Below are 60601 nucleotides of genomic sequence, written 5' to 3'. Positions count from 1 at the left end.
TCCAAAAATGAATTTTCAGACATGTCCAGCTCTTGTTCTCATGCTAGAGTTATTTCTTGGATTGTATTTTCCATCATTTCTCAAATATATTTGGTACCAAGGATTGAACCCAGGAGTGCTTAAGCCCTGAGTCACATCCCCAGTCCTTTTTATTTTTTATTTTGAGACAGGGTCTCCCTAAGTTGCTTAGGGCCTTGCTAAATTGCTGAAGCTGATCTCAAATTTATAATCCTCCTGCTTCAACCTCCCAAGTGGCTGGGATTATAGACATGCACCATCAAGCTCAGCTTCCCTGATATTTGTAAAGGAACCAGATTTGGAGAATAGCAGAGAAGAAGGACCCACGATTTCCAATATTAGATAAATTCCTGTTATAGGTTTTTGTCTCCTCTGCTCACCTATGTCCTGTCTCTGCCCTTAGCTCTATGAATCCTGGCTCAGATTCTTACTCCTGGATTCACACCATAGAGTCTAGTATAGATTTTTATTTGCCTGACAAATAGGAACCATAAGTCAAGGATTATCTTTCTTGAAGAAAATAATGTACTCATGTGCTGTGAAATACAGGAGGGCTTTTATTAGGGACAGGATGGGAGAGGGCAGAATTTGTGAGAAAAACCCAGGTGACCCTGACCTCAGTGTGAAAGTACTATGTATAGGATATGCAATTTTTGCATCTAGGGTACATCAGAGAACTATAAAAGGTCAAAATTGCCAGCTATGTAGGGCAAGTGTTCTGGGGGAAAGAGATAGGAGACACACTCTAAACAGAAAAAAAAAAATCGTTCATGTTAGGAGGTGGCAAGTGTTATGAGGAAGGTGATCCAAAGTGTAAGTGTAGGGGGCAGGCAAGATGGCTGTTTTTCTAGGGTGATCAGCATGTGCCTCCTTAGGAAGATGACCTTTGAGGAAAGATTTGAAGGACATGAAAGAATTTGTCATGAGGATGTTTGGAAGAAGTTTATTCTAGTTAGAAGAAAGCTTCATTGCAAATGCACAAGGATGGGATCCTGTCTGTGTGCTCTGGGAAGCAAGGATTCTGGGATCTCCTGAGCAGAGACATTAAGAGCTCAGAGCTCCAGCCAGTTCCAGTAGGACTGGAGGTTGTTGGAAAGTTCTTACTTTGAGTGGGGCAATTTTGAGCAAAAAGAGAAACAGTACAACTTTTGTTTGCAAAGAACCACTCTGGCTGCTATGCTGAGAACAGAATTAAAATGGGATAGCAAGACAGCAGGGTAAAGTGTAGGGAACTCCTGTAGTCCTCCAAGATGGACATGTCAGTTACATCACCTGGGGAGTGAGCAGAGGAAACAGTAGTGATTGGATTCTACAAACATTTTTTTTTTTTTTGTAATTATAGATGGACAACATGCCTTTATTTATTTATTTATTTTAATGTGATGCTAAGGATCAAACCCAGTGCTTCACACATGCTGGGCAAGTGCTCTGCCACTGAGCTATATAGCCCCAGCCTCTGGATTCTACACACATTTCTGAAGATGGGCTTCACCTATTTCCTAATGTATTAAATCTTGGGTATGAGAAAGAGAAGTAAAGAAGGACATCAAAAAAATTTATGAGAGTGTAAATAGGACAGTGTAGTTGCCATCAGTGGAAAAGGGGTAGATGCTTACAAAGGCATACCTGAGGAGGGGACTTGGAAGGCACTCAGGAGATGTTGAGCTGGGATGTCCACTAAAAATGCAGGTAAGGTGACCAGGCTGACAATGGGACAGACAAGACTGGAGACATTGAGGAGAAATTTGGGGGCTGGAGAAATAAATTTGAGAAATCACATCTTATAATATTTAAAACCTTGAGAACTAATGAGGGCACCCAGGAAGCAATGGCTAAAGAAGAGAAAGGGAGCCCTGGAGCCCCCGTGTGAGTGACACAATCAGACCACACACCCAGCACATTGCATGGTTATGGCACTGTGCCTAGAAACATGCAGACTGGGGACTCCCAGACTTTCCTATGCACAAAGACAGGAGGATCTCAGTTTCCAGGCCACCCTGGGCAATTTAGCAAGATCCCGTCTCAAAATAAAAAGGGGCTGGGAATGTAACTCAGGGGTAGAGTGCTCCAGTACTCAATCCCCAGTTTAAAAAAAAAAAAGGAGGAGGAGGAGGAAGTAGAAGGGGAGGGAGGGAAGAGGAGACTGAGGAGAAGAGTATTTAGTTCTTTGACAAGACAAGCAACACTTTACTTCATGGGCAAAAGATGTAAAGAACAGTTCACAGAAGAAGCTATAGAAGTCACTAATAAGTACTTGAGAAGATGATCATCATCATTAGTCATCAAAGAAATGCAAATTAAAACTACAATGAGATACCACCTTACATCAACTAGAATGAATAACATTAAAAACACTTGAGAAAATACCACATATTAAGAGGATGTGCAGCAGTTGGAAATCTCATGCATTAGTGCAAGAAATGAAAAAAAACATTATTCCCATTTATAAAACAGTATCATAATTACTGATATAATTAAATATCAGTAATTGATATTTAAGTATATTAAATATACACTTGCCTTATGACCCAACAATCCCATTCTTAGGTGTTTATCCAAAAGAAAAGAAAACATGTCTACACAGACTTGTACTCAAATATTCATGGTGGCTTACTAACCCCCTCAACCCCTGCCAATTCTCAAAACAGTAGTATCTGGAAAGGGTAAGTACAAGAACAATGTAAAATATTTCCTCAATAACTAAATATGTAGTATTCATGTTGCTATTCCTTTCCGTTTGAGTGAATTACCATCTAGCATCACTTCCTTTCAGGCCAAAGGACTTCATTTCAAATTACTCATGGTGAAGGACGGCTAACAAGGGGTTCTGTCAGCTTCATTTATCTGAAAGTGAGTATATTTTGCCTTCTTTTCCCCTTTTTGTTTATTAAGATATTTTTGTGAAATACAGTGTGCTAATTTGGATATAAAATTACATGAATATTGGTAATTGTTAAGAATCATGTGACTGTCACCACAACCAAGATGTGCTCTCATCTACCCTTACCCTAGAAAGCTTCCTCATGTCCCTTTGTGTTTGATCCTTCCCTTTACTCTAGTCCTGTGTGACCACTGACCTCCTTTTGGACTGTAATTTTGATTATTTTAGAATTTCACATACATGCAATCATATGCTATGCAGTCTTTTTTATAACATAATTATTTTTAAGCTTCGTCCATGTGTGTATTAATATTTCACTCTTGTTACTAAGTATTACTGAAATCCTAGTTTATAAACTGGTATATCTACTGAAAAGTTGATAAATGTTATTATGAGTTTGGGTCTATTATAAATTAGAAAGTCCTTAATTTTAGCTAGGTGTCTACTCTCCTCTAAGGCCACAGACTCTGGATATGCTGAATAACTCACACTCACATCTCAAACTCTGGACATGAGAAAATAAGCACAGATATAGAGTTAAGGGTGGGACCCCACTTCAGCTTGCTTTCTCCTCTCCCCGTGTTCCTCCTCATACCAGAGATTTCAGTCTCCCCCAAACGCCAGGACTTCAGGAAGTCTTCATGAGGCACCAAAGAGAAGTCATGAGATCTACAAACTTTGTGTCCATAATCACCAACAGGAAAGCTTTCCTGAAGTCTGCCCACCTCTATTCCTGTTGCAGCCTGAGTATATTCCTCCAGTAGAGCTCAGGATATACAGATCATGATTTTAGAACACTCTACTTCCCCAAATCCATAGCTTCCTATCCCTCCTCTTTCAGGGCTAAGCTCAAATGTCATGGCTCAGTAGTAATTGTGAACAGTTACAATCATCTCCTTCATCTTCCCTACCTTGTTCCTATTTTGTGACCCTCCTTTTACTTTAGTTATTTTGCTATTTATGTTTTGTGTCTTCCATTTAATGGTAAACTCCTCAAAGATAGCAATTTTTGCTGGAGTTTGGTTTGATATATCCCAGGGGCCTGGAATACTGCCAGGCACATAATAGATACGCAAACATTTGTTACGGATGAATAAATCAAAGGACCAGACCTCCTCAAACCCTGTCTGGGAGAAGAAAGGTAAGAGTTTCCTGGATGTTTGGGGCTCCTCTTTGTGCACATTTGCATGGAGTGGGGCTACTTACTACCTTATCCCAGTGTTCTATAATTATCATTGTATAGGTTTTTCACCTCATTGGTTAGATTTATTCCCAGTTTTTTGTTTGTTTGATGTTATTGTGAACAAAATTGTTTTCTTTATTTCTTTCTCAGCAGATTCATTATTGGAGTATAGGAAAGCTATTAATTTTTGCATGTTGATCTTGTATCCTGCTACTTTGATGAATGTGTTTATCAACTCTACATTTGTTTATCAGCTCTGGAAGTCTTTTGATGAAGATTTATGTCTTCAGCAAACAGAAACATTGCAACTGCTAGAAGAAAAGGTAGGGTCAATGCTCCAATATATTGGCACAGGCCTTAATATAAGGCCTTAATAAGACTCCTAAAACTCAAGAAATAAAACCAAGAATCAGTAAGTGTAATGGCTTCAAATTTAAAAAGCTTCTGCACAGCAAAGGAAAAACTAAGAGCATGAACAGAGAGCCTATAGAATGGGAGAAAACCTTTGCCAGCTACTCTTAATAGCCAGAATATACACAACTCAAAAAACTTAACACCAAAACATCCAAATAACCCAATCAAAAAATGGGCAAATTAGCTAAAGAGACATTTTTCAAAAGAAGAAATGCAAATGATCAACAAATATATGAAAAAATATTCAACTTTCTTAGCTGTCAGGGAAATACAAATCAAAACTACACTGAGATTTCATCTCACTCCAATTAGGCAATCATCAAAAATACAAATAATAAATGCTGTCAGGGATGTAGCAGGAATTGTACACTTATATATGTTATTGATGGGACTGCAAATTAGTACAACTGCTTTGGAAAGCAGTAGGGAAATTCCTCAAAAGACTAGGAATGGACCCACCATAGAACCCAGCTATCCCACCCCTTGGTAGTAATCCAAAAGAACTCAAAATCAGCATACTATCATGATATATGCATACTAATGTTAATAGTAGCACTATTTACAACAGCCTTATGGAACTGGCTTAGGCGTCCCTCAATAGGCAACCAGATAAAGAAAATGTGTTTTATACACACAACAGAGTTTTACTCAGTTATAAAGAAGAATTAAATTATGTCATTGGTGGTAAATGTACGGAACTGGAGAATATCATGCTGAGTAAAACAAGCCAGACTCTGAAAGTCAAGGGTTGGATGTTTTCTCTTATTTACAGGAGCTAGAGGGAATAAGAAATTAAAAGAGGGGATTTCATGAAAATAGAAGGGAAAACAATGCAATAAAGGAAGGGGAATGAGGGGGAGGGAGGAGGGAGGAGGGATAGAAAAGGAGAGAAACAGCAGAATGAAATTAACTATGCCTATATGTATATATGAACATATCACAATGAATTCCACCTTTATGTATAACAACAATTCACAATTTTTAAATAAATCAATAAAAAAGTTAAGTCAAATAAATCTAAATGTAAAAAACAACTTCTAAAACTCCAAAACAGAAGTTTTGAAATTGGATTAGCAAAAAATTTTAGCAACATGAAAAATAAAGTAAAAAACATAAAATACAAAACAAATACATTATGAAGTGGATTTAATCAAAATTAAAACATACCTAAAAACATAAACCACAGACAGGGAGAAAATCTTTGCAAGACCTAAAAGTAACTTAGGACCAATAAAAAAGAATATATAAAGAATATTTGTAACTCAATGAAACAAACAACCCTTTCCACAAGAAAACAGAGGAAGCTTAAAAAATGCTGTTGTATACTATAGTCACATAGCCACCTCAAGGTTTATAGCAGCTCAATTTACAATAGCTAAACTGTGAAACCAACCTAGGTGCCCTTCAACAGATGAATAGATAAAGAAAATGTTGTACATATACACAATGGAATACTACTCAGCATTTGCAGGTAAATGGATGGAACTAGAGACTATCATGCTAAGTGAAATCAGCAAATCCCAAAAAACCAAAAGCCAAATGTTTTCTCTGATAAGCAGATGTTGATTCATAGTGCAGAGTGGGTGGGGAAAAATGAAGGAACTTTGGATTATACAGAGGGGAGTGAGAGATTGGGGGTGGGGAAGGAAAGGATGCCTTATATACATGTATGAAAAAAATAAATTTTTAAAAAGAAAGTGCTATTTAACTTGCTTTTCTTAAGTAAAAGAGACATTTTTCACTAAAATAATGGTATTATACAAAAGATTACACACCATATGACTGCATGTATATTAAATTCTAGAATATTCAAAGTTACAGTCCAAAAGGAGATCAGTGGTCATACAGGACTGGGGGAAGATGGGAAGATCAAACACAAAGGGGCATGAGAACTTTCTCGGGCAAGGGTGGATGAGAGCACATCTTGGTCATGGTGGCAGTGACATGATTCTAAGCAATTACCATGTTCATGTAGTTTTACATCCCAAACTAGTGACTTTTATTTCACATAAATATCTTCATTTAAAAAAGGCAAAAAGAAGACAAAATAAATTCATTTTCAGATAAATAAAATTGACAGTTTTGAAGGAAATGATGGTAGATAACTCATTTATATAGAAAGGAATAACTAACAACAGAAATATTACATAATTGATTAATATGAAATATTTTACATTATTTATCTTCCTGGACATTATCATCTTGAGTACCTAGGGGTTAGAAAGTCCTTAATTTTAGACCCTGCCAGGTGGTGACTATCTTCTAGATCCAGGGACTCTACAATTTGCTGAACACGTCAGGCTCACACCTCAAATTCTGGATTCAAGAGAAGAGCACAGAGATATAGTTGGGAGTAGGGTCCTGCCTCAGCTTGCTCTCTCCTCTCTCAACCTTCCACACACACCAGGTACTTGACCCTCTCCAAATTCCAGAACTTTAGAAAGCCTTCATGGTATGAAATTCATCTGGAAGAATAAGAAACCCAGAATAGCTAAAGCAATCCTTAGCAGGAAGAGTGAAGCAGGAGGTATTGCAATACCAGATCTTCAACTATACTACAAAGCAATAGTAACAAAAACGGCATGGTATTGGTACCAAAATAGACAGGTAGATCAATGGTACAAAATAGAGCACATGGACACAAACCCAAATAAATACAATTTTCTCATGCTAGACAAAGGTGCCAAAAATATGCAGTGGAGAAAAGATAGCCTCTTCAACAAATGGTGCTGGGAAAACTGGAAATCCATATGCAGCAGAATGAAAATAAACCCCTATCTCTCACCCTGCACAAAAATCAACTCACAATGGATCAAGGACCTCGGAATCAGACCAGAGACCCTGCATCTTATAGAAGAAAAAGTAGGTCCAAATCTTCAACATGTCGGCCCAGGATCAGACTTCCTTAACAGGACTCCCATAGCACAAGAAATAAAAGCAAGAATCAATAACTGGGATAGATTCAAACTAAAAAGCTTTCTCTCAGCAAAGGAAACTATCAGCAATGTGAAGAGAGAGCCTACAGAGTGGTAGAAAATCTTTGCCACTCATACTTCAGATAGAGCACTAATCTCCAGAATCTATAAAGAACTCAAAAAACTCTACACCAAGAATACAAATAATCCAATCAACAAATGGGCTAAGGAAATGAACAGACACTTCACAAAAGATCTACAAGCAATCAACAGACATATGAAAAAATGTTCAACTTCTCTAGTAATAAGAGAAATGCAAATCAAAACTACACTAAGATTCCATCTCACCCCAATTAAAATGGCAATTATCAAGAATACAAGCAACAATAGGTGTTGGAGAGGATGTGGGGGGAAAGGTACACTCATACATTGCTGGTGGGGTTGCAAATTAGTGCAGCCAATCTGGAAAGCAGTGTGGAGATTCCTCAGAAAGCTTGGAATGGACCCACCATTTGACCCAGCTATCCCACTCCTTGGCCTATACCCAAAGGACTTAAAAGCAGAATACTACAAAGATGCAGCCACATCAATGTTCATAGCTGCTCAATTCACAATAGCCAGATTGTGGAACCAACCTAGATGTCCTTCAATTGATGAATGGATAAAGAAACTGTGGTATATTTATACAATGGAATATTACTCAGCCATAAAGAATAATAAAATTATGGCATTTGCAGGCAAATGGATGAAACTGGAGAATATCATGCTAAGTGAGATAAGCCAATCTCAAAAAACTAAAGGAAGAATGATCTCGCTGATAAATGGATGATGACACATAATGGTGGGGGAGGGGGCAAGAATGGAGGAAAGAGGGACTGTATAGAGGGAAAAGAGTGGTGAAAGGGGTGGAAGGGGTGGGAGGGTAGGAAAAAAATAACAAAATGAATCAAACAACATTACCCTATGTAAATGTATGATTACACAAATGGTATGCCTTTACTCCATGTACAGAGAATCAACATGTATCCCAAGTGTTTACAATAAAAATAAATTTAAAAAAAAAGAAAGCCTTCATGGTATACAAATAGGAAATAGTTTTGAGATCCACAAACTCTGTGCCCAGAATCAACAACTGAAAGTCCTTCCCTAAGTCTATCCACCTCCATTCCTGCTTCAAGTTCAGTGCATTCCCAAGTAGAGGCCAGGATGTGCAGATAGTGATCCTAGAACATTCTTCCTCCACAAAATCATAGACTCTCTGACCCTGCCACTTCAGGACTGAGCTCAAAATGTCTCCTCTCAGTAAAGCCTACAATGAGAATAAGCAATAAAAGCTACAACCATCTCTTTCATCTTCCCTACCTTGTTCCTTTTCTCTAGACCATTCTATTTTCAGACACTCCTATCTTTCACTTCAGTTATTTATGGTTTGTGTCCTCCATCAGAATGTAAGCCCCATGAGGGCAGTGATTTTTGCTGGAGTTTGGTTTGATGTAGCCCAAGGGACTGGAATAGTGCCAGGCACATAATAGATACTCAAACACTTAATATGGATGAATAAATCCAAGGACCAAAACTCCTTATATCCTAGGAAAGAAAAGGTAGGGAAATTCCTGGATGTGGTTGGGGGTCTTCTTGTGTATATGTGTGTGAGGGTTACATACTTACTTAACCCAGGCTCAGAGCCCCTCAGCAAACCCTGCACACACTGGACATGGCACTAAGCCCATGACCAAGACAGGAAACTGACCACCAGTGGGGACCACAGACATTTGGAGTTGGTGGGGTGGGGTGCTGGTCAGGTCATGGGATGCTGACACATTGGAATCCTCCTCACCCCAGCTGCAACTCATGGATTCACTGCTACTTACCATCTCCCAGCCCCATCCCAGCTGCAGCCTGGGGAGCCCTTGGGAGCCTCCCCAGGCCACAACCCCCACACTCTGAAGTCACATGACAGGAACCAAAATAAAATCAGAACCACAGAATCATTCATTTAGAAAAATGGAGGTGGCAAGGTGTGAGGCCCAAGGAATGTAACAACGCACCCTTTTCTGCTTAGGTCCTAAAAGGGAAAAGAACAGGACTCCTGCGTCCTGGACTCTCAGGGCTATAGAGGGGTGGCCCTCCAGGCTTCAAGAGAGTGGATCTAAGGCCTTGAAGAAGGGCCCACCATTGATGTCCAGAGGGCCAGTGGAACTGGACATCTCGGGAGGTAGAGAAAGAACCCTCAGGTTCCAGAGGAGACGCTGGGCAGATGCCAGAGCTCCTACACATCACAGATCTGGTTTTATCTCAATTTCTTCTTTAGCTTCTACCACATCTACTCTGGTCCCTCTGGGACACCATTTCTGTGGCTACGCTTTTAAAGTGTAGTCAACTCAGCCCACAGTCCCAGGTTCCTGCAGCAGCTCCCACTGACTGAGGATACCCAAGTAACGAAGGCTTGTTCAGGTCGCCTGGGGCTGGACTTGGAAAGCCCATAACACTGTAGCACAATGAGTGGGACCCTGGGAACCCCAGAATCAGAGATCAGGGCTGGACCCTTCACCATGGGGCACCAACCTGGCTCTCCTCTCTCCTCCTCGACTCTGCCTGCCACCACCCTATGGTGAGGGGGTTGGGGTGGATGCTGGTTATAGAAGAGGGGGAATTCCCTTAGTCACTTTCCCTCCCTCAACTTTTCCCATTTCTTCCATGTGTTTGAATTATACTATACCTATAAGTACAGAAATCTGATTGACAGAATTAACATTTGTATCATTACCAACCTGGTTAAAAAAACAAGACTGCCCTCCAGCACCCCAGCCAGAAGCCCCTGAGCCTCATACCAAAGGAATCTCTCCCTCCCTCACAGTTGTTCACTAGGATGACCCCTCCCAAGTCCCTTTCCAGTGGAAAGGGATTCCTCTCCCTCCCCGTTGGCCTCCATTTCTTTAATGTATGGATTTCTTCTGTTTTCACTTCCCCAGGAGGCCTCCTCCTTTTTTTTATGGCAAAACTCCAGGGTCCTTCCTGACTCCTATCCCACCCTAGGGTTAGAAAATCTGGGGTTGATTCCTTGAATGGGACCCCTTCATCCTGGAAGTAGCAAGAGAACAAGTATCAAGGACTCAGTAGTCCAAGTTCCATACAGGAGACTGAGGGCACCCAGTACATTCGTGGGATCCACTCCAGTGCTGGGAAACTGGCCTTTATGGTCTTGAAGGCGTAGATGTGCCCTGAGGCAAAGGTCATTTCATGGGGAGGAAACATACTTTACCGTGTGTTTTGGGTAGCAGTTCAGACTCCAGAACAAGTGGCAGAGCGCCCTGCTATGAAGAGCCCTGTATAGCTGCTGGAAGCCCAAGGAGACAAGGGACTTAAGCAGTCCCAGGTGAGAATGGGAAACAGCAGCAGTCTTCTGAGCTCAGCCCTGTGGCTACACCTGCGAGCTGCTGTTCTGCCCTCAGATTCTTCTTGAACAACTCTGAGGAGAATGAGGCTATGAAATGAGTGGGGCAGAGAGGGCCATTCCAGAAACTATGCATCAAAGGGGAGATGAAGATACTTCTGGAGCAGCCCTGAACTGCACAGGAGTTAGAGGGTTATTTTGACTCACAGTTCTGGAGGTGCAATACCATGGGGCACATCTAGAAATTTCTTTCCTGTTAACAGAATGCCAAGGTGAACACAGCTTGAGAGACAGGAAACACATGTGTATGTGTAGCCTTCCTACCTACCCCCCCCTCTCTCTTCTCTCTCTTCTCTCTCTCCCCCTCCCTCATCCTTGCCCTCTCCCTCTCTCCCCTCCCTCCCTCCCTCTGGAGCCACCTGTACTTAATCATGGAAGCTCCATACTGACAAGCTTATCTAATTCTAAACATCTTCCAAAGCTCTCACCTTCTCAAGACCTCTCAATGGGGATTGAATTTCAACACATGAACTCCTGGGGGACACACTCAAATCATATCTAAACCACAGCAAATTCTAAAGTGCCATTTCAGGTTCTAAATCTTCTGCTAATTTTTTATAAAAATGTGTCTATATGAACTCCAGGATATTTTATATATGTTGTCTTCAATACATATTTTCTTCTAGCTAAGAATAGACTTCTGTGCCTCCTTATGTTCATTAAAAATAACAATGATGCCAACAGTCCCAATGAAATACAGACAAGGATTAAGTTCTAGTGATGGACATGTTTGAAAATGTATGACTGTGAGGTAATAATTTATGTTATAGATAGTATGTACTTTTTAATTATTAAAATACCCATTCAATGTTCTAAGGCATGGTATACTTTAGAGATATCTCATAGTCAAACAGAAAAATCCATGGTCTCCATACTTCATTATATGCATCATAATATATTTTATTCTGGGGAGAAAACTGAAAACTAATAACACTGTAGACATTGAATTCAATATGGTAACTACTAGCTACACATGGTTATTTATTTAGAAAATTGATGGCATAAAATTAAAAATTCAATTGTTTGGGGCAGTAGCCACATTCCAAGTATTCAATAGCCACATGTAACTAGTGACTACTATGCTGAATGCAGATATAGAATAATTTTGTCATCACTGTTATGGTTTGGATATGAGGTGTCCCCCAAAAGTTTGTGGTAATGCAGGAATATTCAAAGGTAAAATTATTATGACAGCAGTAACCTAATGTGTTGATCCGAGTTTAAAGGGCTGGGCAGTAACTGTAGACAGGTGGGGCATGGCTGGAGGAGGTTGGTCACTGGGGGTGTGCCCTGGAAGGGTGCATCTTCCCTATGGTCCCTTCCTCCATCACTCTTTCTGCTTCCTGACCCCCACCATGCGCTGAGCAGTTTTCCTCCACTGGGCCCTTCTATCATGATATGCTGCCTCAACTTGGGCCCAGAGCAATGCAATTGGCTATTTACAGTCTGAGATATCTGAAACCATAAAACCCAAACACATTTTTCTCTTCTAAGTTGTTCTTGCTGGGTATCTTGGTCATAGCAATGCAAAAACTAAGAAAAAAAATCACAAATGTTCCACTGAAAGTATCAGCACTACAGACCCCATATTTATATAACTCCAGTTTCATATGTTGAAATCTAATACCAAATGAGATAGTATTCAGAAACTGGGCATTTTGGAAGTGATTAAGTCACAAAGGCAGAGAGATTTGGACTTTCATTAAGCAGACCCCAGAAAGCTGTTGCACCCCTTTTGCCATCTGAAGACACAGTGAGAAGATGGTTTTCTGTGAGGAAGTTGCCCTCACTAAACATGGAGTTAACCACCAACTTAAGCTGTAATCCAGCCTCCAGAACAATAAGAAATTTCTGTTGTTTATTAGCCACCCTGTCCATAACATTTTTTATTATAACAGCCAGATGGAGGAATGACACTATTCTAAAGTCAAGCATATTAGGCCCACTTAAAATGAAAAAGAAAAGAACTGGGGATGGAGCACAATGGTAGATTACTTGCCTAGCATGTGCTAGGCCCTGGGTTAAATTCCCAGTAGGAAAAAAAGGGGGGGGGGGGTGGAAATTAATATTAATTCTCATATAAATCACATCAGATTTAGTACATGCATACCAAAAACCAAAATGCACCATGACTGAATCTTCTGATACTTTCACATATAAACTGTTCCTAATTACAAAGGGGAAACACATGTCCCTCCAGTTCTGTTACCACACTGAGGATGCTCTCTAGCATCACATTACCAGGTAGCTGTTCTCTTATAGAAGAGTCCGGAGCAGAGTACTAGCTAAGTTTTGGGAGGCAGGGAGTCAAACTCAGGGAGAGGAATTCTGGAAATGAAGAGGCAAAGAAGATAGAGTCAGCTGGCAACTCTTCACAGTTTACTCAAAACCCTGGTTATCAAACTGTCATCTGTGGAATCCTCAGAGGCGCTCAGATCCTTTCACAGGATCCACAAAGTCAAAACTATTTTTGGAGTATTACTAAGACATTATTTGCATGAAAATAAGACACAGCAAGAAAGGAAGCTATGGTACCAAACATCAACAGTAGTTATTCTATTCTTCACCACCTCTTAGCTACAGAAGAAAAAAGAAGTTTTCACTTAATATCCTGGTTGGAGTATTAAAAATTATTAATCTTACTAAATCACCATTCCAGTGTTCTTATTTTCACAATATCTTATATGATTAAATGGGAAAAACACATAAAACACTTCTATCGGCATTCCAAAGTAGAGTGTTTGGGTCAACAAGATATTTTTTGAGGTGTAGTAGCCCCCTTTTTACAGAATATTATTCCTACTTAAAAGAATGCATGACAAATTATGATTACTTAGACTTAAATATTTGGTCAACATTCTCAAAAATAACCTGAGCATGTCCCTTTAAGATAACCCATTGATAGTATTTTTGCCAGTGATAAAATGCAAGCTCTCAAAAGGCAATTAGAATCTCGGAGAACTTGAATCCACTACCATAAACTTGACAGCTTCTCAAAACTTAATACATTTTACTGGTGAAATCCGTGGTAATATTAACATGTGATTTTTTTATAATTTGTACTTTAATGTGTCAACACTGGATCACATGCATGCCTTTAAAGAACATGATGCATTATTGGCACAAGGTTTGTTCAATATGTAAGAAACACAAATGTATGGTAAAGCAACAGAATAGGAACTATTCTATGATATTGTTTCATAGACCCTTTAGGAAAATAGTACTTGAGTCATTTCAGTGCAGTAGCATTGATAAATATCCAGTTATCTAAAACACTATGAAAAATATTTCTCCTACATATTTGTGTGAGGCTGCATTTTTTCTATTTTTCAACCAAAATAACAGGTAAAATGCCAAAGATATGAAAATCTAGCGATTTTCTAAGGAGATAAATACAAAAAGAATTTGCAAAACTGTAAAATGCAAAAAGGTCCATTTGTCTATGTTGTTTTCTTTTGGAAAATAGTTATTTCTCCTTAAAACTATTATATATTAACATGCTATTAGTAATATTCTAAATGAATCACATTTTTTAAAGTGGCTTTAATATGACAAACATTACTAGATATAGTCCACACAAACATAATTATTTGGGGGATCCACACTAATTTCTTAGAGTGTATAGAGATCCTGAAACCAAAAGGTTTGTTAACTACACTTTAGCTCCATGGCCAGGAATCAGGGAGACAATGTGCCAATAGGAGAGGGTCAGGACAGAGGCCCGGATCCCAGGTGTGACTCTATCAGTCTCTAGCCCTAGAAAGGTGTCTGGATAGAGAAGCCAAGTCTTGGGAATTTCCCACCTCCAGAAGTTTTCTTCCCCAAACTCGTGTCAGGTCCCTCTGCCTGGACACTCGTGACGCGGCGCCAGTTCTCCCTCCAATTGCGTGTCGGGTTTCCAGAGAACCCAGTCAGCGTCGCTGCGGTTCCAGGTTATGAAGTCCCCACCGACTGGCGGAGAGTCATATCCTCCAGACCCTGAGAATGGAGGTCTTGGCTCTCCAAACCCTCCTGCTGCTCTCTCGGACCCTGGCCTTAACCGAGACCTGAGTAGGTTTGTGCAGGGTTTAAAGGGAAATGGCCTCTGTTGCGGGAGGAGCAAGGGCACTGCCGGCGGGGCGCTTGACCCGGGGAAATCCTGTCTTGGTTGTGGTTGCACGGAGATCCAGACCTTCCCCACCTCCGCCACCCCTTGTCTTGACCCTCCCATCTCATTCCCTGCCCCCTGGTCGCCTTATTCTTCCTCCCCTTTTTCGGTCTCACGGGTTCCAGCGCCCGCGTCTACGCCCGCCCTTCCCATCCCACTAACCTCGGATCCCCCTGACCAGGGCCGGGAGGAGGGTCTCAGGGGCTGCCCACCTCCAGGTTCCCACTCCCTCCTGTACGTCACTAACGCTGTGTCCCGGCCGGGCCGCGGAGAGGCCTGGTACATCTTTATGGGCTACGTGGACCACACTCCGTTGGTGTGCTTCGGTAGCGACTTGGGGAATCCCAGGGCAAAGCCGCGGATGCCGTGGACCCAGCAGGTGGGACCTGAATATTGGGACCGTAACACACGGATCGTCAAGCGCAGTGCACAGACTTTCCGAGTGATTCTGAACGACCTGCTGGGCTACTGCAATCAGAGCGACGCCAGTGAGTGCCCTGGGACCAGAGCGAAGGACGCCAGACACCTTTCTTGGCCCCATTCTCCATGGATGGGTCCGAGTGACCCAGCTTCACCCTAAGGCCGCGGGACTCGCAGGTCACCTAGACCGGCGGAAAGCCCCAGAGATTCACTCTGGCTGGGTTTTCGATTTCAGTGGGAAAAGACTCTGACCAGTCACTTTCCGTCAGTCTCATTCGGGGCAAGTCCATGGGGCGGGACCGACAGAGTGGCGGTGACAGGGTCTCATACCTACCAGACTATCTGTGGCTGCATCATGCGGCCGAACCCGCGCCTCCTCTGCGGGTACACTCAGGGCGCCTAGAACTACGTTGCATTCAAGAAGGACCTGCGCTCCTGGACAGCCGCGGTCACCGTGGTCCAGATTACCCAGCGCAAGTGGGAGGCTTCGGGTGAGGGCCTAAATGGAGGAGGAGTGCATAGAGTAGCTTGGCAGATATCTGGAGTACCAGATACCAGGTACCAGGGGCTGAGGGTATCTTCCGGATCTCCTGCAGATCTCCCTGCCCACCTCCCAGAAGGAGAGGAAAATTGGGCTAAAATATCCCTCTCCCCTGAATCCAGAGAGGATCGAGTTCCCCTGAGTTTTTGAATACTGTACTAAAGACCCACACTACTCTCAGGACTTAAGGATCCAGTTGTTACTATCTAGGGATGCTGGATTTGATGTCTCTGTTCAGCAAAGAATTGAACAGAACACAAGGCTGAGGAGATAGTTCAGTCGGTAGAGTGCTTGCTTTGTAAGTACAGGACCCTGGGCTCCATACCCAGCACGGGGTGGTGGAGGGGGGGGAACAAAAAGAACAGAGATAGCAAGCTGCAGGTTTATTGCAAAACGCCAACAGAGAGAAGGGACCCCAGAGCTGGGAGTCCGGTGGGGAGTTTTAGCCTGCTCTTTTTATGTTCTCTGAAATGTCCTCCTTTCCTTAACTTCTTCCCTGTCCATGCTCTCCACACTGTTATTGATTGGCGCCTCCTCTGTCCACGTCTGTTTTAGTTTTACTATTTGAGCCCTCACTTTTTTGAACTTGTGTTCGAAAGCTTCTGTGGGATTGGGTCGCCTGCTTGTGTCCACTTTCCTCAACTAGGAAGTTGACCTCATCAGAAGACCCTCTCCAAGCTCCCTTCCTTTAGTCCTGCCCCAGACCTCCTCACTTGCCCTCTAGCTCTGGCTGCCTAAGCCCTTCTACATCTCCCTCACAGTCTCTCCTGAGTTGAACAGTCCCTGAAATAACTGACCAGCTGTCCCCTTTGACTCTGGCAGCAGCCTTAGGCATCACAAGGAGACTTTCTCTTATACTTTGTTCTCTGCCACAAACCTGTTTCTTTGGAGGTCCGACTCCTGTTTTTTGAAGTCTCTGGGACTTCACTCAGGTCAAAATGTTAAGTCCCTCCCACAGACCTAGCACCTCATTCTGGGCTGTCTGGCCCTATTCTAGAACTTTCCAAAGAATAGGAATACTGTCCCAGATACCTGAGAATTGGCTAGTGGCTGGGTTTTACACTCTCTTCCCCACCTCAATTGTAACATCAGTTATAAGGATGATCATAAGAATGTTTCTTCAGTAGTCCAAGGAAGATAATGCAAAAAGTTTTAATTTCCTGATATTTCTACAGTGCCCCCAAAGACACCTGTGACCTACCACCCCATTTCTGACAACGAGGTCACCCTGAGGTGCTGGGCCCTTGGCTTCTATCCTAAGGAGATCACCCTGACCTGGCAGCAGGATGGGGATGACCAGACCCAGGACATGGAACTTATGGAGACCAGGCCTGCAGGGGATGGAAATTTCCAGAAGTGGGCAGCTGTGGTTATGCTTTCTGGAGAGAAGCAGAGATATACATGATATGTGCACCATGAGGGGCTGCCTGAGTCCCTCACCTGAGATGGGGTAAGGAGGGGAGTAAGGGCACAGAGCATGTTTGGGGGAAAGCAGGAGCTATTCTGGAGACCCTCAGCAGGATCCAGGATGAAATCTATGCATCGGGGCATGAGTAGATCAATTTTCCCGTGCTACAGTGAAATACCTGAAGATGGGTACTTAAAGTAGTTTAGTATCTCACAGTTCTGGAGGTTCACAGGCATGGCACCAGCATCATTTGGGTTCTGGTGAGGACCTCATAGCAGATGGCATCAGAATGGTAGGAGTTAGTACAAGAGAGAGAAATCACACGGCAAGCCTAGAAGCCATAGAGAGGAGGTTCTTTTATAGTAATTTGTTCTCTAGAGAACTAGGGGTCCCATGAGAGCAGACCCTCAATGACTTAAGGACCTCCTGCTAGACACTACCTCTTAAAGGTCCCACCATCAGAACACTGCCACATTGGGAACCACACTTCCAGTGAACCCAGGAGGACAAACAATATCCAAACCATAATAGGGCCCCCTCACCTTTCCTTCCTTTCCCAGAGCAGTCTTCCCAATCCACCATCCCTACCATGGGAATCATCACTGGCCTGGTTCTCCTTGGAGCTATGGTCATTGGAGCTGTGATCACTGTTATGATGTGGAAGAAAAAGAACGCAGAGTTCTTGTCCCATGGGGGGATTTCAAACATAGGTAGAAGTGTGCCCTGCATCGTTAACGGGAAGTACCATCCACACGCATGTGCTTAGCCAGCATGGGGCCTTGTTTGCCTGGAGCCTCTTTTTCAAAGCATATGAACATGAAGGAAAAATTTATCACCCTGATGATCATGACGAGAACCTGATTCCCAGCAGTAGCAGGTAACAGGGGAATGTCCCTGCTGAGGTACCTTCTGGGAAAACAATTTCTTTGTCCCTTTACCTCTTCTTTCCTCATGGCTCTTGATCCTGCCCTGGGTCTGAAGTCATAGTTCTGGAAATTTCCCAAGGGTTCAGGATTTGCTAATTCCTTTGGAACCTCATGACCCATCATCAACCCTGGCCTCTCACAGGTGAAGAAGGAGGCAGCTACATTCAGTCTGCCTGTAAGTATGCAGAAAATTGGTCTCTGAGGCCTTTGGGGGTAATGTAGACAGGAGCCCATAGGGGAGATCACCCAACCCCATAATTCCTCCTTTAGCCAGAACTCCAATGGGCTCTGGCCATATCCTCTTTTTGCTCTGCCCCAGGCAGTGACAGTTCCCAGGTCTCTGATGTATCTCTCATGGCTTATAAAGGTGAGACCATGGAGGGCCTAAAGTGGGAGAGGGGGTAGGGCAAGGGGAGACTCCTAGTTTATGGGGATTCCTTGGATTTGGACATTTTGAGTATATGGTGTGCTGTTCAGAGTGTCACCACTTACAGTGAATGATCTGCATTTGTTTTTGAAGATAATCAGCTTACAAGAGGAAAGGTTGTTTGGCTACCAGTTTTGGAGATTTCAGTCCATGATCAACTGTCCCCATTGCTTTTGAACCTTTGGCAAAGCAGCCTGTCATGGTGGCAGCACCTAGTAGAGGAACAAAACAGAGAAGAGACCATGGCCACACATCCCCTTTGAGGGCACACCCCAGTAACTGAAACCTCCCACTAGGCTCCACCTCTTACTGTTCCCACCATCTTCCAATAGCACCACATGTTGGGAACCAGGCTTTCAGCATGAACTTTTGAAGGATATTTCAGATCCAAAATATCGTGTTACCCTTACAAGATTCAGGCAGCTCCTGCACACAGGAAATTTGTGATGTCAAAAGGTGAATTTTCAGGCTTATACAGTTCTTGCCCTCTTTCTAGAAGTGTTCCTTGGATTGTACTTCCCATTCACTCCCCAATCTTTTTAAATGAACCAGATTTGGGGATTAGCAAAAAAGAAGGGTTTCATAATTTCCCATCATAGATAGACTCCTGTTAGGTTTTTGTCTTCTCTAATCATCTGTCCCTTTTCCCTGCCCTTAGTTCTAGTAAACCTAGTGATTGCTCCAATCCAAACTTGTGGATTTATAAAGCAGAATCTAATTTAGATTTTTATTTGCTTGAAATATAGAGCCTATGACTTCTTTACTGAAGAGACAAATGTATTCATGTGGTGTGAAGTGCAGGGTGTGGGAAGTAGAGTGGGGAAAGAGGGCAGTCCTGATATTCAGCTGCAAGGAAAAAGCTAGGCTTCATACAGATGTTAGAATTAGCATACAATGACATTAAGACAAGTTTTTGTAAATGCATTCCATATATCCAAGCAGTTACATAAGACACATAAAAGATCACAATCAAAATTCCAAAGATGGAAGCATCTGAGACATCAAATACACTGGATGTGAGGTGGGATTCATGGTAGACTGTACTGAAGAATAAAAGATGAGTGATCTTGGAAACAAAGAAATAGAAACTTTCCAAAATTTTCATAAAGCAATTCTTACAATATATTGTTGGGTTTATGACATATTCAGATATGATGTTTAAAAAAACAGCACAACAAAGAAAGAAGAAGAAATACAGCTATAGAGAATAGCATCTTCATATCTCACTGAAAATAAGAATGAATTCTGAAGTAGTTTCTGATAGGACAAACTGTATGGAGTAAGTCCTAGAGCAACCATGAAGAAAACCACAATGAAAAAGAATTAGAATTAACATATTACAGTAGAAAATATTCACTTGACACATGCAGAATCAGTAAAGGAAAAAAAGGGGGAGAAAAGACATGAGACATATAGAACACAAGTTAAATTACAGACAAACTTCATTAACATTAAATGGAAATGGAATAAAAGGCAGAGATTGTCACATTGGATAAATGAGGTTAAACTACACACTGTCTACAGTAGACACACTTAAGATTCAAAGGTACACATAGACTAAAAAAATGGAAAAGTAATGGGTATGGTGGTACATACTTGTAATCCCAGCAACTCTGGAGGTAGAGGCAGGAGTTTGAGGTCATCCTCAGCAACTTATGGAGACCCTGTCTCAAAATAAAATTTAAAAAGGGGTTGGAAATATAGCCCAGTGGTAAATCACCCCTGAGTTCAACCCCCAATACTAAAGGGGGGGGGGGAAGGTGAAAAAATAGATATATTAAGAGCAACCATAAGAAATCTAGGGCTGCATAAGTATGTATACTCTGTGTTCACAGAATGATAAAAATACCTAAAAATGCCTTTCTCTGAATATATTTTTATCATTAAGGGACAAATGACTATAAATGTATAAATATCTAATTACAGAAAATAGATGAAGCATAAATTAGAAGATATAAAAAGGAAATGGGCATAGTCACAATTATATTTGGTGATCAATACTTCTCTCTCATTAACAGAACAAGTAAAAATCAATAATAAGTTCATAGAATACTGAAATCCTGCTGTAGGCTGATTTAACCTGACATTTTTTTAAGTACCACATACAAGATTAGCATAGACATTCTCCTAAGTGTATATGGAACGTTCTCCAAAACAAACCATTTCCTGACTTTAAAACAAGCCTCAGTAAATTTAAAGAAACTGAATTTACAGAGTATATTCTCTATCCACAATTAAGGACTCATATATCTGGAAAGTTCTCAAATATTTGGAAATTAATCAGTGTACTTCTAAAACACCCATTAATTAAAGAAGAAATTACAAGAGAAATCAGAATTTTTAACTTAATAAAATGTAATCCAAGCGCCTGGGGTTGTAGCTCAGTGGTGGAGCACATGCCTAGCACATGTGAGGCACTGGATTCGATCCTCAGCACCACATAAAAATAAATAAATAAAATAAAGGTATTATGTACAAGTAAAAAATATTTTTTAAAAAATGTAATCCAGGGTTGGGGTTGTAGTTTAGTGGTAGAGCACTTGCCTAGCAGGTGTGAGACACTGGGTTTGATTCTTAGCACCACATTAAAAAAAATAAATAAACGAATAAAATAAAGGTCTAAAAAATGTAATCCAAATGTGAGAGATGCAACAGAAGTGGTGTTTTGAGGGAAATTTATATAAATAATAATGAAACTCTAATAAAGAAGTTATGCCAAGAAGTCAATTTGATAATGATACAAAATGAATAAATACTTTTAAAGGCACAACTGGACAAAGTGAATCAAGATAAAATAAGAAATGTGAACCCACAAATGCAAATTTAACAAATTAAATTCATAATTCAAATATTCCAGGAGGCCAGGCACAATGGAATAATCCCAGCTACTTGGAAGGCTAAGCCAGGAGGATTGCAAGTTTGAGGCCAGCCTCAGCAACTCAGCATGACCCTAAGTAACTTGGCAGTACCCTGCCTCAAAATAAAAAATAAAAAGAACTGGGGATGTCACTCAGTGGTTAAGCGACCCTAGGTTCAATTTCCAGTATCAAATATATATAATATATGTACACATATATGTATATTTATTTATGTGTATATACATATGGATATCTATATTGTGTGTGTGTGTGTGTGTGTGTGTGTGTACACACACATGCATCCATACCAGTGTCTAGGGACATAGTCCTGAGGTAGAATGTTTGCCTAACATGTGAAAAGCCCTTAGTTCAATCCAGCACACACACAAACACACACAAAATGAACAAACAACAAACAAACAAAAACATAATGTAAAAATATTTCACAAAGAAAATTCCAGGCTCAGATGGCTCACTGGTAAATTCAATCATTGCACTAAGAATAAACACGAATTTTATACAAACTCCTCAAGAAAAGAGAGGAGAAAAAAGAGTTCCCAAATAATTGGATGAGGCTAATATCACATTGATAGAAAACCAGATAAGTAGATCAAAAGGAAACTTCATCTGCCAATCTCTGGTAGAAGTGCAGATCCTCCAAGTCATCAATCTGTTCTACCAACAAGTAAAAAGCTAAATAAACTGGAATCAACAACTCTTCCTAGACAAGAAAGGTCACAGGGGAAATGGCTATCCCCAGAATTAGAAAAACAGACAGATAGACAGAATCACAAATCACCAGCACAGAAAACTGGAGAGAATCAGTGACAGATATGGCTACAAAAACCTGAACTGTAATTGACAAATTGCTGGAGACTTCATTTAGAGACTATGAGACATAAATGCTACAGGGGAGGACTGGGGATGTAGCTCAGTGGTACAGCACTTCCCTAACGTTCATGAGGCCCCAGATTCAATCCCCAGCACAGAAAAAATAAATAAAGCAAGAACTTGGGGGGAATCGCAAAGTTTTGTGAATTTTACCTGTAGGAGTTTTATCAGGTTCTCATAGTGAAGACAGGGAGAAAAATATCCTCCATCTTCCTTTTACTAAAGGAGAAACACTAGGTAGGTAGATAGGCAGACAGGTTTTTTGTTGTTGTTGTTTTTACTGAGACATTTTTTTTTAATTGTACATTTTTATGGCTACAATATAATAGTTTGACACATATATGTACATTGTACAATGATTGCTATTGTTTAAATATTAGGTGTCCCCCCCCACCCCGCCCAAAAGCTCCTGTGTGAGGCAATGCAAGGAAGTTTAGTAGTGAAATGATTGTGTTACAAGAACACTAACCTAATGGGTGAATTAATCTCCTGGTAGAGATTACCTGAGTGATAACAGTAGGTAGATGGAGTTTTAGCTGGAGGAGATGGGTCATTGGGGGTGTGACTTGGGGTATATATTTTGTATTTGCTGAGTGGAGAGCTCCCTCTCTGCTTTCTGTGGCCACATCCTCAGCTGCTTTCCTCTCCACATACTTCCACCAGGTGTTTTGTCACTCTTTGGGCCCAGAGCAACAGAGTTAGCCATTTATGGACTGAGGACTCTGAAACCATGAGCCCCCAAATGAACTTTTCCTCCTTTAATTGTTCTTGTCAGGTTTTTTTGGTCACCGCAGCAAAAAAAAGCTGACTAAAACAATGATAATATCAGCACTTTGCTCAAACATTCATCACTTCTATGTGTTGAGGACTTTTGTACTCTTCTAGTTATTTTGAAATATGCCAGTATTTATAATCAATAGTTAACTTACTGTGCTGTAGAAAACCATGATGAACTCCTATCGAACCATGTTTTGGTGTCCCTTATGTAAGGTCTTTCCACTTCCCTTCACCTCTGCCCATTCCAGTCACTGGTGACTACTACTCCATTTTGTTCTTCCATGCTATCTACATTTTAGTTTCCATAAAGGAGTGAGAAAAAAATGAGTATTTTGAAATATGACAGAATATTCTGTTCTCATTAATAAGGGCTATTCTCAAGAGATACCACTTATCAGAGTCTGGTAATGGTAACCAATCTGGAGGAAAGAAAAATACCCAGCTCCAACCAGCCCCAGCCATCCATGAGCTAAAAAGAAGTAACCATCTTGGAGACCAAAGGGGATAAAAAAAAAAAAGAAAAGAATAATCTAATATCTGGTGAATGTTAAAGCCCAGGGGCAGGGCACAGGCTCAAAAAAGACTCAACACTGGGCTGGGGATGTAGCTCAGTTGGTAGAATGCTTGCCTCACATGCACAAGGCCCTGGGTTCAATCCCCAGCACCACCAAAAGAGAGAGAGAGAGAGACTCAACACAAATCATAGGATTATAGAAGTTTCCCCTTCCTACCCACTGCCATATTATAAAACCACATCACTAAAGCCTATTTACCAGAGTTCAGACAAAGCACCAGAACAAGACTGAGATATGGCAGAGTCTGATGAAATATCAGACTATAATTTTAAAACAACTGTGATTGTTTTAAAACAATAGTATGCTAAGGGTTCTAATGGAAAATACAGACAGCATGTAAAACCAGGTAGATAATGTAAGCACAGATATGGAGATTCTATGAAATAATTTGTTAAATTCTAGAGATAAAACACACTGTAGCAAAAAAAATGTCTTTGACAGGCTCATTACTGGACTGAACACAGCTGAGGAAAGAATTTGTGAACTTCTGGGTATGTTAATAGAATTGTCATAATCTGAAAAGAGAAAAATGAGTGAAAAAAAGGAACTAAATACAAAAACTGTAACATATCTGTAAGGGCAATACTAGAAAGAGAAGAAAAAGAATAAAGAAGAAGCAATATCTGGAGCAATGATGACTGAGAATACCACCCCCCAATTAATATCTGACACCAAACCACAGAACCATAAAGCACACAGAACACCAAGCAACATAAAGGCCCCCAAAACCTATACCTAAGCATGTCATATTCAAACTATAGAAAACCAAACATAGAGAACCCTATTGAAAGAAGCAAGAAGAATAAACACCTCGACAATAGAAGAACAAAGATTATAAATGACCCCTGTCAGACATTCTGTCCAAAATATCCTATTTACTAGAAATTCTATTTAAATACAAAGGCACAGGTAGCTTAAAAGTGTATAGATGGAGAAAGTTATACCATGCTAACATTGATCAAAAGAAAGCTGAAGTAGCTGTATCACTTTCACACAGGAAATACTTCAAAGCAAAGAAAATTATCTGAGATAAACAAGGGGCAGTGCTTGATGTTAAAGGGATTAACTCTCCAAGACAATGTAACAATCCTTACTGGATATGCATGTAAGTGCAGAGTATCAGAATACACCAGGCAAAACCTGATACAACCAAGGAGAAATAGATGAATCACTACTGGAGACTTCAACACCCCTCTGCAGAAAAGGACAAATCCAGAAGGCAGAAAGGCAGAAAGGACATAGTTGTCCTTTCAATGGCACCATCAAATATGTTGATATAATTAACATGCATACATTACTTTATGCAATAACTGAGAATACACATTCTTCTCAGGTTCCCATGGAACATTCACCAAGACAGACCATTTTCAGGGACATAAAGCACACCTCAACAAATTGACTATAAATCATACATTTTCAAAAGACTATAAATCATACATTTTCTCTCAGTCCATCAGGAAATTAAAGCAGAAATCAATAGCAGAAAATTAAGCACAAAATCTCAAAATACTTATGAGATTAAATAATGCACTCCTCAATAAAACATGGATCGGCGCGGCGACAGGCGGGAGCTGAGTGCTCTGCGTGCACGGGTGGAGAAGCAGCGGCACCGGTGCGACAGCGCGAGACACCCGGACCGCTCCAGAGAGCCGGGGCCACGCTGGACTTCCGCAGCGTCAGTCATCCCTTCAGCTCTCTTTCCTAAGCGAAGACCAGCTTGTGGTGTGGGGTGGCCGGGAATCTGGGGCCGCAAAAAACGACCGGTGTTGATAGCAGGCAGGGAAAAGTAGTGAGATGGAACTGGGAGAAGGACACTGCGACATTTTGAACGGTTGAAGAGATTGAACCAGGTCATCTTTCCAGGCAGCTTCAAGGACAAGTTCTACAGGGATGTGCTGGAGGTTGGGGAGCTAGCGAAACTTGCCTATTTCAATGATATTGCTGTAGGTGCGGTATGCTGCAGGGTGGATCATTCGCAGAATCAAAAGAGACTTTATCCTAACACCAGGATGTCTTTCTGAAGGCTAGGAACAGGAAATAAAATATTAAATCATATCTTAAACATCTGCAGAAAAGAGGAACTTTTGACATCTATCTGCACATCCAGATCAGTAATGATTCAGAAATTGACTTCTATGGACATTTTTGCTTTGAGATTATTGAGACAGAAGAGCTCTTATAAGAGGATAGAACCTGTAGTTGCTCATGTGCTTCAGAAAAACCTCAAAGTGTCTTCTGGTCAGAATGCAGATGCGCAGAAAACAGAAAACTTAAATTACAAATGAATTTTCGTGCACTTGCTTGTTGCCAAATAAAAGAGATCCATTGATGCCCTGCCCACACCCCTTTCCTAAGGCTTTCCTTCCTTCTTGTTCCTGTTTTTTTCTCTTTTCGTTCCTTTAGAAGTTTTAATACTTTCAAAGACTTTTTTTAAATAATCACATTTGGTTTGTTTTAGTTCTCTTATTTTTGTGAGGTGGTTGGATTGAAGGAAGGAGACAACAGTTCTGTTCAGTTTCACAGTTAAAATGTATGGTCCCAAAAATTTGGGTGTCAGATGATGTCAATTTTTTTTTTCTTTTCCTAATGTCCTGCTTTCACACTGAAGGGCAGAGCTTACAACTATTGTTTACTTCTGAAGACAAAAAGAAACAGCAGCAATATCCTGTTTTCTGATTCATAGACAAGTTTAGTATGTTCGTGGTACTTTGGGTTTTCAAAAACTATTTTGTGGAATGCTAATCCCTCCTAACACAAGTATGTCTTACTAAGCACTCCCTCAGGAGTTAGACCATTGTTATCCTTTTAAGAAATACCGAATTTATTTAGATTTTTAAAACTTTTTTTTTTTCTCTTCTTGCTGATGGATGAGGCAGTTTGGGTAGGAAGTGTTATACTTTGGCCTGAAAGAATTTGCATTAAATTGCTTTTTTTCCTAATGAGTGTGCAGGTTTTTAGAAGTTTTGTTTGTTCTACTATTGACTTTTTATTATACTTTTAGAGTATGGGTTGGTGAGATTTTTTTTTTTTTTAATATCCCAAACTAGAGATATGGCCTTTAATTGACCTAAAGAAATGTGTTGTGATTTTTTTCTCCTATCCTATCCTTTTCCTTTGGTAAGCCCAATAATAGTCTAAACTTAAAGATGGAGTTGATGGGCTGGGGTTGTAGCTCAGTGGCAGAGTGCTTGCCTTGCATGTGCAAGGCACTGGGTTTGATCCTCAGCACCACATAAAAATAAATAAATTTTTAAAAGGTATTAAAAAATAGAGTTGAAGTCCTTATAGGTCAGAACCCCTAATCAACCTAAAGTAAGCGTTTTTCTTTTGGACATATTAAAAAATATCTAAAAGGAAATTTAGATGGGCTTATGGTACAATAAATGCATTTAATATCAACTAATGCAGGCTGTTAATTAAAAGTATGTCCATTGAACATTTGACTGTACAGGAAAAAATATCTAGACAGTATATTTGAGAATAACACAGTTATGTTATTGCTTATCTGTTGCAGAACATCTCAGATTTTCTTATACTCTGTGCCTTCAATATTGAGTTTAAGGATTTGGGATAAGAGGAATTGTTAAAAACAAATTGCTTCTAGGAAAGGTAGAAGCAAAAAGTGTTAATTATGCAAATATCACTGTGACTTCTACTAACAAGACTGGTTTTTGTCTGATTGTTTTCTGGCATGTAGGGAATGGCTTTAACAGGTTGATAATAAGATAAGTGACATATGAAATATTCCTGTTTTCAAAATTCGGCTTAAAGTACATCAAGGACCTAGGTATTAGATCAGAAACTACACACATACCAGAAGAAAAAGTAGGCCCAACACTCCTACATACTGGCTCCTTAATAAGACTTAAGTCTTACTCCTTAATAAGTACATACTGACTTCCTTAATAAGACTCCTAAAGCTCAAGAAGTAAAATCAAGAATCAATAAATGGGATGGCATCAAACTAAAAAGCTTCTTCATAGCAAAGGAAAAAAATTAGTGTGAAGAGAGAGCCTACAGAATGGGAGAAAACCTTTGCCACCTGCACCTCAGATAAAGCATTACTTTCCAGGATATAAAAAGAACTCAAAAAACCTAACATGAAAAATAAATAAATAACTCAATAAACAAATGGGCAAAGGAACTGACACTTAACAGAATAAATGTGAATGGCTGACAAATATATGAAAAAATATTCACTTCTTTAGCTATTAGAGAAATGCAAATTAAACTACACTGAGATTCTATCTCACTCAAGTCAGAATGGCAATTATCAGGAATACAAGCAACAAGAAATGTTGGCAAGGATGTGGGGGAAAAGGTACACTTATATATTGCTAGTGGGACTGCAAGTTGATGCACCATTCTGGAAAGCAGTGTGGAGATTCCTCAGAAAACTTGGAATGGAATCACTATCTAACCCAGTATCCCACTCCTCTGTATATATGCAAAGGATTTTAAATCAGCATACTACAGTGATACAGCCACATCAATGTTCACAGCAGTTCAATTCACAATAGCTAAGCTGTGGAATGAACTTGGCCTTCAGTAGATAAATGGATACAGAAAATGTGGGATATATACACAATGGAGTATTACTCAGTCATAAAGAAGAATGACTTTACGACTTTTGCCAGTAAATGGATGGAACTGGAGACTCTCATACTAAGTAAAGTAAGTCAGTCCCAAAAAAAACCAAAGGTCAAATGTTTTCTTTGATATATGGAAGTTAATCCAAAATAAGGAGGCAGGTGAGGAAAAGGGAAGGAAAGGGGAAGGGAAGAACAGACAACGACAAAAAATGGTGGAGCCCTAAACCAATAATACTGGTGCTTTATAAGAGTAGGGAAAAAAAATCTTTCTCTCTCTCCCTTTTTTCCCCCTCCTTCCATTAACATAAGACCAGACAAGAACATAGTGAGAGGTTGTCCATTTGCTGCTGAGGAAGAAAGCCCTCACCAGAAAGCAAAATAGCCAGAACTTTGATCTTGGACTTTCCATTCTCCAGAACTCTGAAAAAATACTTTTTGTTGTTTAAGCTACACAGTCTGTGGTCTTTTGTTATAGCAACCTAGGCAAAATAAGATGGATTTTGGAACCAGGGTGGAATGTTATCTTACCACGTGCCAAAAATTGTAGAAGAGACTTTGGAACTGGGTTGAGGCTGGAAGAATTTGAGGTGCATACTAGAAAAGTTGAGATTGGCTCCAAAGAGTTTTTGGTAGTAATATAGATGTTTAAGACAGTTCTGGTGAAGGTCCAAGAAGACAAGAGGAAAGCTATAGGCAAAGCCTCTATCATCATATATCATCATGAACAAAATCTATTTAAAAATGGACATTAAAGGCCATTGTGATGGGGTCTCAGACGGATACGTGGAATATTTTATTATAACTGGAGGGGAAGGGATTCTTACAATAAATTCTGAAGCCAAGAAAAAAGGGTACACCAAGAAGCAAATCATCCTGCACCTTCATCTGGGACTGTGAACTTCCGGAAGTATGAGAAAATGAATTTTTGTTGTTTAAACCACCCACTCTACAGTTTTGTTAAGGCACCCTGGAGAAGTTAATCGGTGTCGCCGCGGCTCCAGGTTACAAAGCCCCCAACTGGGCCATGAAGCCCCGAACCTTGGCCTGGTCAGGTGAGTCAGGAGGGAAATGGCCTCTTCTGGGGAACAACGAAGGGACTGCCCCGCGGGGGGAGAGGGACCGCGTCTCAGCCACCTCCGGCCCAGACCTCTGCTTTACCTTGTCCACTGGTTGTTCTGACCCCCGGCCCCGCTCCTTTCTCCCATCTGAGTCTCGCCCCGCACCGCTGCCTCCTCCCCTCCCCTATACATCAACCTGGGACTGGGGTCCCGCTGCAGGAGGACGGTCGTGACAACCTCCCACTCCCTGAGTTATTTCGGCACAGCCATGACCCAGTCGGGTCACGGGGAGCCGGGTTTCATCGCCCTCCGCTGCGTGGCTCGCACGCAGTTCGTGCTCTGACAGTGACCCCGAGAGTCCCAGAGAGGTGCCGCGGGCGCGGTGGATGGCGCAGAAGAGTCAGAGTATTGGGACCTGCAGACCCGATCGCCAAGCCAACGCCCATATTTTGTGGGTGAATTTGCGAGCCCTTCTCAGCTACTAGAATCGGAGTGAGGCTGGTGAGTGATCCCGGACCCAGATCACGAGTCACAACCTGCCCTCATCCTCGGTTGACTGGCTTGGGTCTCCCCAGTCCTAGGATCCGACCCAACGTTGCGGGATTTGTTTGGATTTCCAGTAAGTTTGGCGCGAAAGGCTCTAACCAGTCACGGCCCGTCGTTCTCTCAGGGGGCGGGGCTAAGTGTATGGGACCCAGCAACCACAGCGCAGCACGTTGCTAGGTTCTGGCCAGGGTTCCACACCATCCAGTCCACGCTTGGCTGCTACATGGGGCGTGATTGGCGCTTCCTCAGCAGGTACTTACAAGACTGCCTACGATGAAACCGATCATATCTCCTTAAACTAGGATCTGTGCTCCTGGACGGCAGCCAAGGTGGCTCTGATCACCTAGCACAAATGTGAAGCGACTGATGAGGGCCTACCTAGAAGTTACATGTATGGAGTGGCTCCACCTGAAGGACAGGAAGGAGATGCTACAGTGCGCAGGTACTAGGGGCAGCGGGCCACCTCCTAGGTCTCCTTGCTGGCCTCCCACCAGAGTGGACAATGGAACCTATGCTACAATACCGCCCACCCTCTGGTTCAGACTAGATGAGTTCGCCTGGGTTTCCAGATGCTATATCAGAGTGACTCAGGACCCACCTTACAGGAGGATTAAGGGTGGCAGTCTCCCTTTTCTGGATTGAAGGGAAAGACAGTCCCTGAAATAACTGATCAGCAGTTCCCTTTGATTCTGGCAGTAACCTTGGGCATCAAATGTTTTTGGAGCTCTGACTCAAGTTTTTCTGAGTCACTCCACCTTCACCCAGGTCACTGAAAGTCTCTTTGAGACCTGAAGTCCCTTGCCTTAGGTTGACTCAACCCAAATCTTGAACTTTCCAAGGAATAATAGATTATCTCAAAACCTTAAGTCCAGGATGGTGTCTGTGTTTTGTACTCGCTCTCCCACCCCAGGGTGGTCAGGTGAGTACTTGCTTCAGTAGTCAATGGGAAGAAATGCAGTGTCTAAATTTCTGGAGTCTTCTCAGACCCCCCTCAAAGGCACACATGACCCATCACCCCAATTCTGACCATATCACCCTAAGATGTGGGCTCTGAGCTTCTTCCATAAGGAAATCACCCACACCTGGCAGCAGAATGGGGGAGGGCCAGACCATGGAGATTGTAGAGACCAGGCCTGCAGGGGATGGAACCTTCCAGAAGTGGGCAGCTGTGGTGGTGCCTTCTGAAGAGAAGCAGAGATACACATTCCATGTGCAGCATGAGGGTGCCTAAGCCCCCACCCTGAGATGGAGTTTTGAGGGGACGTGAGAAAAGACTCTGTTGTCAGTGAAAGCATGAGCCATTCTGGAGCCCTTTGGCATGGTTTGGGCTGAGAGGTGAGAGTCAGGGTCCTTCATCTTCCCTTCCAATCTCTTCCCAGAGCCACATCCTCAGCCCATCATCTCTTATCATGGGAATTCCTGTTGGCTTGGTTCTTGAAGCAGTGGCCACCAGAGCCGTGATGTGCAGGAAGTTATCGGGTAGGGACAGGGTGTAAGGAGTGGTCTAAATTTTGTCCCATTGGGAGATTTCAATCCCCAGGCTGAAGTTTACCCTGTCTCATTAATGGCAAGTACCAGTCACACACACATGCTTACCCAGCTTGGAGTTCTGTTTGCGAAATACTCTGTAAATGACATGTGAAAAATCGAGGACCTATTTATCACCATGGTGACTGTGGCTGAGGGAACCTGATGCCCAGCAGTTGCAGATCAGATGTGAAGGGCCTGTTGTGGACAGACTTCCAGGACAGCAGTTGGTTCTCTTCTTGAAAATTTCCTTTCCTGATGTTTCTTGATCCTGCCCTCCATCTACAGACAGTTCTATAAACTTCCCTGGGCCCAGAACTAGGGGGTTCCTCTGGGAACTCATGGCCCTGCCTCTTCCTGGCCGCTCACAGGATGTCCTCTCAGGGGTGGAAAGAAAGGGAGCTACACACAGGCTGCCTTTAATTTTACAGGTGGGTGATCCCTGAGGCCCTGTGACAGTACAGACGGGAATCCATGGGGGAGCTCACCCACCCCATAATTCCTCCTTGAGCCATGTGTCCTGTGGGTTGTAACCAGCTCCTGTTTTATTCTACCCTAGGCAAGGGTAATGCTCAGGTCTCTGATATATCTCCCAAGGATTCTATGGTGAGGCACTGGAGGGCCTGAAGTTGAAGAGGGTAGAGCAGCAGGGACATGTTATGGGGCTTTGATTTGAACATATTGAGTATGCATGGTGGGCAGCTCAGAATGTCATCACTTACAGTGACTGATCTGGATTTGTTCATTATTTTCTTATACAGTTTGAGATCCCTGCCTTGCGTGGGGCTCAGTGACATGATTGTTTAACACACACACACACACCACTGTGACTTCAAAAGCTCCTGAAAGCTTCACATTCTGCTCTAGCATGTGAATATACCTATGGGGTCTTGTTCTTATCAGCAAAATGTGAGAAAATGAGAAGCCCCAAACCTCTTCCCCACACTGACCTGTGTTGTCTTTCCCGATCAACTTTTCTTTTCCAGCAGAGACCAGGCAAGATGTCCCCATCCCTGTCTTAATGTTTTATAGCACTGAACTGCAGCTTCTTACTTCCCTATTGAATATAAGAATCTGGACATAAATTTGCCTTCAAAATTCTTAAAACTTGGGAAATGGAATAAACTTGAAAACCTTCCAGAATCCACATTTGTTTTACTGAGTCTACTGTAGGTAGACATAGAAAGCTGTGAGGAGCCCAGTATGTATGGGGCTGTGCCCAGTTGGTGCTTAGCCCACTGTGGATGTGTTCACTTTTCAGCTAAATCATCTTCACTTCTCTGTTACCCTTGTCCATTCAGTAGAATTTTGTCACACCAGGATCTGATCACAGATACCCAACCATTGTCCAGGTATTGTCCTATGTTTAGGACCACAGGCAGTGAGGTTTTGTGTGGCCAGGTCAACAAAGGCTCAGACCCAAGTCTGACTTTCAGCCCCCAACTTTTATGTGCTTATTTCTTAGTTTCTATAGATTATTCTGTAAAATTCTATAGATTTTCTTATTCTTATGTACAAGTCCTGGCCTCACTTCCCCTGGGTGCCCCCCTTCTGACAGTAAGTAGGTGTTTTGTCTGTCCCCACCCACAAGTCTCTGTGGTCTCAAGAAACCAATATTCAGGCCTCCCCAGCTCTTTGCCCTCCTTCCAAGGTTATCTTCCCCAATCTTTTTTAAAGTACCAGATTCTGGAACTACCAGAGAAAAGGAATTTCATAGTTTCTTGTTAGATTCCTCGTGTAATTCTTCTGCTCTATTCTCCTATCCCTCTCCCTTCCCTTAGCTCTAATAATCCTAATGCTGGCTCAAATACAAACACATAGATTTATAAAGCAGTCTAATTTCAATTCTTGATTGGAAAATTGGACCCATAAGTCAAGGATCATCTTTTCTTAAAGAAATGTACTTGTGTGCTGTGGAATGCAGGTCTGGTATGGGAGAAAGGGTGAAAACAGCCCTGATGTCACTGAGAGAACATCATTATGAAAGAATGTTGTACTGCAGCTGTCACAGAACAGCAATGGGTCCAAGGCTCAATTAGTAAAGCAACTAGAAAATGGAGGTACTATACAATGATCACTTGTTTAACCATTACAGGCATAACTCACTTTACTGTGCTTTGCTCTGCCCTTTGCAAATAGAGTGTTTACAAATTGAAGGCTTATGGAAACCCTCTGTCAAACAAGTCTATTTGGGTCATTTTTTTAACAGTATGTGCTCATTTTATGTCTGTCACATTTTGGTAATTTGGCAATATTTCAAACATTTTTATTATCCTACCTCTTATGGTGACCTGTGATCAGTGATCATTGCTGTTACTATTTTGTTTGGGGGTACCACGGACCACCACCATATAAGATGGCAAACTTAATATATGTGTGTGTTCTGACTGCTCCACTGACTCATCATTCTCCCTGTCTTCCTCTCTCAGGCCCTTCCTACTCCCTGGGATACAACAATTAAGCTAAGTGTTCAAGTGAAAGGAAGAGTTGTTAGGTCTCTCATTTTAAATCAAAAGCTAGAAATCATAAAGCTTAGTGAGGAAGATATGTGGAACGATGAGTGAAGCCAAAACCTGGCTGTGAATTATAAAGAAAAGTTCTTGAAGGAATTAAAAGTGCTACTCCAGTGAACACAAATGGTAAGAAAAGTGAAACAGCCTTATTGCTGAGATGGAGAAAGTTTTCATGGTCCAGACAGATGAAATTAGCCAATACATTTCCCTTAGGCCAAAACCTAATACAGAAAAAGGCCCTAATTCTCTTCAATTCTGGAGACTGAAGCAGAACATGGTAGCCCTCACCTGTAATCCCAGTGGCTTGGGAGGCTGAAGTAGGAAGATTACAAGTTTAAAGCCAGCCTCAGCCACTTAACGAGGCCCTAAGCAACTTAGCAAGACCCTGTCTCAAAATAAAAAATAAAATGGGCTGGGGATATGGCACAGAGGTTAAGCACCCCATGGATTCAATCTTTGATACAAAAAAAAAAAAAATCTGATGGCTGAGAGAAGCTGCAGAAATTTGAAGTTATCCAGAAGATCTGACTAAGAAGGTTGATGAAGGAGGCTACACTACACAACAGATCTTCAGTGTAGACAAAACAGCCTTATATTGGAAGATGTCATCTAGAACTTTGATAGCTACACAAGTCAATTCTAGCGTGAATGGATAGGTCAAGTCTCTTGTGAAGGGCTAATGCAACTGGTGATTTTGAAGCCAATGCTTATGTCATTCTGGATATTCTAGGGCCCTTAAGAATTACACCACTTTGCCTGCACTGTATAAATGGAACAAAGCCTGCATGACAGCACATCTGTTTACAACATGGTTTAGTTAATATTTTCAGTTCACTGTTGAGACCTATTTTTAGAAAAGATTCCTTTCAAAGTATTACTGCTCATTAGCAATGTACCTGGTCACCTTAGAGCTGGCGGGGTGGGGTGTATACAATGAGACTTGTTTTTAGGCCTGCTAACTCCATATCCATATTGTAGTCCATGGACCAAGGAGTCATTTTAACTTTCAGTCTTATTAAGTACATTTAATAAAGATAAAGCTGCCATACTGATTCTTCTGATGTACCTGAGTAAAGTAAATTGAAAATTATCTGGAAAGGATTTGCCATACCAGATGTCACTAAGAACACTGGGGGCTAGGGATGTAGCTCAGTTGGTAGAGTGCTGCTTTAGGGCCCTGGGTTCAATCCCCAGCACTACCCCCTACCCCCCGCCAAAAAAAGAACAATGGAGAGTTACAGGAGAAGGTAAAAATAGTAACAGGAGTTTGAAAGAAGTTGATTTTAACCCTGCTAGAAGATTTTGTGGGGTTAAAGACCTAAATGGAGGAAGTAACTGCAGATGTGGCAGAAATGGCAAGAGTTAGAATTAGAAGCAGGACCTGAAGATATGACTGAATTACTGCAGTTTCATGATAAAATCTGAATAGATGAGGAGCTCCTTTTTCCCACCCCACTCTACCCCCAGTACTAGACAATGAACTCAGGGGTGCTTTACCACTGAACTATATCCCCAGCCCATTTTATTTCTTACTTTGAGACAGGGTCCCACTAAGTTGCTTAGGGCCTCACAAAGTTGCTGAGGCTGGCCTCAAACTTGTATTCTTCTGCCTCAGTCTCCCCAGCCACTGGAATTATAGATATGTGCCATTGTGCCAGATTATTTTTTGTTTTAAGAATATTGCTAAGTTGCTAAGGTTAGCCTCTAACTTGTGATACTCCTGTCCCAGTCTACTGTATAGCTGGGATTACAGGTGGGCACCACCAAGCTCAACTAGGAGCTCTTCTCATGAATGAGCAGAGAGTGATCGCTTGAAAGGACATCTAGTCCTGGTGAAGATGTTGTGAATATTGTTGAAATGTCACAAAGAATTTAGAATACTGCATACACTGAGTTGCAAGAACAGACTCCAAATTTGAAAGAAGTTCTATGGGTAAATGCCATCAAATAGCATCACATGCTACAGGAAAATGTTTTATAAAAGAACCAACTGATACAGAAAACTTCATTTTTTTTGTTTTGTTTTTTAATGGCCCCAGAAATACCAATCTTTAGCAACAACCAAACTGGTCAGCAGCCATCAATATCAAGGCAAGACACTCCATCAGAAAAAGATTACAACTCAATGAGAGCTCAGATGATTGTTAGCCATTTTAGCCACAAATTATTTTTTTTAAATTGTGTGGCTTGCTTTAATATAATAGTCTCCTTACCACAGTGGTCTGGAATGGACCCACAGTATCTCCAAAGTATGACTATATTTGATCACTGGCTACATGACACACTATGTTTGCATCTAGTATACATTAGTGAATGAAAAACAGGCTCAAACTCCTTCCTTGTAAAGTATATGTTGTAATAGGAAGAGTAGCTGACACCCTCTAGGCAGATTAAGGACAGTGTTCATTTCATATAGGAGGTAGTAATACTACAGGAATGTGATCCAGAGTGTGGGTATACAGGGACAGGAAAGATGGTTGTTTTACCAGAGCAGTCAGTGTGGGTCTTGTTGAAAAGAACTTTGAAAGATTTAAAGAACCTAAAAGAATTTGTGATGAGGATGTCCAAAGGAAGTTTTTTAGGAAGATCTTTCAATGCAAATGTACTAGGGTAGGATCCTCTCTGTGTTGTTGGGGATAGTAAGGAATCTGGGACATCCTGAGCAAAGTCACTGAGAGGGCAGAAGTATGGCCAGATACTACAGATCTAGGGGATGTTAGAATTCCTCCTCTGAATGAGGCAGATTTGAGTAAAGACAGATGGGGTAAATATTCTCTTTTCCAAGGTTCACTCTGGCAGCTAAGCTGAGGATAGAATGGAAACAAATGCTAGCAAGGCTGTAGGGAAAAGTGTAAGAACACCTGGTGCTGTGCTCCAGGCTGGACATATGGGTCCCTTTACCTGGAGTGTGAGCAATGGGAATAGCAGAAGTGTTTGGATTCTGGATCCACTCTGGAGATGGACTTTACAGAATTTCATAATGGATTAAATTTGGAGTATGAGAAAAAGGGAGTCAAGGAGAACACCCATAGTTATCAGGCTATATAAAGTAAAGAGATGGAGCTGCCAATGGTGAGGAGGGGAACACTCTGGAAGGGGCATATAAGAACAGGGGACAAGGCAGGCACTCAGTGCAGGGGACACAACCTGAGATGTGCATAAGAAATGAAGGTGAAAGCCAGGCACAGTGGTGCATACCTGTATATCCAGTGAGTCTGGAAGCTAAGGCAGGAGGATTCCAAGTTCAAGAACAGCCTGGGAAATAAAGAAAGACCCTGTGCCAAAATAGAAATTAAAAAGGCTTGGGATGTAGCTCATTGGCAAAGTGCCCCTGGATTCAGTTTCCAATACCATTAAAAAAAAAAAAAGTGGGCTGGGGAGATAGCTCAGTTGGTAAAGTGCTTGCCTTACAAGCACAGGGCCCTGGGTTCAATCCCCAGCACCACAAAAAAAAAAAAAAAAAAAAAAAAAAAAAAAAAGCAGGTTGACCGTGGGACGAATGAGTCCAGACAGATTTAGGAAAAATGTATGGGCAGGATAAAGATTGGGAGATGACATCATAGAAATTATATTTAAAGTCTTGAGAACTGATGAGGTCACCAAGGGAGTGATGGTTATAGAAAAGAAAGGGCACAAGGACTAAGCCCTGGAGCCCCGTGTAAGTGATCTAATCAAACCACATTTCAGGAGCAGAATGCACAGTTCTGGTGCTACATCTAGAAGACACACAGACCAGAAAGTCCCAGACTTTCCTGTGCACAAGAATCACCTGGATGACAGCATAACCTGCAGATAGTATGGAGTCAAGCATGATATTCCATATTTATGACAAGGCTGGTACTGATGCTGCTGGTCTGCTGATCACACTTTCAGTAATAAGAACAGAGACCAGACCTGGCATGATGGTGCACGCTTGTAATCCCAGCAGCTTGGGAGGCTGAGGCAGGAAGACTGCAAGTTCAAAGTCAGCCTCAGCAATGGTGGGGCGCTAAGCAACTCAGTGAGACCCTGTCTCTAAATAAAATACAAAATTGGGGCCTGGGGTTAGGGCTCAGTGACAGAGTACTTGCCTAGCACCTGTGTGGCACTGGATTCGATCCTCAGCACTGCATACAAAAATAAGCAAATAAAATAAAGGTATGCTGTCCATCTATAACTACCAATTTTTTTTTTTTTTTAATTTTAAAAAGAAAATGCAAAATAGGGCTGGGAATGTGGCTCAGTGGTCGAGTGCCCCTGAGTTCAATCCCAGGTACCAAAAAAAGAAAGAAAAGAAAAAAAACAGAGACAAGAATTCCCAGGTTGCTTGTGAGCAATACTAATAATAAGCAATGAATAATAAGCAATAAGTAATTCTTGGACTGAAGTGCCTAACATGTAAGACTGCAGGTCTATGGAGATGCCTAAGTGTTTTGCAACCCACCATCAATTCTGATACTGAACCAGATCAGAACCACTAAGGATCAATGATCACAGACTGTCCAGGATGGGGAGGGCTCTTAATCCACATTTAAATGTATTTTCTGCCCCTCAGGAACCCAAGCCAGGGTTTACAAGCCTACTCTAGTTAGCACTGGCTGCTTAGAACACAGTATAATGAAAAAAAATCTAAGGGTGAATCTGAATTCAGCAGGAATAAATATAATATGGAAATTCTGGCCTTCGCCATGGCAAAGGAAGTAGCGCCTCTTAAATCTAAATGATGTGGCTTAGATTTGTGGTTGTGGTTCAGTGGTAATGTGCCCACCTAGTACACGAGGCACTAGGTTCAATCCTCAGCACCACGTAAAAATAAATAAATAAAATAAAGGCATTCTGTCCATCTACAACTAAAAAATATTTTTTAAAAAATCTAAATGATGAAGAAACTTGATTTGGACAGACAAAAACGAGTTACTATAGGTGGTTAAGCAGCAGTTGCAGAGTCTTATTTCTGTTTTAGTACATCTTTTTCAGCAACATAGAAGATGGAATAAGGACTAGCAAGACTAAGGTAGGAAAATCAATTAGAATAAGAAGAAGCTAGCAATTGGTAAGTAGGAGAGTATATCTCCCTGGATGACTCCCACATCCTGGAATCATTCCTTGGCTAAAACAAGAAAAATACAAACTAAGTTGTCAAGGATAAATTAATCTGTATTGCATAAAGGACTGCAAAAATTGGAAGCAGCTAATCATCACACCCCTGATTTAGCTGGCAATGAGTGGTAAATGAAGGAAAAGGAACCAATTTTGAGAAGTGGGAATGTATGGCTTTTTTTGATAGATAGGCTTAACCAGGTACCAACCATCTCTATTTTTACCCCCACAATCATCTCACTGCCTCCTGCCCAAATCTCTAGCTCTGCAGTGCCTCTTCTCTCTAGAACAGTTTAAAGTACTGCTAATGTTGTCCCAACCCACCACTGATCCTCACCAAGGAATTCTTAATTAAATCAACATAAAAACTCATTTCCCAAACATGATGCCATAATCCTAGGGCTACTAAAAACTAAACTTTACAACTTCTCAGTAATTTAGAGATCCCACCACCACAATGATGTGGCGGGAAGAAAAAACTAACCTGGAAATGTGTCTCAGTTGACTCTTCGGATAAAATTTAGAGAGAAGATGTCATTATGTTATACAACAGCAACAGGAACATCTCTGCTGAAGTTTGGGAAAAATCAGCAAACCACACCTGAAAACCCCTTCATTTGGAGACTGTCTAGTTCAATTCAGCTACATGACTATTTAGGAATAAGAACCGTCTTAGCCAAAGACCACATAATTTAGCAGTAAGGATGAGGCAAAGATCTTGCAAGAAATCTTAAAAGAACTGCCTGATCCAGGCAATGTATGACTCATGAGTAAAGCTTCAGGGAACATAAATAAAACTCAATACATATCAGTCAAGAAGGCTAGCAGCACTGGGCACAATGGCTCACACCTGTAATCCCAGCTACTCAGGAGGCTGAGGCAGAAGAATTGCACATTGAGGCCAGCCTCGGCAACTTAACAAGACCCTATCTCAAAATAAAAAAATAAAAAGGGATGGGGTGTAGCTCAGTGGTACACTGCCCCTGGATTCAATCCAGGTACCACAAGGAATAATAAAAAAGAAGGCTTATAGCACTATTAAAGAACTGAACGCTGATACCATGTCTTGAATGTGACACTCATCAAACTCAGGAAATACCAGTTTCTGTGAAGTTAAGCCCTTTACTGAGAAATATCACAACTCTCTATGACGACACCAAAACACATTGGTTTTCATTTCTGGCTTCTACTGCAGATGTAGAAAGCTGGAAACACTGCTAACTGTCCTGATAATAAAAAGCCTAATGAGTGAAAAAAACAATTTTTCTTAAATCTCTCAGAAAGCTACCCAAGTAGCCTCAAATCCAAAAGAGACACAGGATGTGAATATCCACTCAAAGAAGGCAGTGCACAATGGAAAATGGGGCAACCACACAAGTGGATCAGAAGTATTTGGATAAAATTACTTATGAACTGCTAAAGACAACATGAAAGAACAGAACTCTCAGAGCTACAAGTAAAACAGTAATTCATACCCACTTGCAGGTTTTCCTCCGCAAACCTCCACAGGGTACTCAGGAGAAAGATGGGAGACAGGGTACGAGCCCAGAGAAGAACCCCTATCAAGATACAGAACTGGAAGAAAGAAGATCTGTCACAGCAAAACAGGCAGATATCCAGAAATACATGGATATTTCTCATCTAAGAAACAAAAGATAAAAGGCATTCCTACCTATGAATTCTAACATTTAAACAAAAAATAATACCAATTCTACACAGTGTCTTCCAGAAAACAGAATGAGGATAGGGTCAAGGGAATATTTCGCAACTAATTTCACGAAGCCACCATTACTCTGATACAAAACATCACAAAATTTTTCTTAAAAAAAGAGCCAAAAAAAAAAAAAAAAAGAATAAAGGACACGCTACCGGTGGGACAAAATATCTGCAAAACATCTGTCCAATAAGACTCATGTCCAGACTATATAAAGCACTCTCAAAACTTAAAAAAAAAAATTAAAAAGGACAAAATGCCTGAACATTCATCAAAAAACATATATGAATGGTAAATAAGCATACTACTTACCTATTAAAATGAGGGAAAAAAGGGCAAGAAAACAATTCCAACTACTGGCACAGATATAAAACAACTAGACTGTTTTATGTTGCTGGTAGGAATGCAAAATTTTACAGGCACATTGACAGTTTAGTAGTTTCTTACAAAGCTAAATATACACTTATCTAACTCAGTATTCCGACACCTAGGCATCTGCCTAAGAGAACTTTTTAAAAATTAACATTCACCCAAAACCAAAGTCCATATTAATAATGGCTTTATTTTAAAAAGACCTGTATCAGTCAGCCTTTCATCACTATACTGAAATATCCAACACAAGCTACTTGTGAAGAAAGATTTATTCAGTTCACAATTCCAGAAGTTTAATGTCCAAATAGCATACAGTACAGGCTCTGTGGCAAAGGTTACCCCTTGGCAGTGCCACCTCATGGCAAAGAGTAACAACGGAAGCGCCAGCAGGAACAAGGTTTATATCTCAAGCCAGGAAGCATAAGGTGGGAGAGGATGGGACCAAATTCAGGATTTTCTAATCCTCTCGGAGTCCCACAAGAACTACCTATCCAGGCTACCTCCCCGCCATAACCTAAGGCCTGCCCACTAGGCCCCACCTCCCAAATGTTCTATCACTTCCCAAAAGCACCACCCTGTGGACCAAGGCTTTAATCAGAATATACCGTAGGGGACACTCATCACACCCAAATCATAGCAAACTGGAAACCCTCCAAATACCCTTCAACTGGTAAATAGATAAACACTATTCTAGCAAAAAGATGGAATGAACTAGGATGCAAGCAACAAGGATGAACCTCAGGTGTATTATACTAACTAAAGAAGTATAACCAAGGTATCTCCCACCCCACAAAAAAAAAAAACCACCACATATGTGAATGGTTTACTGGAAAATAAGCAAAACATGGCAAGATTATTTTGTAAAACAGAGTCATCATGACCCATCTTTATTAACTGCTACATAGGTTCAGTTGTTATAACTTAATTCCAAGTAACAGGCTACTCTCTCACATGTGATGGCTTTATTATAAGAAGTTCTGGACTGGCTGGTATGCTGTCAGCAATACTGACTTTAGTGTTCTTGCTCTAGAACTCCAAAGGCGGTGGTTTTCAACTTTGCTGCACATAGGAATCACATGGGAGATTTTAAAAAATGAGAATGTCTGGTCCAATCCTGGGACCTTCTCATTTGATTGGTAGAAGGTGTGACCTGAATACTGGATAAGTTTTGTACAAATCATCAGATGGAGAAAGAGCCAAGCTTGACTACATGTGTCAGAATGTCTACCCCTGCAAATACCTGAATTTTCACCTGGGGGTTAAATTGGCCAAAAGCAGGCAGGACTATCAAAATTCCATGTACAAGGTCTCGTTAACTAACTACATAAAACATTCACAATACAATAATACAGAAAAACTTTAGAAAGTTTGCAGGGATTTTTTGTTTGTGGTATCAACTCCTTACACTTGCTTGGAAAGCACTCCGTCACTGAGTCACATCTCCAGCCCCAAGACAGAAAAACTTCAAAGGAAGGGGTCTTCCTCTAAATTCCCCCAAACTCTGGACCTGAAAGCATTTTATTAAATAACTTTTTCTGTTTTTTTCATTGCAAATTTGTTTGGTGCTGACTTTGCAGGCAAGCCTTGTTTTCCAGAAGAAATATAATATGCAATCCAATTATAATTTCATCATCATGTATCGAGTTCTGCATGAAATAAAATTTACAAAAACTTGTGAAGTAATAGGTTAGCTTAGAATGTGATAGCAAACTATTTATGAATAGCTCAAGTTACACATGATAAACCTGACATTAATTGAACCATTTCTTTACAGAAAATCACTTCTATGACATCCTAGTATTACATACTGCTCACAGAAAAAAAAAAAAATAGTGAAATTTGGAAAAATTAAGTAATTTGTTTAAAGTCATAGGATTGCTAGATTTGAACTACTGATGGTCAGACTTCAATCTCCTATCTTTCATCCCATATATACAGTTGTTATAACTCTGCAGGTTTTTGTCTCTGTTATTTTCTTCTCCTGTTCCAGTTCTACCATTCCACTGACCCTCTTTTCTCCTACTAGAGAAGGCCCTTCCCTGTCTGCCAGACACCAATCCTATGTATATATGACCTCACAGAAGGAAAAACAGGCAGGGCAGAGAGGGTCTCCTGGACCACTATCTCAACATTCCTCTGCAGAGCCTGAGCCTAAGTCAAAGCCACACCAATCTTCTGCTACTGCTTAGCCCACACTTAGACCTGCCTTCTCACTAGTAATTTTAATTTTTAATTAGTCTAATTCAAGCATTCCTTCATTTCACATTGAACAACTATTTTTCTCTCTGCTTCTGGTCTGTTTTTTCTACTGGATAACCATTTCTAAGAAATTTAGAAAACATTCTAAATTCCATTTTTATCATCTCACTCCCTAACCAAGATCATCAAAAGCTCCCTATTACCAAATCACATTGAAAAATCTTTAGTGTTATGAGGAGACCATTAAATATTTTCTTCAACACTACTAATCAGCACCAAGTTTACTTGATGTCTGCACTAAAGGACAGACTGTAATAGTAAAACTTGTAATAGCTTCTGAGGCAATCAGCTGTTTGTTACAGTACTTTAATGTTGAGTTTTTTTTTTTTTTTAATCTTGTAAGGAACCCTTTAGAAACCTGTAAATATTTAAGTATATGTAGAAAAGTGCAAAAATCATAATAAATGTTCATAAAGCACAAATGAACAGACCTGTGCTACCACAGTTCAAATTCATAGATTAAGAAATAGCAGTCATAGAACTCACTGAAAGAGGACAGTCACATTATATTTCACTTTCCTTTTACTTTCCTTTCTGCACCATAGAGGACACTTAGGATACAGACGTGGAACTCAAGACAAATTTTCTTTGGAGAAATTGATAGCACTGCTTGGGGGTGGGGGTGGGATCTTGTCTTTACAGCATATTTTTAAAAAGGAAGACAAAAATATAAGAAATAAAAAATATCAGGCTAGGGTTGTAGCCTGGCATGTGTGAGGCACTGGATTCAACCCTCAGTACCACATAAAAATAAAGGTATTGCATCCACCTACAACTAAAAATAAAAACATGTATCATTTAAAAACTCTTAAGAAATCGTTTTCTTAATAAGGAAACATGTATGTAGAAGTAATAAGAAAAACAACCCAAACCCCCTCCCACCAAAAAAAGGAAAGAACACTGGAAATGCAGAGAAAAACAAGTGTAAATGACAAAACATAATCAAGAATTACTAAAGAGGAAATGCAATTCAAGTAACTAAGATTTCTCTTTACTAACTGTAAAAAAAATAAAAACATAGACACCAATATCGAGCAAGCAAACAAACAAAAACAACATATAATATCTATCTCTGGGAAGGGGCCAGGATCTTACACTGCTGTCAGGAAATGTACAGTGAACAGCCTTCAGAGAAAGCAATATGGTAACAACTATTACAATCAGAAATATGTAATATACTACAACACAAGAATCTTTCTCAGAAACAAACCAAGACCACATTAAGGACATATGTTCAGGAGTCTTTATTGTAACACTGCTGTAGCCACAAAAAGAAAATAGAAAAAAAAAAAAAAAAAACAGAAATGAAAATGAAGTAACAATCAATAGGAAACTGAATTCCTATCTACTAACAAAAGGTTGAAAAAATAATCTGCAGAACAAGACTTGTTAGGCAATTATTAGAAATTATATATGAACATATAGTAGCAAAAGTTTTAATATGAAAATATCACTAGCGCCACTGCAGGTAAACAGATGACAGTAGTCCCCCCTTAAGGGGCAATGGGGTGTGATCCAAGACCACCAGTGGATGCCTAAAACCCTAAGATGTCACTCCTTTCATAGGATCCCTTGGTCAAGTGTTCGTAAGCTTAACACTCTGGTGGAATATGTTGCCTTTAATCCATTCATGTATTCCATTACAAATTTACTGCCTTTTCCATCTTAACTAAGCACTTAACTCACACTGTGGCTGAAATTTTGCAGATTGAGATACAACAGTAAAACTAGCATGAATTTTTCCTTATTCGAAAGTTCAGAGGGGACTAGGATTGTGGTTCAGTGGTAAGAGCGCGTGACTGGCCATGTGTGAGGCACTGGGTTCGATCCTCAGCAACACATAAAAATAAATGAATGAAATATATGTACTGTGTCCATCTACAACTAAAAAAAAAAAAAAAAACTTAGAGGATTCCATCTTACTAAGACTCTTAGCAACCTCAGCATCTGATCTTGCTTGTTGGTAAGTTGAGAACTTTGACATTTTCATTTAAATAAAGCACTTTGTGGCCATTATTAAGTAAAATAAAGGTTATTTAAATACAACTTTTACAATATCACACTCCTCAATCTGATAACTGAGGTGACTAGTAAGTGACTAATGGGCGACAGTCCATACAGTGTACATTTTGTATGGATAATTCACATCCCCTGGGAATAGGACAGCATGAGATTTCATCACACGATTCAGAATGGTACACAATTAAAAACTTATGAGTTATTTCTAGAATTTTCTGTTTAATAATTTCAGACCACAGTTGCCTACGGATAAATGAAAAACAGTGAAACCGCAGACCAAAGGGGATTAGTCTATCTCATAACATACTGGTGTGTGTATAAATAGATGCATACTTAAGGAAACAAAACTAAAACAATGTGCTAGAATTTTAGTTTCCACATCTCCTAAACCAGCAGTCAAATTCCAAAAATTCATCCTACTAATAAAATGGCATGACAATCTAAAGATGTACATGCAAGTGTTTTCACAACAATTTGCACTTAATAAGACTTGAAAAGAACTTAAAATGCCTACTACTAATAAAATGATTAAATAGTCTACACAATACAGACTTGAAAAACAATTATGTGGTTCTATGTCACTGACCTGAGAAGATAACAAATTTAAAGTATAAAAATCAAACTGAAGATGGACTTTCTGTATATTTGTAATACTTCATAATAGAAAAAAATGGTGAGGGAAAATGAGATGCTTTGCCTTTTCCTGAATAAGAATCTCCAAGTCTGCATAGTTAAGCCCACCCATCTTCACTCCTATCTCACCTTATCTGACCTCAGCCAGTTTTCTACCTACACAGCTCATATATCTATTTTTTCTGTAAAACCCAGTGGTTTCATCTCTTTCGTTCTCCTTTTCCAATATAAAAACAATATTTACACCTATATTTGATTTTTTAAATTTACCTTTCATCTCATTACTATAGTTCATTTTTGTCTATTCCTGTGTTAGAAATCTCTTGGTATAAATCAACATTAAGACTCAGTGTTATTCCAGTTTTCCTGAATTCTACAATCCTTTTAATTTTAAAGATGGAAAACCCTTCTTTATTGAAAGAATATATTTGTATCCTAGTACAGTTATAAATCCAAGTAATCAAGTTCCAAAGGACAAAACAAATTTGTGTTAGATTCTCAAAATTCCTTTATCATTTTGTGTGTAAGTAAACAGATGGAAATAACAGATCACAGCAATATGTTTATCCACTTTCCCAAATGAAAACAGATACTTCACTATTATTTAGGGGACCACTATGGTCCACTATCTGCATCTGTATGACCTGAAGCTAAAAATAGCCCTTAAATTTTAAATGATTAGGAGGGAGTGAAAAATAAAATGTTTTTTGACACATGAAAATTATATGAAATTCAAATTTCAGCATCCACAAAGTTTTATTGAAACAGTCAAGCTCATACATTTCATATTATATTTTATTCATATTATCTAATGATGTTTACCCATCATAACAACAGTTAGAGTACGGAATGAAAAGACAAAAAGACATTCTATCCTTTTATAGGAAAAATTTGCCAACCCCTGTTCTATACCATACTACATAATCTTCATAATTTTTTAGTTTTACCAAAACTCTCCCCCCTTTCCTTTCTTATTCAATATAAAATTCCCTTAATAATCTGTCTCCAGGCGAGCACATTCTTAATAGTCATTAGGAATGCACTACCTCCTGGTAATTTCTTTAATCGCATTCCTGTTCATCTATAAACAGGAAGCCAGAAAGAAGGGCTTACACATTTAAATGTTACAAATTAACATATCAAAACCAGAACCCAAATCTCATCGCCAAGCTCCAAAGTCAAGCCTAAAGAGGCTGACTGCCCAGTTAATCCCTTTCAAACTACCTTACCCAAGAACTGAGGTGTTTATGTGCTGCTGCCAAAATTTCTAATACCCAAACAAGTAACAATGAAAAGAGCTATAAATGTATTTTTCTCAAGTTTAATCTTCAAGCTATTAGCTACCAGAGAGAGAAAAATACGAAAAGCAAAGTCAGCAAAAATCAAAGGAACAGTAAAAAATAATTTAAAAAATAGGCCTATTGTAATTAGCACGTGTGATCCAAAAATCTTTACATCTTGGACATGTGATCATGTTGTTTGCAATAGTTTCTGGGTCCCAATAATAGTTTGACAAGGGGTTAAATACAACACCGTGTTTGTAAGTAGAATCACAAAACTTACACAGGAACAAATCGAACCACTTTTTGTCCAAACACCAAAAAATTTACTCATCTCTTTCAAACATTCTACATGCTACTATGGAAGGCAGGAAGAGGCAAACTACTTTTGCTACCACTATTGTCACAATCCTCCCAGCATTAACTCCTCCCCAACCCCGCCTACCTCTACCAGCAGACTTCCCTAGCCTCATCACCCGCTTCTTCCAAAATCACAGACCTGCGAAGCTTCCAACAGCGGGAAGAGAAACCATGATCCAAAAGGTTAGTGTCCAACATGGTTTCCAACAGAGAAACCATGATCCAAAAGGTTAGTGTCTCCCTCGCAAGTATCATCTGACTTAAGGAAAAACTTAAGGAAAAACTTTTCTAAGGAAAAACTTAAGTCAGCCCCAAAAGTGGAAAGAACGGGCCGTGGCGCTCACCCAGTTAACGAATGTTTTACTGAGCGCTTGCTGCAAGTCGGACACCGTGTCAGGAACTAAGGATACAAAGGTGAGCAGCAGAGTCGCGATTATCAGCTCTAGTAGTTTCCATCCCGGAAGAGAAGTAGGTAATTTCGATAAAGCTCACCAAGCAGGGGCACGACAAGGAGAATCTGAAGCCTGCGGTGGGAAGAGCCTACCTGCTCCTTAAACATTAAAAGACTAAACCTCAACTAGTCGGAAGTGACGTGCCAACTGAGACCCGCAGGTCCGCCACGCAATTGGCCACCGCCTCAAATAGCCACCCTCTCCCCAGACTGACCCGAAGAGAGGAAAAAGTGTGGCCGAAAGCCCACAATCCGCTCTGGTCCAGTCCGTGGCGACTCCCAGCCGCACCGGGACCAGCATAGCCTTGGCCAGAGTCCAGGCCCGCAACCTGGACTGGACAGCTTAGCAGATCTGGGTGCCGCAGCGGCGCCCTGCAAGCAATGGGCTTCAGCGTTCCACCACGCGCATGCGCGGTCCTCTATCTCCGGAGGATTTCTTGGGTCACCTGGACGCCGGCATTTCAGCTACCTGCCGTTCCAGGTTCCTTCTCACTCTTGATGACTCCTACTGGTCTTCAGCTCCAGCACCCCTTCTTTCTCTTCCTCAGGCACCGCTAGGCCCTCGCTCGCTCGCTCGCCCGCCGATACCCGGGCTTCCACTGACACGAGTCTCCGCGCGGCGCTGCTTCCGCTTCCGGCGAGTATTGTGTGTCGCGCTGCGGGGCGGGGGCGAGGGGAGGAGGAAGGAGGGAGGCAGCGCGCCGGCGGCTCCGCGCCCCGCACTCCCGGACCCGAAGCCGGGAAGGTAGGTGCTGTCCCGTTGCCGCGCCTAGGCCGGGTGCCTGCCCACGCCGGCCGGCTCCACACGCCGTGTCCCAGCGCCCGGCGACTGCGTCACCGGCCCCCTGCACGTAACCACAGCTGCCTCCGCCCGCCTAGGGCCCGGGCGGACGTTTTGCCGCCCCGGCGACGTCAGCGCGTCCGGCGTTGCTTGGCTACCCCGCTGTTCCCCCGTCCCGTTGCCGCTCGTCTCCCCGGGTGAAACTGACGCAGTCACCGCGGGTCTCGACTGCGTCAGAGTGGCAGGCATCCCACCTTCACGTCACACCTCTTCCTCACCTGGACACGCATCTTTCCCTCCCAGCCAACCACGACGTTTCCTCTTTCCCCCTCTCCAATCCCACTGCCCCAGATATGGCGGGAGACTAAGGAGAAGGGGGTGGGAGAGAGTTGTGGACCACGCTCAAGAGAGAGTCACAAGGTGGAATCCGAGCAGTAATAGAAACAAAATAAGGACGTTCCTGAAGTTTGCCCTTCCACTGAAACATGAGGAATAGATAGGAAGGATCGACCCAGAGACACCCAGGGCCTCACTCTGGCTGTCCTCTCCACTCCTCTCCATTCATCAAGTTCCAAGTCTTCTGTTCTTCTCTCACGCGTTCCTCATTTCTCTTTACCACCACTTTGCCAGTCTGGATCCATCCTGGTCCCTCGATGTGCATAAAATACAACTCAGTCAGGTGAGGAGGCCACCTGTCAAGAAGATTGGGGAAGGAGCAGACTAGTCAAAGTTGGATTCTAATGGATGGAGAAAAATCATCCAGCTGAACTTCTCTCTTGATAGTGAGGAAAGAAATTATGGTTCAAATAACTTAGCAGCTCCTATTCCAAATTAAACACTTCTCACATGTACCATCAGTATACCAAAATAATTGTTAATCCAACTCATTACATGGCCACTTCTCTACCAGTGCATAAACCTATCAAATTTCCTTACTTTGGTTGGGTCTCTTGGGTGCAGGGAGGAAAGCAGAGGGGTTAACTGGAGTACAGAAATCAACTTACTCCATATATAAAAGTATTAATATTTTAGGGGTGGAGTAGGGTACCAGCTTTCTGTTTTATAAATCTTCCTGATGCTTTTCCAACACTGAGGGTTCACCTGAAGGAGATTTGATTGTCTCTTTACATCTTTTAATTCCCAAACATTCCAATTAGTTGGAGATATAATATGTCCAAGGAATTAGATGTCAGTAGGTATTCCGAACTCTAGTCACCATTAAATATTTAGAATAGACTCTTAAGTTCTCTCTTCAAAGAAGTCATTACCATGGGCTCAGTGGTGTATTCTTCTATAGAGTTGCTAAGTATTTATTACTTTTCAGTGGTTCCAAATGTTCAAATGCACACAAGTAGAAATGAGAAATGTGTGAAACATTTCATTCCAAGAAGAGAGCGCACTTCTTCCTGCAGGCTAGTATGGCAAAAGAAAGAATAATTTCAAACATTCCTAAAAAGAGGAGATTGTTACCTTTGCCTAACTCATTCAGTTTATTACCCTTTGAAATAGAGGAATGACCAAATCAAGCTAAAGCTCCAATGAATTATTATAATAAAACTCTTCTGTGGCATTAAGCTTTAAAATATAATATAATATAAATATAATTTAAGAAATCTTAATACCTTGACTCATAGGTCACTTTTCCCTTCCCATGCTCCTTTTCTGTTTGTTAGGAAAATATCTCAAACTAGGATGCAATGATCTGGAACTGTTGTTTCTAAGATACAAGTAGGGTGAGCCTGGACCAGAAGTATGCTGGGCTAAAGTTCAAGGAAATCCCTGTTTCTAACAAGAGAAAAGGGAAGTAAGAGAAGAGAGATCAGGGTTGTGTGTCAGTTTGCTGAAGGCGGGGGGCAGGGGGGTATAAAAAAAAATAGGTCAATGACTAAGTCATCAAATTGGGAAATAGAGAAAAAGAGGTTGAGTCTAATGGAAGAGAAGATGGAAAATACCAATATAGGGTTAAATCTAGAGTTAAGGTTTAACCTGGAGATAAATATCAATCCAAGGATGCCAAAAAAATTCATCCTCCAACTAATATTTTTTCTTTCTCTGTTTCCAAACCCATCCCCAAGTTAAATAATGGCAGAGACAAGTCTGTTAGAGGCTGGGGCCTCTGCAGCCTCCACCGCTGCGGCTCTGGAGAACTTACAAGTTGAGGCAAGTTGTTCTGTGTGCCTGGAGTATCTGAAAGAGCCTGTCATTATTGAATGTGGGCATAACTTCTGCAAAGCTTGCATCACCCGCTGGTGGGAAGACCTAGAGAGGGACTTCCCTTGTCCTGTCTGTCGGAAGACATCCCGTTACCGCAGTCTTCGGCCTAATCGGCAACTGGGCAGTATGGTGGAAATTGCCAAGCAGCTCCAGGCTGTCAAGCGGAAAATCCGGGATGAGAGCCTCTGCCCCCAGCACCACGAGGCCCTCAGCCTCTTCTGCTATGAGGACCAGGAGGCTGTATGTTTGATATGTGCAATTTCTCACACCCACCGCGCCCACACTGTCGTGCCATTGGACGATGCTACGCAGGAATATAAGGTGGGCAACCAGACACATGATGCCAATGTGGGAAAGAAGGGAGGAGCATACTCTTTGGGTAGAGGAACTTAAGTTCCTAAGGGCAAGACTGTGTCTGGTCCTCATAGAGGCCCCTCAAAGCTACATAAATGGGGGTACACAGTACATCTGATCAATTATCCTCTACGTGAAGAGTGGTACCCCAGAATTTTTGACTTTCACAACACATTTAGTCTTATGGATGAATATTTGATATGTGTGTTCTTGGAATATATCATACTTTTCACAAGTGAATGAAATCATGTGGCAAAAATCAGACTTGGGAAGAACTGAAAAGTATTCTGGTTTTCATTCTGCCTCCTTGCTCAGGATACTCCTTGTTTTCCCATTGGTTTTGGGACTAGATAGCATCACTTTAGACTGATACTAAGCTGAACTAGTCCATTGTTTGCATCTTCTCCAGGTAGTGGGGAACATGGCATCTGGTCTGACTTACTGCTGGGACACAGGGTAAATGTTTGAGTAATAGAAACTAAAGATTTTAGTGTCTTCATCACTTATTTTGCTTAATTATATTAATGAAATCTTGAAGCAAGAGATTTAAAGTAATTTATAGTATAAGTAATCAAATTATTGTAAGTGGTTAGAGTTGGATAGGAGGACAGATTTAAAGAGGGGTATCAGGATACAGAAGGTAACTTTGGGCTGGGGATATAGCTCAGTGCTAGAGTATGTACTTAGTAGGTACAAGACCCTGGTTTTATTCCCTAGCACCACCAAAAATAAAATTTCTTTGGCAATAACAGGCAGTTGTCCATAATAAAATGGGTAGGGTTGGGGAAGGACACAAACTTGATGAGAGCTGGAAAACTATCTCAGCTTCAGTGGAAGGAAGTTGGACGAGCAGGGAACCAGAGGTGAGTTAGATGTGGCAGGAGGAGGGACCTCTAAGAAGTTGACATCTCAAATTGTTGGCTACAAAGGGAGTTGGATTAAGAGGTGGTAAGATGAATGGAAAGCAAACAGATGGTTTAAAACAAATGTGTTGGAGCTAGGGATATAGCCCAGTAGTAGAGCACTTACCTAGCATGTGGGTTCTATCCCCAGCACCCCCCCCCGCCCGCCAAAAAAAAGGTTAACCTCTGAGCAATATACCAGCCAACCTCAAATGTCACCTCTCCTACTTCCTTCCCACCCCTCAGGAAAAACTACAGAAGTGCCTAGAGCCCCTGGAGCAGAAGCTTCAGGAGATAACTCGATGCAAGTCATCTGAGGAGAAGAAGCCTGGGGAACTCAAGGTAAGGCATGCAATTCCATTCATGTTGCGCTACAGAGTATTTGTAAATGAGGGAATTAACCACTTATTTGAATCCATCAGTTCTAGTTCTTTAGAAAAATGACGTTCTCTCAAAAATGATGATAATTTATTATGCTTTGTTATCACTGAATACTGTGCTTAAATTACTTGTCATGATTTAAGAATTGAGGGGAAGGATGTAAAGCGATGAAGGATAGACAAAACATCTAACCTCTGGTAAGTTGAGGGAGTTCTTGCCTGTTAGTCTCCTTTTTTTCATAAAGTAGGGAAAGAGACTGCTGAGAATGTAGGGATAGGAGTTTCGTGGAGGAGAGAAGAATTTGGAAGGTTCACAGGGAAGGAGAGTAAAAAGAGCTGACCAAGAGCTCCTAAAACTGCCTGGTGACATCAGGACCACATTCTAGTAACTCAGGTAAGGTAGAAAATGTCAGTTTGTTCCTAGGATGTCCTTCGCCTCCCCATCCTTCACCTATAGAATCCCATTCATCCTTTAGTTAGGATAAAACCTACTTCCTGGCCCTTCAGAAATTAGTTTTATTAAATTTCATACAATTTTGCTTCTTTTTCATATCATTACCTTATTTGTAGAATGGTATTTTGTTGTCTGAGTAATTTCTTCTATTGAACAGTAAACAATAAATAGTAACAAATATAACTAATATTTAGTCCTGTGCATTAATTCATTGGGTGTCCATGGCTTTCCAAATTTATAAGGTCATACAAAATCTTAGGGTTTTGCCCAAGTCAAAGGTCTTAAGAGTTCAAACCAGACTTGAGACAAGTGGGATATAGAAAAGCTACAGGACAAAGAGAAGATCCTGATGCCATCTTTAACATGGGTAATTTTAGATACTCTATAAGGTAGATTATTACCCTCAGTTTACACTACAGAAAAAAGCAACTTTTTCTAGTCCAAGATCATGTATCCATAAGTGGCAAAACCTGGGATACTAGTTCTTTGTAGGTCAGTAAATGTTTATCTCCTGGTGTGAGCCAGAGCCTATATTTGACATTATAGAACAATGATGAACAAAAACACAGTCCCTGTCCTCCTTGAGCTTAAAGTCAGGTGGAGAAAATGGATAATGACATAGGACAAAAATCACAGGTGCAAGTTCATAAGAAGATAACATAGGTAGGGCACAGTGGCACACACCTGTAATCCCAGTTACTAGAGAGGCTAAGGCAAGAGGATCACAAGTTCAAGGCCAGGCTGGGCCTTAAGACCCTGTCTCAGAATAAAAAGGGCTGGGATGTAACTCAGTTGTAGACAACCCCTGAGCTCAACCCCAGTACAAGGAGAAGGGTGGGGAGGGGAAGAAGACAGCATAGAAATATGATCTTGTTAAAGGTTTCCAGAAGAAGTAATGAGTGTTTGGAGTTGAAATTCATGGATTAACAGAAATTAAACATGGGTTTTAAAGTAGAAACACTAATTATTTAATAATGATTGATAATATTTCAACAGAGAGCAATTATTATTACTTAAGTGCTTTATATATTTTAACAAAGCAAACATTTGGATTTTTAAAAACTTGAACTAATTTTCATCACAAAGATATACTTTTTTTAAAAAGTTCTTTGTTCTTTTGGAGGGTTCCTGAGAAAGTTAAACTATATGAAAATGGAGCTTATTCCCAGTCATTGATTTTCCTCTTCCTGTTGATCACCTTCTTGAAGGTAAAGGATGGAGAGGGAAAATAAAATTTTAAAAACCTAAATGCTTGAATAGAACTATATAGTATTTTTAAATTGTAAATTACATCATTTCAATGGTCTCTGAAACTACCACAGAAAACATTCTTTTTGTGACCATTTGAATTCTTCCTCTTCCCTTTCCCTCATCTCCACCTCCAGAATGAGACGCAGTGCCCCTTTTTAAAAACAGCTGGTAGGGACTGAGAGTATAGTTATCCCCAGCACAGCAAAAAACAAGTTTGTAATTAACTATACTAAAATGAAATATAGATGAAATAACCTATCTACATAATTTTAAAGAGACTATTATATTCTAGTGTAATATAATACACCATAGACATATTTATAATAAAATTATATGTAAATATTTGAGCATGACTACCCTGAAAGACACTGTAGCATAGTTGTCAGCTTGCACCTACATGTGACATCAACAATGTAATAAATACTTATTCAGACTGAGGTTGATATGTGGTAATGTGACTCAAATTCCATAAACAACTTAGCTCTTGGTGACATGATTTTTCAAAATAATAACTTTTGCTAAAGTTCTAAGAAAATAAAATCCAGTCCTAATGAGTTTTGTTTAGTCATTCCTGAAAAATTCAGGTGTATTTCAGCCATGTAAGAATTCCTGTGTTTTTACATAAAATGACATTCAAGTCCATACCTATATTTTTAGTATCCAGCAGAACATAGAAAATGATGCAGGAAGCTAGGTGTGGTGGCACACACCAATAATCCCAGTGATTTGGGAGGGTAAGTCAGGAGGATTGCAAGTTCAAGACCAGCCTAAGCAATTTAGCAAGGCCCTGTCTCAATAAGGGCTGAGAATGTGGCTCAGTGATTAAGCACCCCTGGGTTAAATCCCCAGTACCAAAAAGAAGAAGAAAATGATGCAGGACAGTTTACCATCCAGGGTTGTCTCACACACATTGGAGGAATAGTGTCCTCAGAGGGAGATGGCACCCTCATTAAAAACCACTATCCTGCAAATACAGAGTGAAAAAAGAGAAGGGGTGGTGGGTTTAAAAGAGGGGAAATCTTTTCTTTCTTCGAGGGGAAATCTTTTCTTTCTTCCTATTCACCACTGTTAGGAATTCTAAACTTTTGCCTGTACAGCACCTCTAAGCATACTGGCACACAGGCTGTTCCTTACCTTCAGGGCAAACATTGTGAAAATATATTATTTTCTAGCATGCACCTGAGAAGGCAGCAGTAGAAAGTGAAGCAGCAAGTGGCCCTGGAACCAGAGCTAGTTAGCCTCCACTGGGAACTAGATTGCAATCCAGAAATGTCAGACTTGTAAGGCCAACCCAGGCTTTGCATTCTCACGCTCTCTTTACCCTCAGTCCTGCCTTTCAGTCCTTATCCACTACCTCACTCCACAGTCTGGTCTTTACTTCTCACTTTCTTTCCTCTTGGGTTGATGCTGTCTCATTAGTCACATTATGCTTAAAGAATCCTCCACTGGCAATATCATTTCTTATTTCAGGGAGGCACAAGAGAGAGGATGCACTGAAATCCTTAATGATAAGGCTGGTGTTGGGGTCTTACATTATCAAATTGAAGAGTGTTAGAGGTGGCATAGAGAAGGCATGTTCCAAATTTCAAGCAACTGATTTATAAAAAAATATCCATAACCTGTTCCTGGGATGGGAACTACCAATTCTCTAAAATTACTTGAAACTATTTAATAGGTTCAGCTCTGAAATGTACATATGTACTTTGTAACAACCCACTAAGCTCTTATAGTTTGTCATAGTTTTCCACTTCTCTGGTTTTTATCATGTAGATGTCTTATGATATACAAATGATGACAGTCTTATCTTAACTTCCTAGTATTTTTACTTTTCTTTTTTTAACAGATTATGTAAACTTCAGCGTTGGGAATAGCAGAAATATCTCTAGTATCCATAAGTTGTAGATGTCATCATATTATTGATTTCTTATATCTTGAATATATGTCATTAAAACATGAAAGTATAACTTTTCGAGAAGTTTGTTTACTGAAAAAAATTAATTTTTTTAGATATTAATTTTGATGGGGGTGGTGTTAATCTCCCAGTAAGCTGGTATGGTAGTGCATGGCTGTAATCCCAGTGACTGAGGAGGCTGAGATAGGAGAATTGGCAAGTTCAAGGCCAGCCTAGACAATTAGCAAGACCTATATAAAAATAAAAAGGTTAGGATGTAGCTCAGTAGCAGAGCATCCCTGGGTTCAATATCAATACTGCAAAAATAAGTAAATCAATTCCCCAATGGTCTTCACTATCAAGTCATCAGTGGGAGATGGGATGGTACCATTCTTTATAGGAGATTTCAGTGGAGAGAAAAATGTGTCCTGTTAAATTATTTCCAGTGACACTGGAAGTCTGTGTTAGTTTACGTACCTGTTGGGTTGTGGAGAATCTACCCGCAAGCCCACTGACCCTGCTGATACAACATCCTCTTTCCTCAGAGATTAGTGGAGAGTCGGCGACAGCAGATCTTAAAGGAGTTTGAAGAGCTTCATAGGCGGCTGGATGAAGAACAGCAGATGTTGCTTTCAAGACTAGAGGAGGAGGAACAGGACATTCTACAACGACTTCGAGAAAATGCTGCTCACCTTGGGGACAAGCGCCGGGACCTGGCCCATTTGGCTGCCGAGGTGGAGGGCAAGTGCTTACAGTCAGGCTTCGAGATGCTTAAGGTTCGACCTTTGCCCCTGCGTAGCCCCTCAGGTGAAACACAGTATAGTTTTGCACAGGCCAGTCTGTCAGCCGAGGGTGCTTACTCCCTTGCTCTGCTTCCCTAAGTCCAGTTCTTTCTTCCAGACATACACAGAGGATCTTTTTCTACAGCAAGGCTTCTCTGATTTTTCTCATTCCCTTCTAATCGTTTTTGTGTTCTTATGTCGTGTCAACAATTATGTGCTTAATTTGTACCACAGAAAAAATTCACCCTTGAGCGAAGTCTAGTCTGCATAGTGAAAAACTATGCATTAAAATTTTTGTAGACATAGTTTTCATTACTTTTTCCATCCTAATACTTGATTTACCTTGTGCTAAAAAGAATTGAAAGTTAGTTTAAAGGATACTTGAAATTAATGTATAAATAATATATTGCTTTTGATATGTTAATGATGCCTCTAAAATGTTTGAATAGTTTTGTTCTCTTAAGAAGACACATGATGTTAGTAAGGCTATAAGGGACATATTTCTTATTTTAGAGACCAGAATACCAACATTTGAATCAGTGAAGCTTCATTGTATGTTTATGTGCATGTTATGTATCACTTGGTATTGATTGCTGTCCTTTCATGTATGTATGTTCTGCTTTCCACATTAAACTGGGAAATCCTTGCAGGGCAGAAATTTGTCTTCTTTGTCTTCTGGACCCCAAGTATTCTCAAATCAGGGTTGGCACACACTTATTATTTATTAACCCGTGCCAGATAGGGAATACCAAACCACAATGGGAAAGTGTGATTTGTTCCTATGCCACCAATCTGGAACTATCTGTACTGATTCTCAAGGATACTGAGGTATGTGGTTGGTACTTGGGGGACAGAGTAAAGAGAGACACAATACCTATACCTTGCAGGGAGCTCCCAGTGTCCTTGAGGAGCAAAGACAAACATACAAGAAACTATTTGGAAGTGATATAAATTTCCAAGTTTCAGGATGATCAACAGTTGAAAGTGGAGATTATTTTTAGAGGGATGTATTCAGATCCCTCTGGAACTCTACCCCTTGCATTGTAACCCTCAGTTTGCCCTGTGCCTATTTTGTAGATCTAGAACTTTTGGGAAGAGGGGGGACCTTTTGCCTTGAGGACCCTTGAATGCCAGGACCAATCTTGCTTTCTTTTCTCGTTCCCTCTAGGATGTCAAAAGTACCCTGGAAAAGTAAGTGATTCTTATGTCTTTCTGAATAAGTTAGGTCTTGGCTTAGAGACTAGGGGTATAATAATGAGTTGGGGTAGTAAGGATGGGAAAATCATGCAGTATCTGGGTAGAATATGGGAGAAGGTTCATTACAGCCTTGAAGCCAGGTAGAGAACAAATCCTTAGGAGTAATAATTTCTTGCTTTTTCCCCTTTGAGCATCCCGACTTGGTTGGTAAGGACAATGATAATGTAGAACCATATTCTGCTTATACCTGTAGATGGAACTGTGTCCAAACAAAAGAGCAGGAAGAAGGGGATGGGAGAACAGGAAGGATGATTATCATTTGCATGAAGTATAATCCCAGCTACTTAGGAGACTGAGACAGGAAGATTATATATTCAAGGCCAGCCTGAGTAACTTTAGTCTCAAAATAAAATATAAAAAGGGTTGGGGATGTCAATCAGTGGTAGAGAGCTTGTCTAGCAGGCATGAGGCCCTGGGTTGGATCCCAAGTACCATTTAAAAAAGAAAGAAAATTCTGAGGTTCATTCTCAAGGTAAGGACCAGTGTAGGAGAGCAGATGGCTCTCCACTTATAATAAAAGAAAGCAGTTGTCTTCAGGGAGAAGGGAGAAAGTGGGAAGATGAAGAATTTTAGTTTCTCTCTAAAGCTGACAACATCTGAATATTCACTTGACTAGCATCCCCTGACCCTGCCCTTTCTTCCCCCATCTCCCTATCTATCCTAGATGTGAAAAGGTGAAGAGCATGGAGGTGACTTCAGTATCCATAGAGTTGGAAAAGAACTTCAGCAATTTCCCCCGACAGTACTTTGCCCTAAGGAAAATCCTTAAACAACTAATTGGTGAGTTGTTCCCAAAAAGAAACTAGGAGAAGGAATTTCCAGAGAGAAAAGTCTTTAAATCCTACCTTAATTAAATGGACTTCAGTTACTTCATGCCCACTCCCACCTCCACCCCTTTACTTGGATTTCAGTCTCACCCTGAGTTACAGAACTGAGTGAAAGAAAGCCATAATGTCATCTATTCTTAAATCTACATTTTTCTAAATAGGGACCCAGAAAGGTTAAATAATTTACCCACTTTATCAGGTGACATGACCATAGAATTTGCCATCTCACCTGGGACAATCCTGAGAATGAACAGAAATGTCATTAATGTTTATTCAGGGGCCTGGGGTTGTGACTCAGTGGTAGACCACTTGCCTGGCATTTGTGAGGCCCTGGGTTCAATCCTCAGCACCACATATAAATAAATAAAGAGGTCCATTGACAACTAAAAAATATTCTTTTAAAAAATATTTATGCAGGGAAAATAGTCATAAAGCAGGACCATTCCAAGAAAACAGATACATGCTGATCTTGTCCTTAGACCATACTGCTGACTTGCTCTGGATTCTTCTTCCACTTTCCATTCTTTCTGGCCCTCATACTGTATCTTGTACTTTTCCATACAGTGAGATAAATGAAGAAGTCAGATGAGGAAAAGACAGGGGCAGGAACCTAGACCACTAATCCCTGCAGAGTCAAAAGATCATTATCTGTTTATTTTAGGATCAGGGTGAGAAGTGAAGCCTTTGTTGCCTCCTCTCCCTTAGGTGACAGCATGGATTTAGAAAGTTAACCAGTGATGTTCTGAGGACCTTTCAGGGACCAGGCTCTGTACAGGCAGGCTGGAAGAGTGAGGCAGGGTTGTTTAGCTATTCCCATCCTCATCTAGCTCCCTACTCTGGCTTCTCCCGCCAGCGGATGTGACCCTGGACCCTGAGACTGCTCATCCTAACCTAGTCCTGTCAGAAGACCGTAAAAGTGTCAAGTTCGTGGAGACAAGACTCCGAGATCTACCTGACACGCCACGGCGTTTCACCTTCTACCCTTGCGTCCTGGCTACTGAAGGTTTCACCTCAGGTCGACACTACTGGGAGGTGGAGGTGGGGGACAAGACCCACTGGGCGGTGGGTGTGTGCCGGGACTCTGTGAGCAGAAAGGGTGAGCTGACTCCACTCCCTGAGACTGGTTACTGGCGTGTGCGGCTGTGGAATGGGGACAAGTATGCAGCTACCACCACACCTTTTACCCCTTTGCACATCAAGGTAAAACCCAAGCGGGTGGGCATATTTCTAGACTACGAGGCTGGCACGCTGTCTTTTTACAACGTCACAG

General features: G+C 41.0%; 2 protein-coding genes and 1 pseudogene across 4 annotated transcripts in view; all 3 read left to right on the top strand.

Moving 5' to 3' along the window:
- The first annotated feature begins 13203 nt into the window (after positions 1 to 13203).
- Positions 13204 to 37414, top strand: LOC306666964 (HLA class I histocompatibility antigen, B alpha chain-like). Its single transcript, XM_079149220.1, has 4 exons — positions 13204 to 15580; positions 15854 to 15990; positions 17132 to 17302; positions 31163 to 37414. The coding sequence occupies exons 1-4, from the start codon at positions 14801 to 14803 to the stop codon at positions 31260 to 31262; spliced, it is 1188 nt and encodes a 395-aa protein (XP_079005346.1). The 5' UTR covers positions 13204 to 14800; the 3' UTR covers positions 31263 to 37414.
- LOC306666965 (N-alpha-acetyltransferase 50-like) lies at positions 25380 to 26576 on the top strand (annotated as a pseudogene). Its single transcript has 2 exons — positions 25380 to 25510; positions 25646 to 26576. The product of its transcript is annotated as an N-alpha-acetyltransferase 50-like (transcript).
- A 10667-nt stretch (positions 37415 to 48081) lies between the features above and the next one.
- LOC306666644 (E3 ubiquitin-protein ligase TRIM39) overlaps positions 48082 to 60601 on the top strand; it is a 14774-nt gene continuing 2254 nt past the window's right edge. The window contains exons 1-7 of one of the 2 annotated variants that reach the window (XM_079148855.1): positions 48093 to 48983; positions 51095 to 51554; positions 52736 to 52831; positions 57011 to 57241; positions 58416 to 58438; positions 59169 to 59284; positions 60185 to 60601. The exon at positions 60185 to 60601 is cut by the window's right edge and continues 2254 nt beyond it. In XM_079148855.1, the coding sequence (XP_079004981.1) occupies positions 51102 to 51554; positions 52736 to 52831; positions 57011 to 57241; positions 58416 to 58438; positions 59169 to 59284; positions 60185 to 60601 (1336 nt within the window). In that variant the 5' untranslated portion in view covers positions 48093 to 48983; positions 51095 to 51101. Of the gene's footprint in view, positions 48984 to 51094; positions 51555 to 52735; positions 52832 to 57010; positions 57242 to 58324; positions 58439 to 59168; positions 59285 to 60184 lie in introns of those variants that run through there. The other variant, XM_079148856.1, reaches the window with a different exon arrangement.

This window comes from Sciurus vulgaris, assembly GCF_902686455.1.
Source record: "Sciurus vulgaris genome assembly, chromosome: 7".
Taxonomy (NCBI): Eukaryota; Metazoa; Chordata; class Mammalia; order Rodentia; family Sciuridae; genus Sciurus; species Sciurus vulgaris.
This window is presented reverse-complemented; position numbering and strand designations above follow the sequence as displayed.

What these genes read in the sequence shown, in the direction of transcription:
- LOC306666964 (XM_079149220.1), top strand. Translation starts at nt 14,801, where the DNA reads ATGAAGTCCCCACCGACTGGCGGAGAGTCATATCCTCCAGACCCTGAG. An exon ending in GGATGGGTCCGAGTGACCCA is followed by an intron (nt 15,581 to 15,853) that starts GCTTCACCCTAA and finishes GTTGCATTCAAG; the next exon opens with AAGGACCTGCGCTCCTGGAC. An exon ending in ATGGAACTTATGGAGACCAG is followed by an intron (nt 17,303 to 31,162) that starts GCCTGCAGGGGA and finishes TGTAGAGACCAG; the next exon opens with GCCTGCAGGGGATGGAACCT.